This window comes from Hyaena hyaena, unplaced genomic scaffold, assembly GCF_003009895.1.
Source record: "Hyaena hyaena isolate Hyena2069 unplaced genomic scaffold, ASM300989v1 scaffold_574, whole genome shotgun sequence".
In the NCBI taxonomy this organism is placed as follows: Eukaryota; Metazoa; Chordata; class Mammalia; order Carnivora; family Hyaenidae; genus Hyaena; species Hyaena hyaena.
In genome coordinates, this window is record NW_024081209.1 from 208,843 (window position 1) to 280,931 (window position 72,089).

A 72,089-nucleotide genomic window follows, 5' to 3' on the forward strand; every position below is an offset into this window, starting at 1 on the left:
TAACGCATATTCTAAACAATGTGTATGGTTAAACCTGCTGTCAATGATGTTGAATAATTATGATTGGATCACTGTTCCCATGCCACAATTTCTGTAACTCCCCCGTCACAAACCCCATAAAAACCCTACTCTGCCTTTGATCGGGGCTCTCAGCACAGATCCACTGTGTTGGTGAGGTCTGGGAGCCCGAGCTTAAGCCCGAATAAACGACCTTTGCTTTTGCATACATGACTCGGACTCCTTGGTGGTCTTGGGATTTGGGGGAGATCACGATATGGGCATACAAATTCACTTAATGAATCAAAGTTCTGAGCATACAAAGTTAAGGAATGTTCCATTCTCGAGCCACTCTTTCACTGTCTAATAATACGTGTCTAATACATGTTATGGGCTGAATTGTGTCCACCCAAAATTCATATGTCAAAATCCTAACAGATCTCAGAAAGTGATTGCATTTGGATATCAGACCTTTAAAGAGTTAACAAAATGAAATTATTAGGGTGGACCGTAAATCCAATATGACTGATGTGGGGATAGGAAGAAATGGGGATGCACAAATGTTCAGAAGACCACTTGATGGCACAGAGGAAATGGCCATCTATAAACCAAGGAGAGGCCTCAGAAGAAACCATTCCTGGCCATACCTTGATATGGACTTCTAAACTCAAGGATTCTATGAAAATAAATTTCTGTTGTTTAAGCCAGTCTGCAGTAGTTGGTTATGGCAGCCTTAGCATAACAACATGAAGGTTGTTGATGTGAGATGTGGAAGATGTGATTTGAGATGTGGAAGGTTCAAGCCTCTTGTTAATGTTAATTCACCTCCCTCTAAATTTTTTAATAATGGGCTGATAATGGAACACATATAAGACTACTCAACTGGTCTGTTTTCAATTCATGAAAAACAAATTCTTAACAATTTATGGGATCATACATATATACAAACTGAGCCTGATTAGTGGAAGTTATTTGTATGTATGGGCCAAATCCTGTGAGTATACTGGTACCCACTGACTTACATATTATTTTGACCATGTCATTTACAATATGATTAAATGGATATTAATAAATATTTACTTCACATCGTGCTAAACAAATGCAGCTTCATGTACATACATGTAAGGATAGGAATTTTGTGGGTTTGTATAATTTTGTCCAACTAGACTTTGATGGCTAATATAAATTAAGAAAGTAATTTGAATTAACAGTTTGCCACAATCTCAAGTGCTGAATAATAATTAACACTAAAAATAACAATTAAGAGCAAATTTGGAAAAAAAAATCTAATTTGTTTTAGGAACTGAACTAAGCATAAACACATTTTGCTCCATTTAATCCTGACAACTTTATGACCTAGATATATGTTATCCACACTGCAAAGAAAAATAAGTTGAGACTTTGTGAAATGTAATAACTCATCTAAAATCACACAATTGAAATATCAGAGCTTGGATTCACATCTGAGATGGTATGATTATAGAGTCAGGCTTCTAAACAGAACCTCTTAGTGAAGAAATAAAAATGATAGCTCATCAATTCCCTTTAGAATTCTTCATGTTGAACAAATTGAGGAAAAATCTTCTTCCTCCTAAATTTGTTAAATTAAATAAAGTTAAAAAGTTAGGTAATTAAAGGAAAGATATTGTACCAAATCCATCTCAGATATTTAAAACTTGAAGGAGATAGGGAGTAACTAAAGAAAAACATTTACTGTAGATTTTATTGACAGTGGCTTAGAAAGATTCAGTCTACGGGTGCCTGGATAGCTCAGTTGGTCAAGCAACTGGCTTTTGATTTCAGTCAGGTCATGATCTTGCAGGTTTGTGAGATTGAGCCCCACATTGGGCACTATGCTGATAGTGTGAAGCCTGCTTGAGATTCTTTCTCTTCCTTTCTCTCTGCCCCTCCCTGCCAAAATAAATAAATAAATAAACTTAAAAAAATAAAAATAAACATGCACTCTATTAGAAACATCCTAAAAAGTATTATTTCCTGAATTTGTTGGAAGCTCAGTGAAAAATGGTGTTATTCATCTATTCTGCCCTGAGTGCCTTCTACTTAAGGGAATGAATGCATGTATTCTTTCTTAGAGTGAGAGTTTGAATAAATTTCTATTTGCAGAGCAAAAGTGCCACTAGTGTCTTCTATTACACTGTATAAGACAATCAAAAATTGTGAAATAGAGAATATATTTGAATCAGATACAAAATCATTTTACCAAAAGCTATGTATATATATGTAATTAGTGGTGGCTGAAATCACTATATATTTATCTCACTTTAAAAGAAGATCATATGTAGGCAGCCCATAAGGTGCAGCTGCCCAAGGACTCAGGGTCAGTGATCCAGGCTGTATAATATTTCTGAGCTATCACTCGTTCAATGTAGACATTGTCTTAATGCTTTTCAGTTCATGGTTGTAAGACAGTAGTCACACTCCAGACATGAAGTCCATATCTAAAAACAAACAAGCAGGGATGCCTGAGTGACTCAGTAGATTAAGCATCAAACTTCCGCTCAGGTCTTGATCTCACAGTGCATGAGTTTGAGCCCTGCTTCAGGCTCTGTGTTGACAGCTCAGAGCCTGGAGCCTGCTTCAGATTCTGTGCCTCCCTCTCTCTCTGTGTCTTTACCCAGCTTGTTATCTCTCTCTCTCTCTAAGAATAAATAAACATTAAAAGAATAAATAAATGAACAAAATAAAAAACAAACAAAACAAGACAATCAATCAGTGAAGCAAAGTTTGAAAGAACCTATGGTATCTCTTTACTTTTAAAAAGTTTTCCGGGACATCTGGGTGGCTCAGTTGGTAAAACGTCAGGTGTCAACTCAGGTCATTATCTCACAATTCGTGGGTTCGAGCTCACATTGGGATCTGTGCTGACAGTTCAGAGCCTGGAGCCTGCTTCAGATTCTGTTTCCCTCTCTCTCTCTCCCCCTCCCCCACTCACAGTCTCTGTCTCTCAAAAAATGAATAAAAACGTTAAAAAATTAATAAACAAATAAAAAGTTTTCTCATAAGACTCACTTTATAGCTTTGCTTGCAATTTATTGCATATGTCTCACTGCATATATAAGAAATGTATAGCAATAAAGGAGTCTGGGAAGTGATATTTTCATTTTGCAGTTTGCATCATAAAGGGTATCAAAAATAAAAGAATAGGACCTTCTTATGGGTAACTAATTCAAGTCTTTACCAAGGAGTTTATAAAATTAACAAGTGTAATAACTATTCCATTGAAAATAAACTCTCTTTATAGCTTCTTTTTTAAATGTTTTTTTAAATTTGTTTCTGAGAGAAAGAGAGAGAGAGATAGAGAAAGAGAGAGAGAGGAAGAGTGTGGGCCAGCCAGCTAGGGAGGGGCAGAGAGCAAGGGATCCTAAGCAGGTTCTGCACTGACAGCAGAAAGCCCTATACAGGGCTCAGACTCACCAACTGTGAGCTCATGACCTGAGCTAGAGTGAAATGCTTAAATGTTTAATGGACTGAGCTACCCAGGCACCCCTCCATATATGGCTTCTTAACAGCAAAGAAAAAAGTATTTGTGTTTGCCTTCAGAAAAATAATGGAGGAGAAAGGCAGGAAGTTTAAAGTTTTTCATGCTGTAAATAGTCACACAGCACTCAGAGATTTGCAAAGTAGGCTGGCAAAAGCAACAAATCAGCCAATTGCTGGAGCTGGACAAAAACAAAACAAAATATATACCAGTGCATAGAAACCAAACCTGGGTCTGAGAAATAAACACAGAGATTATGGAAAAGTTTGACCCGCAGAACATGCATAATTAAAATTTGTTGGATGGATAGGCAAATGAATTAGGAGAATTGCTTGAGATATTTAAAATCTATTTTTGGCCAATTGAGTTTATACTTAAAACAACAATTTCATTTAACCTTATATATTATAAGTTTTTCACCTGCAAAATGTAGTGAACAATATAATCCATGAAAGGCTTTTAAGAGCTTTAAAAGAAACACATTCTTGAGGGTATTGATAACAAGACTAAAATAATTCTAAATTACAAACTTGGGATTTTTCAAATTATAAAAATATGATTCAAAATTGATTTCAAAATTGGTCTATAATGAAAATCCTTGTTATTTCTAAACTTTTAAACTCCTGAAAAATTCAGGAAAACTTTTCTTCTAAAATCTATTTGTTTAGCAACTAAAAAAATAATTTGTAAATCTTGCTTCCACTCACAGAGAAATACTGTTGTGTAATTTGTTCTCCTTTGGCTAACTAGGAAAGGGAGGAAAATAAGGTGGACCTTACCGTAATGCTCATTTTCCAACTTCAGGCAATTTCCCAAGCTGGGGTAAGAAGCGTGTAGAAAAGCACAGTTTGAAGTCTCACCAAGTAAAGAAAGCAAAGCTTAATATTTTGGGAGGCAGATTTCTAGCATATACGGGTAAGAGTACAAGACAGTAAGGAGCAACAGAGAAAGAGCTTCATTGTATCTTTGCCTGAATAGCAATCCGTCATGTGTAGGATGACATTCCATGAAGCAAAGAATAACTATAGAAATAAATGATAGAAAAGGTTACTAAAAATGTAGAAGCCTGATAAATCTAGAGTTCAGAGAAATATGGGAATAATTCAAGGATCCACCAGCTAGAGTGAAGATAATATATATATGAGGCTTTTGGTAGAGACTCAGAAAAATCTGGTTTGTGGAGTGGAGAGGAACTAGCTGTAGACTAAATGTTGCCTAGACTCACCTTATAAAAACTTAAAATGAGCCTGAAGTAGCTCTCAAAATAACTACTTTCCAGAATAAAGTACATTTTCTAATGAAATATAACATAATCCAACACTCAACATTATAAAATTCCCAACATCTGGCATGTATTCAAAAATTTATTGAACATGTAATGAAGTTAAAAAAAAAAAAAGTAAAGTGTATGCAGAATAAACAATCATTAGAAACAGACAGAAAAATAACAGATGATAGAGTTTGCAGATAGGAACTTTAAAACAGCTATTATACATATTATAAGTGTGCTTCAGAATTAAAAAAAAAAAAACCATATGCATAATGAAGAGACAGATAGAAGGTATAAAAGAGAACCAAGTGAAATTCTGGGGATAAAAATACCTAGAATCAAAGATTTCGGAAATAAAAATTTCACGTTTTGTTGTAACAGCATATAAAATATTGCAAAGAGAAGGTCAATGAACTTGAAGACATTGCAATAGCAATTATCTTAAAATGAGAAAAATGACTTGAAACTAACAATAGTGGTCTAATGTATGTATAATTAGAAATTCAGAAAAAGTTTAAGGAGATACACAAAAAATTTTTGAAAAATTAACAATGAAAAATTTTCTAAATTCGATAACTATAAATATCCAAGATATCCAAGTAGCTTCAAATGAATAAACACAAGGAAAACTACTTGTTCAATACAAGTTAATTTTTTTAAACATCCATAAAAAGAAGACATGTGCACAGGAACTAAGATCAGAAGTTCAAAGTTCTCAAAAACCATGCAAACAAAACATAATGAAACATCATTTGTTAAAAGTAGAGAGACAATCTGGTAATTTAGAATTTCTATGTCTAACAAAAATAAATACATATAAAAAAAGATGTTGAACTGAAGGATTGCTCTATGAATAAAGATGACAAAATTCATTGTCAGCAGATGTACACTACAAGCAATGCTGAAGGAAATTCTTCAGCTTGAGGGGGGAAAATGACAGTAGATAGAAACTAGGATCCACTTAAAGACGGATGAATGCCTGAAACTGTTAATGTGATAGAAGGGGACAAGAGAAAAGAATGGAAGGTAGATGGAAAAATATTGTTCTAATATTCCTAAAATATGCATAAAGGGATGTAATATTATTTGAACCTCAATTGTGATCAGTAAAAGATGTCTATTTTAATCCATTGAGAAGCCACAAAAAGAATAGGGATACAGGTGATAAACTGAAAGCAATGATTAAACAGAAACACTAACAAAAATTTAATTAAATCAAAAGTTAATTAGAGGAAAAGAAGAACAAAGAATATATGGGACTACTCAAAAACAAGGTTATTTAGGAGAGCCTGGGTGGCTCAGTCAGTTAAGCATCCAAATTCCACTAAGGTAATTTTCTCACAGTTCATGGGTTTGAGCCCTGCATCAGGCTCTCAGCACATCTGCTTTGGATCTTCTTTCTCCCCATCTCTCTGCCCTTGCCCTGATCACTCTCTCACTCTGTCTCTCTCAAAAATAAATAAGCATTAAAAAAATTTTATTTAGCAAACCTAAATACATGGAAAGACTTTTGTGTTCATGAATTAGAAAACAATATTATTAAGCTAGCATATTAATAGTACTGTTAAGATGCTCAAAGTGATCTATAGATTCAATTTAATCTCTATCAAAATTCCAATGGCCTTTTTGGTAAAAATGGAAAAGCTGAGTCTCAAATTCATATGTAATTTTAAGGATTCCCAAACAACTGAAACATTATATACAAAGAAAAAAAGTTAGAGGACTCACACTCCTCACTTTCAAAACTTTCTACAAAACCACAGTAATCAAAACAGTGTGGGTAGATGTACAGACCAATAGAATATATATAAGATTCCAGAAATGAACTTATACATATATGGCCAACTGATTTTCAACAGGTGCCAAGATTACTCAAGGGGGAAAAGAATAGTCTCTTCAACAAATAATTTCAGGAAACTAGATATCCATATGCAAAAATAAATAAAGTTGACCCTTAACTCTTATACATAAAAATTAATTCAAAATGGATCACAAACTAAATAAAACCATAAAGCTCTTAGAAGAAAACATAGGAGCAAATCTTAATGATCTTAGATTTGGCAAAGAATTCTTACATATAATTCAAAAGCATGAACAAGAGGAAAAATAGATACATCAGATTTCATAAAAATTCAAAACCTTTGTGCATGAAACAACACTATCAAGAAAGTGAAAAAACAATCTACAGAGTGGCAGAAAATATTTGCAAATCACATATTTGATAAGAGTCTAGGATCCAGAATATATAAAGAATTCTCACAACTCAATAAAAAGACAAAGACCCAATTAAAATATGGGCAGACTTGAATAGACATTTCTGGAAAGATACAAAAATGAACAAAAAATACATATAAAGACACTCAACATCCTCAGTCATTAGGAAAATGTGAATAAAGCCCCTGTGAGATACCACTCTGTATCAACAAGATGGCTATTAAAAGGGGGAGAGGAGAGGAGGAGAGACAAGTGTTGGAACAGATTTGGAAAAATTGCACCATTTGTCAGAAATGCTATCATTTCTCTATCGAACTGCTTTTGTCCCTTTGTCCAAGATTGGTCAGCTCAAAAAAAGAAATCCGTTGGCTCTATTTGTATGACTCTATTTCTGTGCTCTCTGTTTTGTTTTGTTGATCTACATGTTTATTCTTTTGCCAATGCTGCATTGTCTTTATTACTGTAGCGTATTTTAAGTCTTTAAATCAAGTCATGTGAGTCTTTCTTCATCATTGATATGTTGGTTATGCTATATCTTTTGTTTTTCCATATATTATTGATAATAACCTAGTATCCTTCAACCTTGATATATTTGCTTATTAGTTTCAGCACTTTTTGTCAATTCCTTAAGATTACAATACATGGGCATTTCATATGTGAATAAAGATATTTTTATTTCTTCCTTTCTAGTCAATACACTTTTAATTTTTTTCTTATCTTATTATTTTACTAACTAGGACTTCCAGTGCAAAGTTAAGTAAGAGTGAGAAGAGAGGATAGAACACCCATGTCTTATTCCCAATTTAGGGAAAGTATCCAACTCACATTAAGGAAATGATCCATTATGATGTTAGCTGTAGGTTTTTTGTAGATGTTCTTTATCAAGAAGGTTTTTACTCTCTCTCACTCTTAAAAATATATAAACAGTAAAAAAAAAAGTTAAAAACAAAAAAGGGTGCCTGCATGGCTCAGTCAGTTAAGCGTAGGACTTAGGTCATAATCTCCCCGTTCATGAGCTTCAGTCCCACATCAGGCTCTGTGTTGACAGCTTCGAGCTTGGAGCCTGCTTCAGATCTGTGTCTCCCTCTCTCTCTGCCCTTCTCCCACTCATGCTCTGTCTCTATTTCTCTCTCTTAAAAATATATAAACATTAAGAAAGAGATTAAGGAGGTTTTTATTATTCCAAATTTGCTGACAGTTTTTACTATGAAGGTGTATTGGATTGTATAAGTCTTTGTATCAGCTGATATGATTAGATGATTTTTCTTCTTTACCCTTTTGAGATGTTGGGTTGTCAAATGCTGAACCAGTCATATATATTTGGAACAAGTCCCCTTTAGTCATGGTGTATAATTCTTTTTATACATTGTTAGATTTTGGTCCTTTTGTTTAAAAAAATTTTTTTAACCTTTATTTTCTTTTGAGAGAGAGAGGCCATAAGTGGGGGAGGAACAGAGAGAGAGGTAGACACAGAATCTGAAGCAGGCTTCAGGCTCAAAGCTGTCAACACAGAGCCTGATGTGGGACTGAAGCTCATGAACTGTGGGATCATGACTTGAGTCGAAGTTGGACACTTAGCTGACTGAGCCACCCAGGCACCCAGGAGTTTACTCTTTTGATTGAATATTCCATAATGGGCTGGTGTGTTCTTATGTAATGTTGTCTTGAACCTCTAGTTCATAAAGTATGTCAGGTAACACACTGAGCTGAAAATTCAAAAAGAATGTTGGACATCATTCAAATAAATACATGAACATTAGGAACAGCTGGAGAAAAATTACATAAAGGAGAAGGGTTGACAAAAAGTAATTAGAGATGGTAGCAATGACAAATTGTTAGGCTTAAGGATTCAGATGAAAAGCAGAATAAAAACACTCATACTCAGAAAATAAAGAATGAGGGTCAAGTTTTGGGTAAACATAAATTTGACTGGACTGGAAAACCTTATCCCAACTCAATGATTAATACCAGTGTGCCAAGTTCACAATTTCTCTCCTAAGACTCACTTAGGCTTTTTCACTTTTATTCTTTACAAAAGTGTTCATTTAAGAAAGAGAATGATTTCTTATATCCATAGGAAATATGCAAAATCCCTTTGACTGAGGGAACCACTTTTCTGCAGGTCTTGAGTGACATTTCTTTTTAGCAGTCTTCCTTCAGAGGAGGTGAGGGCTTTTTCCTTATGGAAATATAAGCTGACACAAATAGAGCTCTTCGAACTTATTTTTCCCATCTCATCATTTCATGACGATTTAGAAGAGTCATATTACATTTCCTTCTCTTGCAGAGTTTTGATGAGAAGGAGGATGAGGATGATGACGATGATGATGATCCTTATTTTCTCACTTCCCCCAACAATCAATATATCACATACTATCACAATTTATTACCTGTGGTCTAACGTTACACTTGAACTTATACCTGAGAAATAAAATGCTTTACTTCTGGCTTTAACTGACATGTAAAAAGCTGAGGGATTGTCACTCTGTCCTTACAACAAGAAAAAAACTGAACTAACTAAAAATCAACAACTTTCTGGCACCCACCAGAGAACTAAGGTTGTAGTAAGGCAAACCATCACCCAATCTAGAGAGACAGACAAGCTCAGAGTCATAGCCAAGATATACTTATCTAGATCAGAAACCAGCCACCAGAAACATAAAGTACTAAGAGTACTTAACTGGTAATTTTAATGAATTTCTGGAAACCATAGACTAGCATCAAAACGAAAAACTCCTTGGAGCTATAGTCTTGAGGGCCCCCCACACTTTGTGGGGTTTCTTCATTCAGGCACCATAACATTTAGGAACAAGGGCTTCCCTGTGAAGATCCAAGGCAGATGTTCTTGTTGCTTTGGCAGAAGAAGATGAGAGAGAAGTAATCACTGCAAAATATGGCCAGCACGTTCTTCATAGTAAGTGACTACACCTAGAAAAAAGCCTTTGCCCGAATCTTATCCCACCTGGAGGAATATCATTTTTTTCAGCTCTATCCCCTTCTTATTTTCTTCTTGATCTGAGGAAGACGACAATGGAAAAACACTTCTGTAAGTCATAGTACAGAGACAGAAGAGCACAAAAAGATTGTGGTTTCATCAAAGGATTATACAACACTTCCCCTCTTCCACATATAACCACTACATAAACAGCGCTCCATGATAAACAGTAATTGATTACACCTGAAAGAAACCTAAATGCAAACACTCTGCAGGGAAGTACTCAGAGAAGACAAGAGGGGAGTCAGAAAGGACACTAGAGTCTTTGGCACTGATACCTACAGTAAATATTAAGCACGGCTCAACTCTTAACCAGCTGGAAAAAAATCCTTACACTAACAGCCTCTTAAACTCAGTTCCTAATACCTGATACAAAATGTTTATCTTTCAGGGCACCTGTGTGGCTCAGTTTGTTAGGCATCTGACTTTGGCTTAGGTCATGATCCCAGTTTGTGGGTTCAAGCCTTGTGTCAGGCTCTGTGCTGACAGCTCAGAGCTTGGCGTCTGCTTTGGATTCTGGGTTTCCCTCTCTCTCTGCTACTCCCCACTCTCTCTCTTTCTCTCTCTCAAAATTAAACATTACAAATTTTAAAAAAATGTTCATCTTTCGATAAAAAAGTCCAAGTCATGGGGCACCTGAGTGGCTCAGTTGGTTAAGCATCTGACTTCAGCTCAGGTCATGATCTTGCAGCTTGTGAGTTCGAGCCCTGGGTCAGGTTCTGGGCTTACAGTTCAGAGCCTGGACCCTGCTTTGGATTCTGTGTCTTCCTGTATCTCTGACCCTCCCTCACTCATGCTCTGTCTCTCTCTCTCAAAAATAAATAAACATTTAAAAATTTTTAATAAATTAAAAGAGTCCAAGTCATACTAAATATAAATAAGGAAGGAAGGAAGGAAGGAACAAAGGAACGAAGAAAGGAAGGAAGGGAGAAAAGAAGGAAGGAACAAAGGAAGAAAATAGCCTAAAGAGACAAAAAAGTAGTATAACCAGACTCAGATGATACTCAGACTCATCATGACACAGATGATAAAATTGTCACACAGAGTTTAAAATAATTGATTAGGTAAGCCTAGGTGGCTCAATTGCTTAAACATCAACAATTGATTTTGGCTCAGGTCATAATCTCACGGTCATGAGATTGAGACCCACATCAGACTTGCTCTGAGCCTAGAGTCTACTTAAGATTCTCTCTCTCTTTCAGTCCCCACCCTCAAAAAAGTAAAATAAAAATAAAATAACTAATTAATGTACTAAAATGTCTAAGGAAAAAAGAAAACATATTAGAACAGATAGGTAATGAAAGCAGAGAGGTGGAAATTCTAAGAAAAGAAAATGTTTAAAATAAAAAACACTGTGACAAGAATGATGTATGCCTACAGACAAGACACAAATAAAAAATAAACAGTGATCTTGAATGCAGGTCATGGAAACTTCAGAAATAGAAATGTAATGAAGAAAAATAAAAAGAACGAACAGAACAGAATATTCAAGAACTGAAGAACAATTTCAAATGGTGTAACATACATGTAATCAGAAGAAATAAGAATGAAAATAAACTAAAATAAAGAAGAAATAAGAATGTAGCAGAAAAAATATTTGAAATGATAATGACATAGAACTTTCCAAAATTAATGTCAGGCACACAAGCACAAATCCAGGAAGCTGAGAGATAATCTAGTAGAATAAATACCACAAATATTGCACAAGACATATCATATTCAAACTACAGAAAATCAAGGACAAAAGAAAGTTTTGAAAGAATCCAGAGGGAAAGAAAAATACTTTATCTATAAAATAACAAAAATGAATATTACAAGGGCACCTGGGTAGTGCAGTCAGTTAAGTGTCTGACTTCAGTTCAGGTCATGATCTCATGGTTTGTGGGTTGGAGCCCTGTGTCGGGCTCTGTGCTGACTCCAAGCCCAGAGCCTGAGGTCTGCTTCAGATTCTGTCTCCCTCTCTCTCTGCCCCTCCCCTGCTTATGCTCTGTCTGTCTGTCTCTCTCTCTCTCAAAAATAAATAAACATTAAAACAATCTTTTTTTAAAAATGAGAATTACAGTAAACTTCTTGCCAGAAACCATGTAAGCAATATGAGAATGGACTAAAATATTTAAAATATTCAAAGAAAAAAAAGCCCAACAACCTACAATTGTATACCCAGAAAATTCATTCTAAAAAGTGAAGGAAAAGTAAAATTTTTCTCTGACAACCAAAAACTGAGAAAATTCATTACCTCCAGACATCCTTGCAAAATGTTAAATTTTACAGGAGAAGTAAAATGATATAGGTCAAAATTCACCTCTCCATAAATAAAGAAAGAGATATTTATATAAAACTCCATGTAACAAAAAAATTCACAATCTTCTCAAGTTCTCTTGAGGGATTTTCACCAAGATAGACCACATTTTGAATGATAAAATTCGCTTAAAGAAATGTATAAGAATAAAAATCATGCAAAAAAAAGTTTTCATATCATAATGAAATTAAACCAGACATCAATAATAGAATAATAACTTGGAAATCCCCAAATATTTGGAGATTAGTCCACACATGTCTAAAAAATATGAGTCAAGCAAGAAGTTTCAGGAGAAATTAGAATATTTCAATGTAAATGGAAATATGTCAAATTATGTATAATGAGGGTAAAACAAGGTTTTGACAGAATTTTATGACATTAAGTGCATATATTCGAAGAGAAGAGAAGAGGGATGTAAAGTCAACAACCTAACCTTTCTCATTAAGAAACTAGAGAAAAAAGAAAACAAGTAGGAGAAAATAAATAATAAAAGAGCAGAAATCAACACAATTGAAAACACAACAATACTAAAAACAAAAAGAAAATCAACAAAACCAAGATCTGCTTGTATGAAATGATGAATGAAATCAATAATGTATAGATAGGCTAAGAAAAAAAAGAAGACACAAAGTAGCAAAATCAGAAATGAAAGAATTCATTGGTACTTATCTACTGATCCCATGAATATTAAAAGGATAATAAATGAATCTCTTAAAATCCCATATTAGAGTTGCTAAAATTAGAAGAAAAAATGCTAGTGAGAATGTAGAGCAACTGGAAATCTTATTCATTGCTGTTGAAAATGAAAAGTGGCATATATTTTTAAAGGTGGGTGGGAGATGTGCCTGGGTGGCTCAGTCAGTTAAATGTCTGCTTCTTGATTTCTGCTCAGCTCATGATCTCACGGTTTATGGGATCAAACCCCACAGTGGGCTCTGCTCTGACATGGCAGAGTTTGCTTGGGATTTTCTCTCTCTCTCTCTGTCCGTCCCAAAATAAATAACTAAACATTAAAAAAATAAAAATGGCCCATCTGCTTTCAAAATTTGGCAATTTATCTGTGACAAAGAGAAATGATCTGGCATGATACAAAAAGACATGGGTGAATCTTAAACACACTTTGCTAAGTGAAAGAAACTAGTGTAAAAGTATACATATCATATGATAATCTGTAAAAAATTATAGAGATGGTAAAAAATCAGTGATTATTAGGACTTTAGGGGAGAGAGAAAAGGTTAAACAGGTAAAACTCAAATGATTTTTTAGGGTGGTGAAACAATTTTCTATAATACTGCAATGGCAAATACATGACACTATGAATTTGTCAAAAAGTGTCATACACCTAGTAATGAACATACCTAGTGCCCATATACTGTTTTTCACTACTATTCTTCAATGGAAAACAAAACAAAACAAAACAAAACAAGGCTCTTCGAAGAAAGTCTAGAATGGGATGGGAAATAATACAAGATGGGCCTGGAGCACTTGTAGCATCGGAAATTAAGGAAGTATAAACACACATACATACATGAACTGATGGAAATATGTCAAAGGGGCACTGAAGTCAACTGAAAGAGCTATCAGCGGCCAAAACTGGAGCAATTTGAACAAGAAAATAAATGAAATCATATTGGATTATAATCATTGCTCTAAAATAAATCTCTAACTTCTATAAACAACTGAATAAATAAATAAAGGAGATAGGCAAATCTCACATACAGAATTCTAAATAATTTACGTACCAGTCTTCTCTAAAGGAGATTGGAGCATCTCTCCCCACTTCAGAAGTATGGGTTAGCCATAGTGATTTCCTCCCAAAAAATTGATTTGAGAAAGAAAAAACCATAACTTTACAATGGAGAAAGCTGACACACATTATCTCAGTCAGGTGACCAAGATTAATATCCTTAATGCTAAGTCAGATTGACGGCATGTTTCTTGATATGATGACAGTAGGTACCCTGAAGTGATAAAAATGACACTTTGTTACTGTGGTCTTCCTTCCAAGAACACCTTCGTCTAATTATGGGGAAAATATCAGATGAATCTTGATGGAAGGAACGTTCAACACAATACCTTGCGAATACTCCTCAAAACTGTCAAGGTCATTAAAAACAGGGTAAGTCTGAGAAACTCTCACAGGCAAGAGCTGCCTAAGGAGACAGGAGGACTAAAAGCAGAGTGGTGTCCTGAATGGGATCGTTTTGCTGTTGTTGTCGTCGTCGTTAGGCTTAGTTGTGTTGTGTGCATGTGTGTATGTTTTTTTCTTTTCAAAGTCAATGTGATCTTAGGACCAAAAAAGACCTAGGTAAAAATCAAGGAAATCTGATTTCGTATGGGCTTTTGTTAATAATAACATATCTATATTGGTTCAGTAATTGAACAAATGAACCATCATGTTAGATGACGATGATAGGGAAGCCAGGTAGAGGAATGTGGGAAATCTCTTTTACCTTCATGCACTTTCTGTAACTCTAAAGCATTTGTAAAATAAAGGCTTTATTTTAAAAATACATTTGATTTTATACCTTCCTTGAATCACTTTTTATCATATCTGAAAGAATTTAGATAAATGTAAGTGAAGGAAAACCACTTTTCACTGGGAGTCAGTTCTTTCTGAACTTCTGTTTCGACACCTTGTCAACAGTGGAACTGGTTATTCTTTATTCTACCCTATCTTTTCAGGGATGTTTATATAATGAACAGTTTTTGAAGATTGGAGATAGTGTCTGCCTTCTATGAAAAGTGCAGGCATGTGTATTACTCATTTTTAATTTAGGCTTTGTTTGGCCTAAATTCAGAATTCTTTCATAACATAGCCCGGTGTGCGTGCGGGTCCTTATCTGGTCCCATTGACATTGCCTAGTGTGACTTCATGGCAAGGGGTCTGAAGCAACTGTACCGATGCTCATACTGCTCACTGGACCGTGCGTGATAATGTCTTTTGGTCCTGGCCCAATGATCACATGTCTACCATCAGCCTCTGTAAAATGGCAGCAGTTTAATTTGTTAACTTTCAAGTGGGACAAATTTCAAACTCTTCACAGTTCTTAATGATCTTTATATTTGAATACACCCATTGATTTGTCTTTACTTGTGAGTAAAATAAACTCTAAAATGTATAAGAACTTTTTCTTTAACATTTATTCTGGCTGGAATTTTCTATTAAATAGAAACTTTTTCCTTTTCCTTTCTATTTTCCAATTCATTTGACTTTTTATTTTTATCACAAATTTATCAATCTCTCCTATGAACTATTTTATATATGCATTATTGCCCCCATGTGATCATCACAATAAACAGAAGAGGCATTAGCCTCTTGTGCACCAATTTAAATATATATTTTTTTAATTCTTTACTATTTGGTAAATAGCTTTTGTCCCAAAAACCTTTTCTCCCCAATCTATTCCCATTGCTCCTGACATTCCGGTACCTTCCCAACAGTCCCAGACCTCCTTCAATTGCAGCAACTAAAGTGTTAGCATTTCTTCCAGCTCAAGATCTGGGAATGGTTTGAAGAACTACTGGTCTTCTGTGTCCGTAAGTTTAAATTCTTAAAAAATAGTAGTCAAATACTTAATATGACGACTGATAATATCCACAGTATATTGACAATGAATCTGAGACTCAGAAAGGTAGGTAACTTACACAAAGTTGCTTAGCAATGTATTCTGAGGCCAGGGGTTAAATGTATAACTGGTTGAATCAAAAGACTAGTCATCCATGTCCTTTGCCTCTGTTATTCTAAGCAGATATGTTCTCTTTTTAGCCTTTTAAATGAGAGATGTTTATTTGTTTTACTTTATTCATATCTGCAACTGTATCAATCCACATTAAATGATTCATAATTCTCAATATGAAGAAGCCCTAAGTGTTAACACAATAGTCTCTAGGCTTAATGTATGATGAGTAGTAAAACATACTAGAAAGTGGAACAAAAAGTACAGATCTTGAAGTCCTTCACATACCAGAAAAACTGCATTTCATCTACCATAGATCACAGTTGTTTTTCCTCACTTCATTTGGTCTAAGAAACAAATATCTGGGCAAAATGACAACACTACTGAGACTCAATGCATAATCCAGACCTAGTAAAAACTTCAGTCCATTTGAGCCACAACATATTTGCCACTAATGTGAAAATTTTAGCATTTAAGTTTCTTTTTATCCAAAAAAAAAACCTTATAACAAAGTTCCTTTTCCTTGCACACTTGAATATCTTGGAAAAGATTTCATTTGAAATTATTATGTTTCTTTTCCTTCTGCTTTCCATTTCCTAATGGAATTTTGCATAGATTAGCTGCAAACAGCATTTGGTAGGAAAGGCCTTTGATAACCTCGTCTGCAGCCAGATACGCTCATGTAAATCTATGAAAATCAAATGGGACAGAATGAATGTTTGTGTCCTCTTTCTACTCAGAGTTGGAGGGTAGATGTCTGGAGATTTGAAAAAGCAAAACTGAGTTCCAGATATAAAAGTTCAGGATACCAATTTTAAACTAGAAATTAAGGTATTAAAAGAGGTTATTTAATCTTGAACTTGCAAAACTACCCAATGAAAATTAATGATTTTAATAGGATTGGAAAAAGAGGAGAGTAGGAAGCAAATATCTTTGGCAAATTCCCTTAGAAATTACATCCTGGTCACAAGCCTTACCAAATATTCAGACATATATTTATGCCTGAATTAAAAAATAGTAACACTTGAGAAAAACATTTTTCATGTGGGGAAATGTATTTGTTTCTGTACAAATAAACTGAATTGCTGACTTTTCAAACATGTGAATAAGCTTTGTTCCACCAATTCATTATTAAAAGCCTAAGCCAGGGACGCCTGGGTGGCTAAGTCTGTTAAGCAACCAACCATAGCTCAGGTCATGATCTCACAGTTCATGAGTTCAAGTTCCACATCAGGCTCTGTGCTGACAGCTCAGAAAGAGCTGCTTCAGATTCTGTGTCTGCCTCTTTCTACTCCTCCCATGTTCATGGTCTGTCTCTCAGTCTCTTCTCTTAAAAATAAATAAACGTTAAAAAAAACTTTAAAAGACTGAGCCATAACCCTCCATACAGACTCAACTAATTGGTTTATTGCTTTGAAGGGATGGTTGTAGGGTAGCAAGAGTTTTCAAAATAGGTCATTATATGAAATAACTAAGGTAAGCCTTCTCAGACTCAATTACCAGCTGGTCAATATGAGACCGTATCTTCGGATGGATAATGAGAAGAATGGCACTCTAGTTTAGAATCAATATCTACACTGCAACCTAACCTTTACCACCAATGTCAACAGAGCTCAGGAGCTCTCTATTTTCTGTCAAAATCCTTAAATTGGTTTGTATGATTTGTCCAAATATATGTATTTCTTCTTAGCAAAAACAAAAACAAAGATGATGGTATTAATCTCAAATGAAGAATGTTTTCAAAGAAAATGCATCATATCATTTTTAACAGGATATATATATATTTTAAAACATTTGATCATAGTTCAAATTTGGATTCACAATTTAGCTAGGCCATGTAGACAGGGGAACAGAGGATAGTGTATTTTCTTATTTTTAAGAAGCAAATACCATTGTGTTTATTACCAGTATTAAGGTTTCCAAAAATTGCTATTGTTGCTAATAAATGCTGTTCATTTACTAAAATGTGGTTATTTCAGGTTGTTTTCAGGTTGACCACTTATGGCTAAACACATAAGATACATGCCTAATAGGTAAAAGATGATCAACAATGCTTAAGTTTATAGGACCATTTCTGTTGATATTCGAACTTCATTGCTATTGGAGCAATGCCTCATGATCTTTAAAGTGCATGTGAACTCCCTGGGGATCTTGTTGGAACAGAGGTTCTGATTTAGGTTCTGGGATGGGACCCATGATTCTGCTTTAGTAGTGACGGTGCAAATCCATGTATCACAGTGTAGGCAGCAAAGTACTAGCACATGCATCCGAGAAACTCTGGTTTTCATGTGATGCTCTGAACCCAGCAGTTCCCTTTTTGAACAAGAGTAAGTGATTACTCATCCCCTGTGATACAAGTTCATTTTCCTGCTTGATGAGACACTAGGAAAGGCTTTATCATAAATACTGTAAATGTGCATGTGGATTCTAAAGTCATGACTTGTAGCACCAAACCTAAATAATGATTTAAGATAGGTCTTAATATTTATTTTTATATGTATATGTATATATATTTGTTCACACTAATATTCAATGGTATGATATGTCCACAGTATGATATGTCAACTGATAGTCAACGGTTCATACTGATATTCCAACAGCAAAGGGTTCATTCTCATCTTCCCCCTTTTCTTAGCACTAACTTTCTTTCCCATTGGATAAATCTGGTTCTCGCTATGCAAATATATTTGCTAATTTGCTCATTCCTAGAGTTCACTCAAAATGGTTTCAAAATTGCTAACCTGTACTACTATGACAAACACCTACTCAGTAGAGTATAATATTTATGATTTGATTTGTCCTTAGCCTTCAGTTACATAGTCAACACTATGCTCCAAAGTTATTTCAGTTCATTCTTACTGAGCACCACCCTTTCTCACCTTATGGTGTGGGTGATATTCACTTGAAATACATTTAGGTTTATGTGTTTCACTTTATGTCCCATATTTTTTATTTTACAGTCTCTAATTTTTGCTGATTTCATGGATCTCTTTTTTTAATTATGTAAAACACTGACATGGTTCTAAAAATCAGAACTTTATAAAAATTTACACTCAGAAATGTGTCATATCCCCATCTCTTTTACTCTATTTCCTTCCCTCTATCTTTTTGACTCTACTTCTTCCTGTGGGGAACAAATCTCAATCATCTTGGCTTATCTTGTCTGTGTTTCTTTTTGTACAAATGAGCACAATCTATGTCCCCATGCAATTTATTAAAAAATTTTATATAAGAGATGACAATTTTATCATTTAATAAACTTTCCTATCTGAGTTCTGAACTTCCTTTTCTATTCCACTGATATGTTTGTGTAGCCAAGTATCAGTTTCATATGTTTTAATTATAGAAGATTTACAGTATGCTTACAATTTGGTAGGAACCAGCTTCCTTATAATCTTTTATGGAAAGCTAGCATACTGAAGATTACATTTTGTTCTTTTTCTACCTTCATTTAATAATATATGCTGGAAATCACTTCATATGGATTTTTTTTAAAATCTTTGTCATTTTTTTAGTGTAATAGTATTCTCACAATTCAATCAACTGCTTTGTTTATGAACGTTTTGTTTATTTTCAATATTTTGAAACTATAAACAATACAGTGAATAACTTTGGCATATGCATTGCATATTTTTGTAAACATATCTTTAAGATAAACTACTAAAAGCAAAATTACTTTGCTAAAAGGGAAGTGCTTAAATAATTTTGTTAGATATTTCCAATTTCCCTTTTAAAATGGTTGACCTGTTTGCTTCCCCGCCCCCACTCCCAACAGTAAACGGGAGTACCTCTCTTTCTCTACAGCCTCACCAAGAAAATATGTTGTCAGACTTTTTAATTTTCATCAGTCTGATAAATGAGAAATGGTATCTGAATGTAGTTTTAACTTGCACTTCTATAATTTATAAGTGAGGATGAGTATCTTTTCATGGACTTAATATATATCCATGAATTATCTGTTAATATCCTTGCCCACTTTTCCATTGGCTTTTTGTCCTTTTTTCACTCATGTTTTAACAATTTGAGAAATGTGTTTATAACTCAGGGGGTTTCCAAGTGCACCCAACATTTACTTTCTCCTGTGCATGTTGAATCTTCACTGCCCATGTGTACTGGTTCTCTCCCAGTGGGGAAAGAATGTCTAAAGAGCATCAGAAGTTCCCAGGTGTCTAAAGGCCTTGGCTGGGAACTGACACAAACACTTGCCACATGTTATATTGGTCAAAGCAAGTCAATGATTCAAAAAAACTCAAAGTATTGGTAGTGAAGTATCCTTCACTCCATAACTGAAACAAATTTCTGTTCAGCAAGCAGATACAATCAAGATCAATGAACTGGATCACTTTTGCAAACCATCTACCATAAGTGATCTTGAAAGAAATGTGATGAGAGAAAATAGTAGAGAAAATTCTAATTTATACTGGAGAATAATTTAAGACATTTCCAAGGAAGAATCTTTGAAGATAAGATATAAAATTTAAGTAAGAACCAGCATAATTAAGAGAATAGCAGGCAGGCATAGGAACCCAAGGCAGCAATGATTGTAGTGCTAACAATCTGATGGGCTAATTATAACAGAACTTATGTAAGGCTTATTTGCACACTAATCACTTCACAAACAATTCCCTGTAACGTAAACATCGTAACAATGCTATGAAAAAGGAATGATGACACTCTCTTTATGAATGGAGAAATGTGTTCTTGCATAAGAAGGTTACAAGCTTGACCCCATATAGAATTGGAATTTTAAATTAAGCCCTTAGTTTGCTAAACCCTATATGAATCCTTCTGTATGAGGAAATGTCTATTTCAAGCAATATTTCCCCCAGAGACTATCTCACAGTCCAAACATGTCTTGCAAAATGTGTGAATGATATTTTAAACAACATACTACATAATTGTTCATAGTAAAGTTTGTCTCAGGTACATAATTATATTGAAAAATTCTCAACTAAGTCTCTACTTAGAGGAAGAATCCATGGGATCATACCCAGTAGTTAGACTTGATCTGGCATATTTTTCTGCCAGTGGCTTTCTACCCCAAATAAATATTTTAATCATATAAGGAATAGGTTTAAATAATCTAGATGGAAGAGACCCAAGTGAGACATATTAAATTAGAAATCCTAGCATTGGATCCCAGGAATAGACATTGATTTTTAAAGCTCCCAGAATATCTAAATGGGCATTCACGGTTGAGACTCTGATCTAGAATAAAGCACAGCCCACTGGGAAAATAGCATTGTTAAACCTCCAAAATCAAAACATTAGTCTGAATTTATCATTTATAATATGCCATTGTCCAGGGAATAAGTTTAATCTTTGTTGTTCCCATGGAAGTCATCATAATCATTTATGCATTTTTATTCATCTTACTCTTATTTGTTGATTTCGGATTTTTAATTAAAAAAATTATTATTGTGCTTATTGCAGTAGTTTTTACTGTAGACTTGATAATACTGCCTGAGGGCCGGATACATAAAAAACATTGTGAGGGTGGCGCCTGGGTAGCTCAGTCTGAATTTTGATTTCAGCTTAGGACATGATCTAATGGTTCATGTGTTTGAGTCTCATGTGGGGCCCTGCACTGACAGCATGGAGCCTGCTTAGGATCCTCTCTCTTCCTCTTTCTCTGCCACTCCCCCACTAGTGCTCACTCATTCTCTCTCTCTCTCTCTCTCTTTCTCAAAAATAAATTAAAACATTAAAAACATTTTTAAAGCATTGTGAGGAAATAAGTAATGAAAATTCTTAAGAACTTATTGAATACAGACAACACATACATGAAAATAATGCAAATACTTTCAAGAAATAGAACTATATCAGAAATTGACATAAAATGCTATGAAAATGGAGACTGAAATGTATAACTTCTGACATGCAATATCAGGGAGTTTTGGATGGATAGGGTTAAGACCGAAGAGATGGATTTTAAGCAAGGCCATCAGGAGTGTATAAACTTGCTGACACTATATGGATTAAAATAATCATGTTCTAAATAGATTCTTACTTACTATAGCAAGATATCTACTATTTTGAATTGTCCATGCTTCTCAACTGTCTGTAGTGGAAGTATCTAACAATGATTGAGAAAAATAAATACCTTTGGCAACTTAATGGTCAGCACTAGAAGTTCTAAGTATTAAGTGGGATGAATTAGTTCTTCTAATATGGAATATCATTTGTGCTTCATTATAGCGTTACTCTATCAGAGCAATAAAGCACAATTTTTCAGAATAAGTAAAAAGTCTAAATTTTTGAAAAATAGCCTTTAATTCACTTTTAATTGCTCAGTATATTACTCCATCAAAGTACTTTATTGTGTATAAGGAGAACTGCTTGGAGAAAAAGATACCTCTTGCAATTATTATATTAATTATTTGTCTGTAAATTTAAAGAAAAAAATAGTATTGGGAAAATGTTTGTTACTTTGAATCATCTATCCTGGTCTTTTTAAATTTTAATTTGTTTAGAAAATTATTTTTTATTCTTTTGTCATGATGAATGAAAATGTTAATTGCTTTAAAATATGTTGGTTTTTAGGTATTTTTAAACATGTTAGAAATAAATAATTTCTTTTCTTTTCTTTTTTTTGTGTTCATGGGGTTTAATTCCTCATCTACCCAGAACTAAAACAAAGCATGTAACTACTGAGGATGATGTTGTACAGAGAAGCCGCCTATATAAGCATAAGTTTAATTTTCTTCACAATAATGTAAGAATTAAAGAAAATCTTCCTGGGAAGGAGTAGCGGCCCGTTGTCCAAGTTAGACATTTGACATTCCTTAAAAAGAGGTTTTTGAGGACCTTCAGTTTATGTAACTTTATGAATCACTTCAGAAATAGTATCATAGTGAGTTCTAAGTGTACTTTCTCATTTATCCGTTCAACAAACACCTAATAATCATCTACTATATGCAGGAGACTATATTATGTTATGTTATAATAAGTTATGTTTCTTATTTGGACGAAGTTAAGTTGAGATTGATAAGATTTTACAAAAGGAAACTTGGATCATGTGGTCAAATTTGTGTCAGTAGGCAATAAAATCATTTTTGGCTTAAGTAAATTATTGATTACAGTGCTCTGAATGAAGCTAAAACACCATTTTCACTAGTTTACTTAGAATCAGCTTAACATTATATTTTAACATTAAATTTTTATTCAATAAAATTACATTAACTTTATCTATCACAACTTAGAGAGTTAACAAACTGACAGAGATTGGTAAACTAACTTAATAAATGAAATGTGATTCAAGACTTAATTTTTTTTAGGATGGCTACAGTTTTCTCAAGAAGGCCTAGTAATCTTTTCCATCAGAAACCTATTGTCACAGTTTCTTTTCCCTTTTTCCAAAGAAAAGAACCCATCCCTAAATAAACAGCTCTCGCAGAAACCAGAATGCCATCTACTGGCAGCCGCCAAAATTTTAACTTAAACAAAACAATTTATGCTTAATCAATTAAAAATATAATATATAGTTTTAATGAAGAAATGCCTAGAGTTTGAAATAAACACCTAAGTTAAATGTTCATGTGTTTAAAAGTTGGGGTATTTTCTGTAGACACTCTACATTTATTTCCGTCATAGGAAAAACACTTTCATAGAGTAATATAAATAATATAATTAATATAATTATCAACCAGCTAATGTCATCCCAATGTTCTTACTAATCTGAAGAGGTAATACTCCCTTAAAGAAAAATGATATTCAGAGAGAGTGGAAAATATTGTTTAATATTTCTAGATATTATTAGTCACACATTTACTTCTTATCTTAATGTTTCATTCTAAGGAATATTGATGGAAATGGTATGGTATGTAGCATAGATATGAGAGTTTCTTTGAAAACCAATTTTGTGATAAAAGACTGCAGTAAAAGCATAGTGAAATTCTCCCATAGTTAGTTACAGAATTAGTTGACTTAATCAGGTTTTTTTTAGGAAAAGCTTTAAAAACACATTGTTACCAAATATATAATTATTATTTTTAAATACATAAACCTAATATTAAATTTATATCTATAATGTCATAAATGTGTGTCTATATCTATATCTATATAGATATAGATACATGTGCATGTATATACACCAGATGTTTCGTTCAATTGATTCTACAATAAAAGAAAGTAATGAACATGGAAAATCAACTTTAGATTTTAAAGCACCAATAAGCCCTTTGAAAAATAATCCATGCATCATTTTAATGGTTTAGTACAACCATATCCTTATCTTTTTATTGTTCTTTCAAGAATAATTGTACACACTTAGAAGATTTAATTCCAAGAGTACATTTCACACAGTGATTGTGCAAACTTTGAGAATCCTGATGCAGAGCATAATCTGTTTCCGAAGGCACCCAGTCTCCCTACATTCTGCAGAGGACTTGTTTCTTCAGGCATCCGTCAGAAGCTCTAAAAGGGAAGCCCAAAGGCAGCCATGCACTCCTACAAATGTGCATAATTCACGCATAGCAATGCATTTCAGGAAATCTTGAAATCTTATCATGTCTTTTTCATTTAAAGTATGAGAGGAGTACTTAAAAAGTAAGTCCTATCAGTCCAGAAAGGCATTTTTAAAAGGCCATTATAAACGAAGTTCTCAGAACTCTGGCTCCAGTGAAGACATAAAGGTTAAAAATTGCCCAGGCAACCTTACTACTCTATGATCATCTTATTTTAAATGCAGATTGTCAGCAACTTTGAACTATGCATGTTCGTGAAAAAGTTCAGAGAAATGAAAAGATATGGTAGTACGAACAAGAGCATTTTCTCGCACAGAAATTTAAGACAGAGCACAACATACTGAATAAATCAGCCTTGGGATTCTGAGAATTCTTGTTCAAGACAAAGAAGATAGTATTATTCTCCATTTGCCCACATGCATTAATATTTGTTTGATGTTGTTCATTTAAATATTCTAGTTCCCAGAAAAGTATTGTTTAGTGACATACTCAAATTTTGAATGATCCGTACAAAACTATTCTTTTAAGACTTTTGTAAGCCACTTTCAAAACTGTGAGACGCTGAAAATTAATTTATAAAGAGAATTCAAATTAACTTATGCATGTACACAGATATATGTGTGATCTCGTATTGCTTCAACAAATAAAGAAAATAAATTATAAAGAAACGGGACTATCTTGCCCTCATAAGGGACACTATACTAATTTGGATCACTGAACAATTTTTATAAATGAATTAAAATGTTACATATCATCTGCTCTCCTTTCCATCCTGGAAAAACTTTGAGGTAGCCAAGTGTTTTGAAATAAATTTCCCTGCAGTTGCTATAGTGATGATAATAAAGTTCTTGCTTCTATTTGTGTGATAGAAGTTCTTAGCAGAATACTTAAAAAGGTAAGCTAATCGAAATGAAGACTCTGTTCTCATCTTCAACGCAGCCTCCTTGAAGGTAGTTCACAATTACAAGACAACCATTGTCGACGATTTTATTATATGTACATTATCATAATCTTTCTCAATGTAGTCCTAAAAAATTACATATCAGAAATGAGCCCTCTTTTTTCTTGTTACAGGTCAAAGTCATTGGACAAAAGATATTTAAGTTAATTCTGGATACTTTGTGTGAAAATCAATGATTGAATCAAAGGTACTGCTCCATTAGCTATTTTTGTCCATTTCAAAGCTTTATTTTTCTAACAATACAATGATTGTATGATATTTTGCTTCAATAGTACATGTTGTTCAAGTCTCATTTCATCTCACTGTTGACGCAAACCAAAGAGCTTAAAAGCAGACAGTTACTTGTCAAACTGGATGAATCATCAAAGACGGGTCATGGATAAAGCATGACTTAGATACATGTCCTACCACATGGACGTAAAAGACTAATAGTATTTACCTTAAAGCATTTGAGAAATTTAAATGGCTTTAAAAATTATTAGTTCAGAGAGAAAATATGCAAAACTGTTCACACAAGTTGAGAAGCTGTTTTAGGTCCTTTTGATAAAAAAGCAGAAATGTTTATTCTGACTCTCAAAGTCCAAATAGTTAAAAACAGGTATCACAGTTCAAGGGCATATCCTACTAAAATACTTACCACACTTCCTAGTCACGGCAATATTACAAATATGCACAGCATTTGTGTGCTAACTAGGACATGTGGGTATTTTATTCATAGCCATGCATATTCTTTTATATTTTCATTAGCCCTTAAGAATGAAATATTTATTGATATAAAAATAATATAAATATTAACTGATTACAACGAGCTATATTCTAAGTGGTTTACATTAGTTTTCTATTACCATATAACAAATTATCACAAAGTTAGTGACTTAAAACAACACCTCTTTGTCAATGAGCCCAGGCACTGAGTGATGGCCTCAGAGTTCATCGACTGGTCCTGGTCAGAATCCACCCATTCTAAGGCTGAAATCAAGGTGTCAACCAAACTGAGTTCTCACTGGATGCTCTCAGGTAGGATCCCTTCCAAGTTCATTCAGTTTATGGGGAGGATTCAACCCCTTGTGGTTGGTACCGAAGAACGTGTTTCCTCGTGGACTATTTTTTGGGAGCCCACTCTGCTCATAGAGGCTGTCCTATGGCTCCCTTTATCTTCGCAGCCGACATTGGAGAATCTCTGTCATGTAGAATCTTTCTCATGCTCTGAATCTCTGACTTTAGAAAAAGACCGGTCCTTTTTAAAGGCTCAGCTGATTACTTCAGGCTCATTCCAGATAATCTCCTTTTTCAAAAGTCCACTCTGGTGTATAAATTAATCTAATTATGGGAGTAAAGTCCATGATATTCACACCCTAGGGTGTATGTACTAGAGGCTGGATATTTTGTGTGTGTGGAGGGAGCATATCTTAGAATTCTTTTATTATGTTATACAAATGTATTTAGCTATTCCATGGAACTGAGGGGTTTTTGCTGGTTTGGTTTTTGTCTTAATAGGCTCCAGATGGATTGCATATAATAAAGTACTGTCTAAGAAATTAGCTTTAAAAGTCATCTGTAAGTTCTTTCTAAGATAGAAGGCAAGTGCACTGATACTGGAAGCTGTTAGTATTCATACAGCATTATGTAAAAGGCAGGTGGTAAACAGAGCTCTCTCTTCCTTTTCAAAATTGCCAATAATAAAAGATAATCATAACCTAGATTCAAATTCTCTGAAAGGCGACTCAAGTAATTTAAAGAAGTTCAGTGGTCAGGAATTCTAACTCATGTCTATTTTCCCAGTACTTTTTTTTTTCTTTACTAGTAGACATTTGATCACAAAAGAGAATATTATCTAAATAGCTGTGTGTGTGTGTATGTATATTCATACATGTGAAAGTTCAAGTGAAGTTTCTGTTAATATCAAAGAACACCTAAACTGAGACAATTAATTTCATCATTTATATAAAAGTCCTTTTACATTTACTGGTGGTTTTAAGCCATATAACAGACAGTCTGAGTCATCCTGGTGACAAAAACAATTGTGTAGAAAATTTCTGATGATAAATTTAATAATTTATTTTACTATGGGTATTTTAAAAGTGAAATTTAAATTTAAAACAGGTATTTTCCAAAGTAGTAGATGTTTATAGGTCAGAGATGTGAAGCCATAACCTGACCAATGACATTCAGGTCGTGAGTAAACATATAGTCTGCCACAGTGACTCAATTAACCATCCATCAATGTAATTGCATAATACATCAGAAGAAGTGGTCTCCCACCGTGGATGGTCAGCATTTATATTAAATTTAACAGGAAAAAGCATCACTTTGCTATACGTATTTGGCTATATCATGTGAAATCTTTTAAAATAATACACTTGACATTGTATTTATATTTTTTGTTCTCTGGAAGAAATTTTTGACAAACTGAGCTTTGGGCCACTGTTAGGAAATGATTATATAATAAGCTGGTACGGGTGAAAAGCACATTTACAAGACGATTATAGTTCTTTAATCAATTCTAATCATGTGAATGTTGAAATAAGATGTATCATTCACACACTGTACAAATTGTGTATAAATTTAAAATATTACAAACTTCTAAGAAAAGCTGTGGTTGAACTGATTACTACAATTTTTTTAGGCATTGAATCCTTCTATAATACTACACATGAGAAAATAATGACAATATTTTATACCCGGTATTTTAAAAAAACATGTATGGAAATTAACCCAGATTGGAAATATGATATTGAAAGAGCTTGAAATTATGAACAAATAAACATTGAGTTAGGTTTATATTTCATAATTAAGATGAATTAGGAAATGCCAAGTTCCTATCTGACATCCAACTTCTCCGTTTAACGTTCACATCCTAAGGAATGGTTCTACTAACATTATGCGAATTTGCCAATAAGCCTTAGTGTAAAGGAGGGGGAAAAAGACTGGAGGGGATATTTTATTCAGTCAGTAGGTAGATTGGCATTACCATTTGAGAAGAGAAGTGATCATTGGCCAAAGCTTTATTCCTATATGATTCTTGATATGGAAAAAAATTCATGCTTCTAGATTATTTTTCTACTTTTCCAGGATTTGAAGTTCCTCTGGCATAATTCAATTTTTCTGACCTATAGTTGTTTATAGGATCTTACTAGATATCTGGTTTTCTTTATTTTTCTGGAACTGACCCAGAATAAAGAATAATATTTAACACAAGAAGAATAAAATATTAGCAATATGTACCTTCTAACAAAACAAAGGCTGTATGTTGTTACTAATTACCAGTTGTCTTAGGTAACAGTCTAAAATAATTTTTAAAAAGGACAAGTCAAAAAAAGAAGGCTTCAAAAATTGTATTTGTTATAGAAACTAAACTACTAAGGTTATCAGCACTGATGAGGGTGGTTAGACTATTTGAAAAAGAAACCAGACACTGCAATGAAAAGGTATTTTCCATTATTAAAATTAACTGGAAAAGCCAACATCTACACAGACACTATATTTACCCAGTTGGTCCCAAATACAAACTGTTTGGAAATTGTCAGCTCTCCTTATTATTTAGATTTGCATTACTAACAAGTCTATATAGACTACTGATAATTCTTTAGTGTCAACTGTACTCTCTTTACTATTTGTCGAAATACAGAGATTTAATTAAAAAATAATGTCGTTCTTGGGGCACTTGAGTGGCTCAGTCGGTTAAGCATCTGACTTGTGCTCAGGTCATGATCTCACAGTTTGCAAGTTTGCGCTGCGCATCACTCTGTGCTCTAACAGCTCAGATCCTGAAGCCTGCTTCAAATTCTGCATTACCCTTTCTCTCTCCCACTCATTCTCTCTTACTCATTTGCTCTCTCTCTCTCAAAAATAAATAAACATTAAAAAACTAAAAAAAAAATAAATGTCCTTCTAGACTTTCATGTTCCCGAGGAAACAAACACTTTGCCACAACTCCACTGCTTTAAAAGAAAGTCAGGAGGCTTGCTGAGATTATTCTTGCCCATCAAAATCTCTGACATGTTGTATTTGTTATCCTATGTAAGAGCAATACCTATGACATTCTCCTCACCCAAAAGATAACCAGCAGGTTCAATGCCAATGCCAAAGCCATTCAAAGACATTTAACTGGAAAATTTTCACTTGAAAATTGTGAACCGAAACTGGCTTGTTTTTACCATTATGGATGGGTTTGTAGGCAACCTTGGTTTATGCAACTTCACGAAAGCAATAGAATTCTTGTAAAATAGCTCTGTCTGATGTTACCTCACACATTCATCCACTAAAGAAAGGCAAAGGATAGATAATGATTTCCATAATAAAATAAAATCTGTCTGTTGTAGTAAAATAGCTGTACATTTCATTTTGAACAGGTGACGTCACTTTTTACCTCAGTGAATGCATGCAGGTCACAGTAGTTCAATTTCTGAAGCCCCCTGTATTCCGCCTCCAAGCATATATATACCTTCACCCTACTTTTGCTTCTTTCTTTCTGAGTTTATAGGCCCTTAGTTTTTAACCTGGGGATGGAGAGGATGCTGTTCTTGGGATTTGGAGGCAGGTTGGGTCAGAATCACCAGAACTATAATAGAAGTCCACATAATCATTGTGGAGAGACTGATGTTTCAGGCCCAAATCAAGTTATCAGGTGAGAATAATTACCATGGAGAGATTTCATGCTCTGCATGAAATCATGCTACTTTATGTTCAACATCATTACTTATTAGAAAAATGCAAATTAAATTAAAAAATGAGTTACTAACAGAATGGGTATAAAACAAAAATTTAAACTAGCAACCAAGTGCTGGCAAGGATGTGGAGCCAACTTGAGGCATCCTACATTGTTGCTCAAAATGCAAAATGGTACAATCAGTTTGGGAAACAGTTTGGTAGTTTCAAATCCACACAAAATCCTGCCTGTACATGTTTATAGCAGCTTTATGTGTAATAACACAAAACTGGAAATGACCTAAATGTCTCTCAGGGGAGGAATAGAAAAACAAACTGTGGTACATTTATATAAAGGGATGTTATTCAGCAATGAAAAGGAACTGATTACTAAAACATGCAACAGTGCGAGTGAGCAAATGCATTTGTGAAAGAAGTCAGTAGAAGGCTATAAATTCTACTATTCTTTTTATATGAAATTCCAAAAATGGCAGAATTATAAAATTGGAAGACACATTATAAGTTGCCAAGGGTTAAGAGTGAAAGAAGAGTTTACATTCAAGGAATAGCACAAGAGAGAGAGTGATGGAATTTTACCATCGCTTGATTATAGTGGTGCATTTATCAAACTTCATAGAACCGTTCACCCAACAGTGTGAATTTGAATGTTTGTAAATCTTAAGATATGAATAAGTTATACTTTCCAAATTTTAATTTTGAACAACTAGAAAAGTTCCACGTTGGAAAATATGACTTTCTTCTCGAGTTGTAGAGACCTTAGGTGTATGTACCAGAACATGATGACTGATGAAAATTCTTGGAAGTGGCAATTCTTGGGGGACAAATTCTTTGGGAAAGTACAACATAAACCCGGAACATCTTATTGTGACAAAAAATTTTAAAGTGCTAAAAGAATGATGAGACATAACAAAAAGAGGCAGAAGTCAGTTTGATGGAGTCTCCACTTAGAAAATCTGGGATAATTTGAATATTAAAATACATATGAACGTAAATTTGAATGTATTATAATCCATTGAATAAAAATCCCTGAGGGAGAGAAGGAGGGAGGGAGGGAGGGAGAGAAGAAAGAAAGAAAGAAAGAAAGAGAGGGAAGGAGGGAGGGAGGGAGGGAGGGAGGGAGGAAGGAAGGAAGGAAGAGAGAAAGAGAGAGAAAGAAAAAGAAAGAAGAAACTTTTTTCTTTACAACTGGGTGCCAACAAGTACATTTAAGAGAAATTATGGAATTAAAGTTAGAAAATAATTATTTGACAACCATCATAATAAACCTCAATAGATATTAAGACTAGTAGGATAAACTTTTTTTATAAATGAGATATTTATCAATTAATCAAAAATTAAAGTTAACATAACAATTAATGAGACACATCAAAACCATGTATTACCTAATAAGAAGCAATAAAAGGAAAAAGCTCTCCTCTATGATTCTTACCTGAGTGTATGACATGAGTTTAATAATGAGGAAAAATCAGACAAACCTAAATTGAGGGACAGTTTCCAAAATAGCTAGTCTATAATATTTAAACATGTCAAGGTTGTAAGTCAGGGAAAGACTGACAATTCTAGCCTGAAGAAGATTGAAAAAACATGGAGATTAAAAACAATATGAGACCTAGATTAGAAAATTTTTTTTGAAATTTTGCTGTAAAATAACTATGAAGACAATTGACAAAAAAGAATGGGTCCCTTATATTGATAAAGTAATGTACCAGTATGATAATGTATCTATGTATCAATATTACTATTGGTATAGTAACACATCAGTATTTGTTTCTTAGCATTGATAATTATATTGTGGTTATATAGGAGAATATCTTTATTTGCCGGAATCCTTGCTTAAGTATTTGGGGGTAATTGAGCATCATGTTAGCAACTTATCTCAATTAATTAAAAAGTGTATTTTTTTACTAATTCTGCAAAAATATGTATAAGCACTTAAGACATTCTCTGTGGAAAAAAAAAGACATTCTCTGTAGATTGGTTGTATCAGTCGATGGTACTTTGATAAACTACATAAAATTGTTTTCAGGGTTGTCTTCTGGTCTTCTGATGAGGGGAGTAACTAACTTACCATCTTTTATTGTTTAAAGAGTTGCCTAATGGATATTAGATCTTTTATAGTTTTCAGCTTGTATGTCATGTAAACAGAACTGGCTCCTTCTTCCTTGGCTCTATAGAATCAGCAGAGAAGAAGTTAAATGAGTACAACATAGGCTGGAGGTGGTATGAACTGGGAAATTACACAAAATTGTGCTGACCTGGTTTGCACAGAAGTGGCTTGGAAGAAACAGGTGAGGTCGAGTATCAGAAGTGATGTGAAAGGAGTGATCAATGCAGTACACCTCTGGCATCATTCAGATCCCTCATGCCTTCCTTATCTGGCTACTATCCTATTATACGGAGCCTCATTTTTTGTGAGTAAGGGGGAAGTACAAGTTCAGTTCATCACAGGGTCAGTTCAGATGTTAGCCAAATACAATCTCTACAAAATGGTAATCCAGTAGAGTTAGTGGAAAAGCTACAGCAGCCAGAGCTACTGGAGATATTTTGAGAATGTTTATTGTTTACTGCAGAAAGTTATATCCTTGCTGAGGAACCCAGTCTATACTTCTACTGTCCAGTCTTGCCGAATAGCATCCTTATCCAACAGAGATACTACTAACACCATTGGATTGATTTGATCATATTGCCTATGTGGCAGGGAAGATTGTGCTTTAGACTGGGCTCGATTTGAAACTTGCAGCTTTCGGAGTCACCTAACAAATGAGGTGGATTGGTCATTGCCTTCAAGATGCTCCGAATTCCACCAAACACTGTCTCTTTATAACAGTTGTGAATTGCTAAAGAAATTGAAAAAAAGGGAAAAAAATGAAGAGGGTGTCCTAGGATGGATGCCTCACATCTTTAAACTCCTAAAATGTTCACATGTTTTTTTCTGACAGTTTAGTAGTCTACGCTCTCACTCATGTGAGTGGTTTACTAGGACATCAAGTATACTTTCTAATCCTTGCTCACCGGGTCCAACTGAAATTATATAGAAACATGCTGTGAACCAATATGCTGCTATGAAAACTGAAGAATGTCAAGATAAGTCTGCTTATCAGAGCCTTCCTCGAACTGGTTACTACATTAGTGGATGAAATCAAAGAAAGATAAGACCAACAGGTTCTGAAATGACACACGCATGGTGTCTGAAACAAGCCAGTAGCCAATAACAGAATCTGGAGAACAGAGTATATGAGTTTTCTATTGCTGTCATCACAAAATTTAGTTGCTTAAAACAAGCTCCATTCATTACCTTATAAAGTCTTTGCTTAGGGTTTAGTATTGCTCCCTTGAAGTGGTTCTTATACAGCTTTGACTCATTCACCTTGGCCCTTGGATCTACTCTCTGACTTTTCTTCCTTTTCTTAAAAAAATGGTGCATATTTGCAAAAGAGTATCCTTCTCAACCTTCTTCCTTCTCATAGAATAGGCTTTTTATCTTTTTTTTTTTAACTATGTCAACACTTTTATTTTTTTATTTTTTACAAATGTTTATTTTTGGGGCGCCTGGGTGGCTTAGTCGGTTAAGCGTCCGACTTTCGCTTAGGTCATGATCTCGCGGTTCGTGGGTTCGAGCCCCGCGTCGGGCTATGTGCTGACAGCTAGCTCAGAGCCTGGAACCTGTTTCAGTCTGTGACTCCCTCTCTCTCTGACTCTCCCCTGCTCACTCTCTCTCTCTCTCTCTTCTAGAAATAAATAAAACATTAAAAAAAAAACAAATGTTTATTTTTGAGAGAGAGAGAGCATGAGCAGGGAAGGAGCAGAAAGACAGGGAGACATAGAATCCTAAGCAGGCTTCAGGCTCTGAGATGTCAGTACAGAGCCCGACATGGGCCTCAAACTCGTGAAATGTGAGATCATGTCCTGAGCTGAAGTAAGATACTCAACCAACTGAGCCACCTAGACGCCACAATTATGTCAACACTTTTAATGCAAGCTGGTAGTGGTTCCTTTAATACAGCTGTCTTAAAACTGTGTGGCTGAATGTAGTGTAGACATGTTTAAAATTCCAAGCCCCTTCATTAATTCTCTGAGGCTCAGCTTTAAGTCTTCCTGAGGTCTCAAAAAGTGTCCTTCACTCCATCCTAGACTTAATGTTTACTCTGAGGGCATATGTTACTAGAAGCACCAAGAGGTTGATCTTTACCTGAGCTAATTTCTAATTTTGAAAGTCTTTTGCCAGGAAAAAGACATTTTTTAACACAAAAGAAGTCATATCTTCCTTACATTTCCTCCACGTTTTGCTTGAATATTGAAGTTTGGTTTGGTTTTAGTTTTTTTTTTTTTTTTTTTAGTTCATCTAACTTGTCTCATATCTTATGACAGGAAAACACACATATCTAGTTGCCACTTCAATATTATTTGTAGAAATCTTCTCAGAAATACTAATGCTTCTTTCATTGTGCTGAAGGTGACAATCACACTATTTGCTCTGTAGTATAAAAGCTGAGTCCGCTCTACGCCAGTGTCTGATAGGCATTTCCTTTATCCTTTTCAGGCCTTCACCTGTCACCTGGTCTTTAAGCATATGCCATGTAACTATTGTATGATGATAGAATCTTATTTTTGGGTACCAATTTCAGTTTCAGTTATCTGTTGCTGTATAAGAAACCACCTTAAAAATCTAATGGCTTAAAACATTAAGTATTTATTTGTTCATGATTCTTTAATATTGACAGGATATGATTAGAGCAGCTTGGCAGTGTCTCACATAGTATCTACTGTGGCTGGCTGTCCATAAGGGTACCTTCTCTCACATATCTAGTGTCAGCTGGGATAGTTAGAACAGCTAGAGCCAGGCTGAGCTTCCTTAGCTCTCTCTCCAGATGGCCTTTCCCTATCTTCTTCAGAATTTGGCAATTGGGTTCCAAAGAGGAGCGCTCCAGCTAGACAGGCTTTAGAGTATAAGTGGTACTGGGCTTCCATTTGCATTTTGCTTCAAATGTCTCACTGGCCAAAGTCAATCACATCAGCCCAGCTCTGAGGAACCTCAGAGGCAGTTCTCCTTCTGGAGTGCATTTGGAAGAGGCAGCACTGCCTCTGCGGGAACAAAAGAGCTTGGTGGGCACCATTGAGCTACCCTTTCCCCAGCATACATGCAGTCACCTGCTGAGGACAGCTAACCTGTATGCCGGCTTTTTGGTGTGCTTCATCATAAACTCCAAGCTCCGGTGCAGTCGTGCGACTGCTTTTCTGGGATAAACTGGTAACAGCCACAACATGGTGGGATCCTGCCCCAGAGGATCAGCTTGGGACTAGACAACACTAGGTCCCTAAAACTTGGAGTTTTGAAACCCAGCTGCATGTTTGAGATAAAACACGGGGGCACTGCTCCACCTCCTGGACAGAAAGAGAGTGAAGGCAGGAATCTGATGGAAACCTGGGACATAAGAGGGGAGATTATTCACTTTTCTGTAAGGGCTTCCTGAACAGCAGTGGGCCTGAGCTCCCCTCCTCAGGAAGAGAGTGCCTAAGCCACTTTTCACTCTTCCCATCAGCACAGACAGACTTCAGTGAGCAGCACAGCACACAGAGTGGAGGGTTGAGCTGCTTACACCAAGCCTTGCCCCTCTGTGCTCCGCAGGTGCCTTTTTTAAATAGGGTGAGTGTGATTGAGAGCCAGCGCAGCAACAGGCCTCTCCCCAAAAGACCAGCACAAAACCCTCACATGCACCAGATCTACTGATCATAGAGTGCTGCGAAGCTTCAGCTCTAGTGGAAATATGATCAGGTACAGGCTTTCCTAACACACAAAAGAGAGAGACCTAGACAACATTCCAAGATAGAGGAATCCATTCCAAAACAAAGAACAAGAAGAGGTCATGGCCAGAGAGTTAACCAAAATCGATAAGTACTGTGCCTCAACCAGAATTTAAAAAACAATCATAAGGATACCAGTTGGTCTTGAGAAAAGGATTGAAGAAACCAGAAAGATCTTACCACAGAGATAAGAGATCTAAAAACTAGACAGTCTAAGATTTAAAAAAAAAAATGCTATAGCTGAAGTTCAAAACTGATTGTATGTAATGGCCATATGGATGGAAGAAGCAGAAGAATGAATGAGTGATAAAGAAGATAAAATTATGGAAAATAATGAAGCTGAAAAGAGGAAGGAAAGAAAAATATTAGATCACAAATGTAGACTTACAGAACTCAGTGTCTCTATAAAGTATAATAACATTTTTATCACAGGAGTCCTAGAAGAAGAAGAGAGGGAGAAAGGGCAGAAGGTTTATTTCAACAAATTATAGCTGAAAAATTCCTTAATTTGGGGAAAGAAACAGATATCCAAATCCACAGGGCAGAGAGAACTCCCATAATCAACAAAAGCAAGCCAACACCAAGACATATTGTAGTAAAATTTGCAAAGTACAGAGATAAGGAAAGAACCCTGATAGCAACGATGGAAAAGAAATCCTTAACTTAAAAGGGAAGACCCATAAGGCTGGCTACAGACTTATCAACAGAAACTTGGCAGGCCAGAAGGGAGAGGCATAATATATTCAACAGGCTGAATGGGAAAAATATGCAGCCATGAATACTTTATCCAAAAGGCTGTCATTCAGAACAGGATAGAAAAAGAATTGCCCAGAAAAGCAAAAACTAAAGGAGTTTGTGACCACTAAACCAGCCCTATAAAAAATATTAAAGGGTACTCCTTGAGTGGGAAAGAAAAACCAAAAGCAGTAATGACTAAAAAAGAACAGAGAAAATCTTCAGAAACAACAATTTTACAGGTAATGCAATAGCACTAAATTCATATCTATCAATAATCACTCTGAATGCAAATGGACTAAATGCTCCAATCAAAAGACATAGGGTATCAGAATCGATAAAACAAAGAGCCAAACAAACAAACAAGCAAAAAAACAAGATCAATCTATATGCTGCCTACAAGAGACTCATTTTAGACCCAAAGACACATCCAGATATAAAGTTAAAGGATGGAGAACCATCTATCATGCTAAAGGACATCAAAAGAAAGGCAGAGTAGCCATACTTATATTAGACAAACTAGATTTTAAACCAAAGACTGTAACAAGAGAGGAAGAGGGGCACTACATCATAATAAAGGGGCTATATAACAAGATCTAACAATTACAAAATATTTATGCCCCTAACTTGGAGAAACCCAAATATAAATCAATTAGTAACAAACATAAAGAAGCTCACTGATAACAATACAATAATACTAAGGCTCTTTAACACCCCACTTATAGCAATGAACAGATCATCTAAGCAGAAAATCTTTAAGGAAACAATGACTTTGAATGACACACTGGACCAGATAGACTTAACAGATATATAATAATATATTTTAAAGAATATGTATAAGGTGTGGGTTGTTTTTTGTTTTGTTTTGTTTTTTTCCTGTTAGAATGTGAACATTTGGATCACATGCTTTATTATATCTCCAGAGGCCTGTTATTATGTCAGGGTTAAAACTGTTTCTACAGTAAATGAAAGGTTAAGGATGTTGAGAATAATTAGAACCATTTCCATATTCCAGCATAACTGGTAACGGTAATTCCCATGCAACTGATAAGTGTATATTTGAGTCCAACCAATTCACCAAAAACAAATCATTGAATGCCAAAATTTAGTGTGAATTGGTCTTTCGCTAAATTGGACATTTATCAATTTGCTTTTAGGCAAATTGGCATCCTACGAATTGATTCTTGGTAAATTTCCTAATGCTCTCTTTGTTTAATGGCTTTAGAAGAGTCAACCTGTATAATTGAAGCCCTTGATTCAGGGTGGTTTGCTTTGTAGGAAAAGCAAATTAATCTGCAAAAAATTGACTTCTTTACAGTTATTTTTCTCCAGATAACAAATAATATGACTTTTTATTGTCTTCAGTGTTTTAGATTTCAAAAGCCTGGTCAGGCTAATTAATCCTATCTTTAAAAGGAAAGAAAAAAAAACTTTACCTTAATACTAAAACCATTTTAAAGTTTTTAACTTTAAATCTTTTTAACTTTAAACCTCAGACCAGGAGTTTGAGGAAACTTTACAAGGTATGTGAGCATTATACTTTGCTCATGCCCCCACTTTTATTCAAAGAGCTTCTTTGCATGTGTTAATTCAATAGGAAAGACTGTGCTTCAATTCTGTCTCTCTAGTATGTACTACATACCGGGAATGTGATAAATGTATTTATTCATTTTAACCAAATTCTACTACAACAAAACAATTTAGAGGCCCCATGGAGTCTATTATAATGGGATTTTACCTGTACTTTGATTGAATTAAAGAATCCTATATGGAAATCAGCTATTTAAACATCATCCACAAGGACTTGAATCATAATGTTTTTCTTTGAAGGAGCACATTATTTACCAGAGTTTTGGACAGAGGCTAATTAATCCACATTTTGGATGGTACCACTGCTGACTTCTGACAATGTGCTCTGCATCCCTCCACTCACATAATTCTCTCCCATAGAAAACCTGCATGAAATTTTCTAAGCAGGAATCCACATGAATTTCGTGGAAGTAGCTCAGACTTTTCATTATGCCTCTGATGTTTATAGGGGGATTATTTTCCCCCATTAAATAATATCATTTATTTAAAATCAGAAATTTGTTTTCACAATTTCATCTCATCCATTTACTTTTCTTCCCAAAATGTGTTTTAATATAGATGGTAAACACAGCCTGATTATTTTGTATAGTCATAACATCAACTGAAATAGGATATAATGACAGGCAATAATTACCAGAAAGCCATCTCATTATGATTATTTTAGCATTTGATAGAGGTTTTGCCTAAGGCAAAGCCAGGAGCCTCATTTATTTCAAAGAGATAAAAACAAGGAAATATGCACATTTGGCATTAAATATTATTATGCAATCAAGGTCTATGAAAGGTAGAAAGGAAATTTATATTCACATGTACATTCTTTCTGACCTTTGAGACTTCCTAGTGACCACAGGGACACTGTCAACCCTCCTACTGCAAGTCTAACTGTAGCCCCAGTCTGAAGAGCCAAGGATTGCACACATCTTTGTAATAACATCAGATTTCCATGTGACAAGATATTTGCTATTATATGTTATTTTTTTAATTGCAAGGCTGATGAGTTTAAGTCAACATATTTCTTTCCTGCTCCTTCTGCTTGTCAGCTGTAGCTGGATTGATAAAATGCAAATGAACAAATCATTAACGAGTACTGGTTATGAATCTCTCAGGCAGTTCAGGACCCTATCAAATCCTGCACCTATTACTTTGTGTGATTGATGTACTATTGTAAGTGATTGTTCCTGATCTTATTAAATCTTATTGATTTTTTCCTAGTTTCTATTTTATGCAGGGCCAGGCTTGGACTATTATGAATGTTGCTGAACACTGTTAATCAAGCTTACACAGCTATTTTGATGGCAAACAATTAGAACTCTGCAGCTCTACCTTGCAATTAGCTTCAGGGATATGGACCTCGCACCATAATAATGAAAGAGACCTCCTTCAAGCACGGTAATGAGATTTACAATTATGACCCCAAATAACCCTGAAAATAACCAATCTGCAAATTTAGATGTGTTTATCAATAATTTCACCATTTTTGTGAAAATGAATTCGAGAATTTTTCTCAAAAATGATATTTCCTAGCAGAATCATCCTTGTAATATATTATATCCATGTAATATATATTGCAAACGAAGCTTGAAGGGTTTTGATTCTTTAAAATTGCTGTTATAAACATTTTATGCGATAGCTGACTTAAAAATGCATAAGCAGATTAAAAATAATTCAAGCAATTTCTCAAATAGGTGCATGAAATTCATATTTTCCAAATAGGACAGTAGAATTTGTTAAATAAGGTATGGAACCTAAGTATCATTTGCTCTTTTTGCTAGTAAATTTATTTAACCAATTTTTATTAAGCATCTACTATGTAACTAGAGCTGCAGTCGAATCTATGAGTACACAAAGATAATTTAACATTACTTCTTTCTACATTGCTCTTATATAATATTGTAAATGTTTAAATTAATATAGCGAGAGTAGCCATGTCAATGTAATTCTATTTATGTCTATCATAGGGAATCTCATGGATAAATTTTATTCCAAACCTCTATATTCCTTAGGCACAAATTCTTTTTTGTTCCTCATTCCTAGCAAAAGAGAGCATTTCCTTCTTTATTTAGAATGTAGTGTCTGGTGAGATTTTTCTTATCCAACCACATCTTTTCCCTCTTGTCACTTAGGGAGAAATGCTATCTTTACCTATTTCTTCAGCAATGATTTTATTCCCACACCCTCTTTACTTCTTATTTGCCTTATTGCATTAATTTAATGTTTCCAGTTTATACTTGCTCTCTTTCCACTGACACTTTTTTCTTTGAAAAACACAGGTTATTCACTCCCTGGAGCAAAGCAACTAATTAACTAGCCATCCCAACTTATATTTGATGCTGACGTTCTGTAACTCTACAATTTCTTTCACTTTTCTTTCAAAATTCTGCATCTAATGTTTGATGACTACGGTCTCCACTGTAAGGCATATGGCATTTTGAAGAACAACCCTGTTGGCAAAGGCTAAAAATAAACCATTAAACTTCCAGAGTGTTTAATAGCAAGAAAAGTGTTAAGACAGACCTCACCCATCCTGAAGCCTCACTATATGTCAGGCGTGGGGTGAGGTTGATACAAGGTCAGAGCTGTGATAAGAGTCGGGGATATTAGTTTCCAACAATTACTAACTCCTGGCCCATTATAGCCTGGCCTGCATGACTCTTGGTTAAACAAACAGCCATTCTGATTTTAGCTTCCTTATTTTTCTTGGTGGTATCTTGCAATGAGAAGTAGAAAGAGCAAGATAGTAGTTTTAAGGTCAGAAAATAGAATATTTGGAGCCTTGTTTTAAACCACTTATGAGTTAGGTAATATTGGAAAAATTACTTAAATCCTTCTGAGCCTCAGCTTCCTTATTTGATATTTAGAACTCACTGAGGGCCATTTTCAAAGATTGGAAGTAATGTATTAGAATAATGTATTGCACTGCACAGGATCATAAATTGCCTACCTCACTTACGCCATCTTCCCAGAGAATATGTCCCTACCAGCAGCACTTTGAAAGAAATAGGCTTCATAACTTCCTACACTCCTAACCACTGTTGATGCTAATTAGATCAGGGGAGAGACATTTGACCCCAGCCTATGCCAAAGAGAAATTTTGTCTCTCTGTCATTGTCTCTGTCTCTGTCTCCCTCTCCCTCTCGCTCATTCTTGCTCTCCCTCTCTATCTCTCCCATTCTTACTAACACAAGAAGAGTTCACTAGCATTTGAGAGTGACATTCTATTTCTATAAAATTAAAGTCTGAATTTTTATCAATGCAAAACAAAGGGAAATGCAAGTTGAAATTATAAAGAATCATTAGGACAGCCTGCCAATACACAGCAGAAAATGGTGCAGATGTGCCTCTAAAAACAGGTTAAGATACCCATGGGTGGGAAGTGATAAAGAGATAAAGATAAAGCGGGGTGGGAGAGAAACAGGGAGAGAAAGAGAGAGAGAGATTGATTTAGCGCAAAAGCACATACAAGTACTATAAAATCTGGCTATGCTTAAACAGTGTCAAACCTTATCATCTTAACCCTTCCTTACATTTTTGCTGCTGTTTTCTTTTGTTTGCTTGTTTGAGCTAATCTTAGTCAATCTTTGTCCAATAAATGGCAGCTTCTGTTATTTATTCATTCAAGGGGGTTTATGATGACCTATTCTATTCTCAGAGAACAATAGTGAAGAAATCAGACAAAAACTCTGCCTTTTGAAGTTTTCCTTGAACTTCCTCTTTTACAAGTCTTCCTCTCTTAAAACCTGGGAGTGATTTGTCACTTAACTGTTTTAAATTTCGTATCCAGTTCATCAGTGAATGTTGGGACTCTTACTGGTAGGAATTGCCTATTCTTCACTGACTCTGCCTTGGGCCTGTTCCTCGTGGCAGCACAGACACCTACTGCCCCGGCCTCCTTATCTCTTTTGTCATACCTTTCCAGACTTTTCTACAAACTTACAGACAAATCATAGAGCAAAATTTTAACTGTGTTATTTCCTTGTTTAAAAAAAATTGATGACTTATCCATAAATCCAAACTCTTTTAGCCATATATTAAAAGCTCACTAACATTAACCAATTTTTCCAACTAGATTTTCTACCAACTTCTAAATCAATTGCTCTACATTATTAATACTATATATAATTTTATACTTGCATTTCTGTTTGTGTTTGAATTCTGTTTCTTTCCTAGAGTGAAATACTTTTCTCTTTGAATTTTTGCTTTAGGGAATGTTTTGACACTGTGCAATAATGCTTTCTGAGTTTGAATCTTAGTCTTCTCCCTTTTTTAGTTATGAAGCACTGAGGGAGCTATTTAACCAACCTGTGCCCTGATTGTTTTATCTACTTAAAATAGCACTTATCTCATAAAGCTTTTCATTCCATTTTTTTAGGATTGCAGTAGGCAGCCTCTAAGATGGATGCCAATGATCTTTGGCTTTCTGGTTTTCACACACTTGTGTAATGCCACACCTTTGATTATGGGCCAAACTTCCTAATTTGCTTCTAATGTATAAAATATGGCAGTAGTGATGGATGTTGCTTCTGAAATTAAGTTAAAATGACTGTGGCTTCCTTCTTGGGTACTGTCTCTTGCTCTCCTTTGGAATGTTCACCTTGGAGAAAGCTAGCTACTTATGTCATGAGGCAGCCCTATAGAAATGTTCACTTGAGTGCACTTGTAAGGAGACCTCCTGAGGCCTGCTATCAACCAAATAAGTTTGGAAGTGTGTACTTCAGTCCATCGATCCTTGAAGTTACTGCAGCATTGACTGAATGACAACATGGCTACAACCTTATGAAACATCTGGATCCAGAAGCCCAGCTAAGCTATGCCTCGACACCTGACCCACAAAATTTATGAGATCATAAATGTTTGTAGTTTGAAGCTGTTAATTTTGGGCATAATTTGTCATCCAGCAATAGATGACTAAGAGAAGAATTAAATAAGGTAATGAAAATTCATGTAAAGAGCTCAAGTACCCAAAAAAATGTTGACTGCTAATTGTATTGCTAATACTATGGGCCACATTCACTCTTCTTTATTCTGAATTTTCATGGGGTAAATATATTACAATCCTTAGCAATCTTATGGTTATAATTTGGCACTGTAGACTATTAAATAAATTATATTTAACAAACTATAATTATACACACACACACACACACACACATATAACCACCTCTGGAAGATAAAAATTGTGTTTCCACCCCTAGTACTCTAGTACTTGCAAGCATTTGTCACAAATTTTGTCAGCTACCTATCTGCTATGGCCTATCAAACAGAATCCACACTGTGCATGATCTGAAACTCTGGTATGTGTTTGAGAACTTCCTGGGCCAGTTCCTTGGGGGTGAAATTTACGGCATCGACATGGTAGTTCCTCATGGAGAGGGACTATGCTGGGCACTTCATGACATCTAAGGTGGCCCTGAGGAAGTCACTGGGTGCACATCATTAGGAGCCTTGCATTGAATTTCAGGTCACACTTCAATTTGCCATGCTTTACAAGAATTAAAATACACACACACACACACACACACACACATACATGCACACGCGCACACACACACACACACACACACACACACACACACACCCCTAGATGCACATATATATGTCTTTGAGGTCAAGACTCCTTTGGCTTTATCTTTTCCAAGCACTGTGTTAAGCCTATACAGAATGTGAATTTATTGCATGATGAATAAATTTATGCCAGATAGAATGACACACTTTGATCCATTAGACTTGCTTTAAGAAAACTCTGCAAGCTGCAGAACTGGTATTTCTGGAATCCATTTAGGGGTGACTGTGAATTGGGTCAAAGGGAATTAAACAGATGGAATTATCTGGTTTCATTTGAGTGAGCTGAGAAAATAGAGATAGCACAGCTTTGGTTTCCATAGTCAGCAGCATATAACCTTTCATTTAATATTGGACCAAATATAGATAATCAAGACCAATTTATATTATCAAAAGTCATTTCAAATACTAGTAAATACTAAACCCACATACCACTGGCCTTGAAAGCTTATATTGTGGAAGAAGAAATTCAAATTGCTTTGTGTGTGCTTTAAATATTGTCTAACAGCTAGCTTATTTGTTTATGTGCCTTTTTTCATCACATCCATTAGTTTAAATATTACATGGTTGCACAAATTAAACTGATACAGGCATTCAGTTAGAAACCTGGAGGCAAGTTTCTGACCTAAAAAGCACACAGATTTGGTAGACTGACAGATCTGGGCTCAAATCCAGATTCATTCACTTGCTAAATTTGTGCCTTTGAGCAAATTATATAATTTTCTGAATCTCAGTTTCTCATTGTCTAAAATGGGGTAATATTTGCCTCAGAATTATTTGGTGATTAAATAAGTTTATATAGTACCTTCTACACAGAAATCACCAGTCCCTTGCCCATACTATTTTAAAGCAGTCGGTATAAATGGTTACAATAAAAAAATAGAAATTTACTAATTAGAAAATACTACAAAATTATCCAAGTTAAAAATAATGTCTGATGTCCAACTAATTTTCATTGACTGTTCCATTGTGGCAAGCTTTGACCAGGACTATGTTAAAATGTCAGGAACAATAGAAGCCAATTTGCCAAAAGGATGTAAGAAGTTACTTAGATTTTCCTCCTTGCTATTAAGTTTTCCTACGTCCCAAGTATATGAATGTTGAGTGTTCTTTTTTATTTTCTTGTTTTTAAATTGTCTCTCAAAATGATTTGGAGACTTACTGAACAACATAAGTTAAAAGACACTTAAAAACATTAGGTTAGGGGCACCTGGGTGGCTCAGTCGGTTAAGCGTCCAACTTTGGCTCAGGTCATGATCTCACGGTTCATGGTTCGAGCCCCGTGTCGGGCTCTGTGCTGACAGCTCAGAGCCTGGAACCTTCTTCAGATTCTGTGTCTCCCTCTCTCCCTAACCCTCCCTTGCTCACACACACTCTTTGTCTCTCTCAGAAATAAATAAAAACATTAAAAAAAAATTTTTTAAACCATTAGGTTGAACAATACTAAGACAACAACTTCAAGTCAAGTGGTTTCTGCATAAATTTATATTAGTGTTTTGAAATGGAGATTTAAGAAATAACCTAAATAATTGATTCAAAATAAATCATTTTTTCCGTCATCTTTGTAATCACTCCCTGGCAAATGGCTTTAAATTGCTTGCATTTCTCTCCCTTTCTGTCATTTCCTGACAAGGCCACAATACTAGTTAAAACTTAAGCCCAAATATTCACCTACTTTACACCTAACATAGGGCTGCTGACAGGGAGAAAAGACTTCAAATGGTAAGTAACCTTACTTCATGATCATAAATATCAAGTGAATATATGATGGAAACTGACCACCTTATAGCCTTTATTTAACATATTAGTATTCCCTTACATAAAGATAACTATTTCATATAAATGTTTTTATTCAAACCTTCAAAATACTCCCCCAGCCCAGTGGCTCACCCCATCATCCCTAACTACCATCACTACATACACATGAGCATATAACCCAGAGACAGAGTAGCACACAAACTCTGAGAACATCTTCATCTTCTTCCCACCAAATCTACTTTCTAACACCTTCTCTCCAGTTACAAAGGGTAAAATGTGCCTACTCATAACCAAAGTCAAATCCTTTCCTGTGGGTCTGGATCTCAATTCCCTCTCACATCCTTAAGGACTTTGCTCTTGCAATCATAATTTATCTCTTGAATTATTAGTTTTCTTTTTTATTACATTTTGTCCTTAGCATGCAGACATACTCTAGTATATTCCATCCTAAAGATTCCACACTTAATCTCATATCTTATATGTTGACTCTCACTTATAGAAATTATTTCCAAAGAGTTGTTTGTATTCACTCTCTTCAAATTGTATAACATTTTCTTTTTTCAACGTGTCCAGTGGTATATTAGTGCCCACTCTTCTGGTGAAATAGGTCTCATCAAAGTCATACAATGAACTTGTGTGCCACAAAATATAATAGATACTTTTTTGTTCTTGGCTTCCCCCCATTCTTAATAACTTCCAACATAATTGATCAGTCTTTCTTGAAATATTCTCTTGAATTTTAAGACAATCAGCTCTTCCTACTTGTCCATACTGATACCATCTTTTTCTATCTCCTCTGTTGACCATCCTCCCTTGCTCAAGCTATATGTCTTTTTGGCTCCTGGGCTTCATGTAGGCCAATTTTTTTTTTTTTTTTGTATCTATATTGAATCTCTGCCTAAGTACAACTATTCTATAGTAGACAATTTTATAAGTACTCTGAAAGAAGTATGAACAGTAGAGTAAGGATATTATCATAAGACAGATGTTTCTCGTGGCTCAACCGGTTAAGTAGTGACTTCAGCTCAGGTCATGATCTCGAGGTCCATGAGTGTGAGCCCCGGCTGGGCTCTGTGCTAACAGCTCAGAGCTTGGAGCCTGCTTCAGATTCTGTGTCTCCCTCTATCTCTGCCTCTCCCCAACTCAAGTTTTGTCTCTCTTCTGTCTCAAAAATAAATAAACATTAAAAAATAAATAAATAAATAAATAAATAAATAAATAAATAAATAAAGTAGATATTTCTCCAATTACTGCCTTCAAATATCAACTATTGAATATACTATAGTAGTGTCTAGAGAGCAGTGAACACACCTTTCCAGTCACTTTCAGCTATTTTACTATTCATCCAAATTAACTTTAAAATTGGATCTCAAATCCAATTTTATAATTGTTTTCTACCTGTCTTAAAACTTCTGGGGTGAAGGATATATCTAGTAGCACTTTAGTGGCTCTTAGGAAACATGGAATATGCCTAGCACCTATTATTTCAACTTTGGAACTTTGGTCATTTATCTGGACAGCAGGATAGGAAAGCATGGGGCATCTTGCTACACACTTATATCCAATGGCCTTCCTGACATTTCCTCTTGGCTTTATAATGGGGGTCAAAATAGAACTCTTAATTTCCCAGTCCCTCTCACAAACTTGTTTCTCTGTCAGTCTTTTATATCTCATTACATGTCACTATTATTTATGAAATTGGTTATGACGAAAACATAAGAGTTATCTTTGATTCTTCATTACCTTTCACCCACTGTTCCTCCAATCCAACAACAAGTCTGTCATCTTCATTTTTAATTATGTATCTCAAACTCATGTATGTTGTTTCGATCTCCAGGGTTACCAGAGTCCACAGCCCCATTTTTTATGCGACTGTTGCAATAGCCCACTAACTGGTCTCTCACTTCCATTCTTGTTCCTGGAATCCATTTACTGCATTCTAGGGAGAGTAATATCTTCAGTGTGAATCTAATTGCCACTCCCCTCTCATAAACTTCAATGGTTGCCTGTTACATTCTGAACAAAATGGAAACTCCTCACCATCCCCAAAAGACCTTCCGTGAGACAGTCTCACACGTCTTCTCTCTGTTGTTTGAAAATAAGGGAGTTTTAACTTGGAGCCATAGTACTTGCCAGCCTCTCCTTGCAGAGGAGACCATGTGTATTCATAGCAGTCTCCTTTGGTCTCTCTCTCTCTTAATGATTGGAATATTTTTCTAGTAGCAGGTTAAGACTAGTTAGAAAGGCTTAGATAAAGGTAAGATTTGGATAGACTTATTGATTCAAAACTCAACCCTAACTTTGACTCAGAAACACTGTAGGGAATGTCTTTAAGAGAAACTAATGGGGAGATACTTAATTCTCCTTTTTGTAACCAAGAAAAACATATTTCCTTAAATAACAAACTACAAGAATTGTTAGATTGTAGAAAATATTCCACTGATAGACTTCATCTTTCTTTAAATATTGATCCAGGTGAAAATCAATGTTTTTTTATTTGAAATTTGGTAGTTAAAAAGTCAAGCTTAGGATACAGTCTTTTAAGAGCTATAGAAAATCACAGAAGCCAATGTTTTACTAAGTTGGTAACTATAACTGGATAATAAGTTATATGTAACTATAACTGGATAGTATCCCAAAGTTATCGTGATAGAAGTTTAAACTGAAACTAAGACCCTGATCCCTTATTTCTCAGTCACTAGTTCATTTTCTGACACTTGATTTTGAAAGTTCAGGGGGTTTTTTGTTCGTTTGTTTTTTGTGTGTGTTTGTTTGGTTTTGTTTTTATAAAGTGACTACTTTAGGCTTTTTCTTCTAGATTTGTTTGATTACACTGAAAGAATCCTCTATTGGTACTCTGAAAACTGATCCAAAAGTTAAATTATGAATTATTGGAATAAACTTCAATGCTTTGGTAATTAGGTATGAAAGAATACATAGATGCAAATAATAAATACAAAATAAAAAATATTTATATACTTAAAAATTATCTCAGTCAGGTTTAAAGCTATCTTTCCCTTTTTTTCTCTCCTTTTATCCCTCTTACCAATGTCTCATGGATATTTTGATACTACCTGGAAAATATCATTACTTTTATCTTTATATTTCCATTTCCATAGTTACAATTCTAATTAAAACTCTCATTATTTTTTGCTTGAGCTATTTCTGTAATGTCCTAAGATTAACGTAACATAGGAGGTGATGTTTCTTCATTGTTTAAGATTGACTCTGCCATGCACATCTACTATAGCCTCCTTGGAGTTCTAGAAAATTGGTGCATTAATTTGTTCAGTTAATTAGCACATCCTAGTGAGCTCTATCCCTGAGATGGGCACTATACACATGGAGGTCAACTCACTATCCAGCCAAGTGACAGATATTAATATAGCTTAGGAGCTGCTAGAAATGTAACTCATAGAAATATGGCTTCATTGCTCTAAGAACCAGAATAAAAACAAATTCTTCCAAAAGTATTGAAGAAATTTCACTGAGAAGGTGACATTTTAGGTGGATCTCAAAGACGCAGGAGACACACCAGATTTAATGTTTGAAAGCTTCTCCTGAACTGAAAGTTTCAAGATGAGTCATTCAAAACTTGTTAGCAGTCTGAAAAGTTGTGAGGTTAGGATACTGGGAATGCAGGTTAATTGCGGAAAGTAAAGTGATGTGACTCTAAAACCTAACATGGCATACATAGCCAGAAGGCTTTTTATTTTCTGGCTGACTTAAGAGATGCCTTTATCTTTCTATATAATCTCCATTTGCATCCATCCAAAATCTATCTTTTTGGTCAAAAAAGATTGAAGAATGCCTGATGAAAAGTATCGGAGGAAAGTCTGGAAAAGAGGGAACAACAGATTATGGAGGCTTATATTTCTTTTTCTGAGATAATATAGGTTTCATTCTTTAAACAAGAGTTTCAAATAGCCAACTTTATGAAGGATGAGAAGGTCAACTTAGTGGAAAAGCTAAGGTTAACTGATGGAGACTGACAGTGAGAAATTTTGGGAGCTCATGGTTTTGCGAAGGTCTAAATTAAGGCAATGAAAAAGGAAAGATTAAAAGAAGCAAAATTCAAGAGTGATTTCTGAGGCCAGAGAAGATGTAAAATCTACAGACCTTGTCAACTGAATGAGGAAGCTGAATCTAAGATCAAAACAAGTTTTATAGATGATAAGCCCTTGGGTTAATAAGAAGAACATATTTAGAAAATAGTAACACAAGAAGTGAAAGAAAGTGATTTACTTGAAGACTGGGGGAAGGAGGTGGAGAACAGATACAGTTTTAGTCAAGTATAAACTAGATGTTTTTTATTAGGCAAGATTTAAAAACACCCCACCAGGAAATGTATTTTTTTGTTAAAAATAAATCTTTAAACATTATTAGAACTATTAATAATGCATGCAATATTTTGGACATTACTAAACATGAAATTCTAAGTTTCAGCCAAATTTAAATAAAATTATCAATCAAATTAGCTTTATTATTGTTCTAAACTTCTTGAAAATTATATCACTGGTTTATTAATTTTGTGAATTCATTCTTAGGAGTCCTACTTGTATTCTGAATTCATGTTTCTTCTGGAATATGCACATCAAGTAACTACGAAGATTCATTAGTGAATCTTCACTGATCAGTATGAGTTTGTAACTGTTCTCTGTTAAGAGAGTAAATTTCAGTTATTTGGACTAAATAACTTCAAGCTCAAAATGACCTTGGGGCTTGAAGCTATTTCTAAGTAATATCTTAAGTGACCCTTAAACTATGTTTAGTTTGTTCTGATTCAAGTTTGCTTGAGGTTGAAATACAGCAAAAATAGACATTTCTGTCTTTTTTTTTTCTTCCAATGTCAAATTAGAAGAAAACCTGTTAGAAGTCTAGGTATCTAGCTTATTTTAGAAGCATTCTCAGAATAATCCCTTACATCAAACTGTTATTTGATGATCATCTACTACTCTAAAAATGACTGAAAAGTCCATGCCTATGGAACTTACAAAACATCAAGGTAATTTCACCTTTTCCAAAGCTGTCTGTACAACTTTATGAAGTTCATCATTCTATCTTTGGGGAAAATATACAGTGGGACAAGCTGAAGAAATAAATCATTTGTAGTAACATTAACAGGCCATTCCTAACAATCACCAAAATTATTCTTAGATGTAGGCACTCGTGAATTTCTTTTAGCTATTATTTTGCACCACGGAATGAAGGGGTTACATACCAAATGCCTGAAAATCTCAACTCCAAGTACAATGTTGCTTGTGAGCCAGGACTTGCAGATAAATTCTGGCTGTTTGTTAAAATTAGCTCTAATCTAGCTCTGAATTTCCTTTCTTCCAGGTGTTCAACAGCATAATTATCTACTTTGCACAGAACTCCATGTTAACAACTTTAAGTATATGTGTATGTATATTTACATATATATATATAATTTATTCATTTATTAAATCATATATACATTTTAAAATCACGGTAAAAAAAGAGACTCCCATATAGAACAGAGAGACATAACAGCTATTCCTGAGAAGTTTATTATCTAGTAGTAGACAGAGGGTTAAAAAACACCAACATTGAATAGCTTAGAAGTGGTGGAAAGAAATGAAAAAGTGATCAAATTTGACACCACTCCCTCCCCCACAAAAAGTCCTTAGGAAGGACAGAGTAATCAGTTTGCTTAATTAAGAAACATTTTAAAAATTAAGAAAAAAGTCAAAGGTGATATTTTTTAAAGTAACATGCATTACTCTTACCTGGCTAAAATTTTATTCATTCTTTTTTTGCAGACAATGGAGAAAATATTAGAAAACAGAAATATAATCAAAAGTCATTTATAATACTACTAACTAAAGATAATAAGCACACATCCTTGTGTTTCTTTTCAGCTCTTGCTCCTACAATTATCTAATTCTACAAATTTACTGTCTTCATCTCTGACAGGATACTGTGGTATGCCATCCAGATGCCCTTAAGCCCTGAGGCATTCTTGCTTCTACTGTTGGGAGGGTTGGAACCACAGGCCCATAGCTGAGTGGCTCTTTCAGAGTCACCCTCAGCTGAAAATATGCCTGTAAGAATGAATCCCCTTTTCCAAATGCCTTGTAGTTGAACTCTTTCCTCAGCTCAGTTCTGCTTCATTTCCTTAAAGGTATTGATCCCAAGGGCACTCCTTACAAAGCTTCCTGCAAGCAAATATCTATCTCAGAATCTTGTTTTCCAGGAATCCCCATTGAAAACCCTATTCAAATGATTTTTTAATCAGTTTCCCCTCACGTGAAAATATGCATTACCAACTCAGCATTACTAATTGAAACTGATGTATAAAATATTTTCAGGGACTTCATGCTCTTTCATCCTATGAACATATTTACTTAACATTCCCTATTACTTAACAATTAAGAAAAAGAATTCAGAAGATACAAGAGAGTTGCAGGAAGGGAAGCATCAGACATGAAGTCTGGCAGGTTAATTGGCCAAGTGTAGGATAGAAATGCACATTTACCTTGACAAGAGAAGAGAGTCTAAAGAGCAAGAATGGTAAGGTAAGAAATGCAATTGACAATGGAGTCCTGAAAGCCACGGTAAAAAGTTAGAGTTAGAATCATGAAGGGTAAGAAGATTATTTGATTAAAAAAAAAAAAGCATTGGGGGAAAGTTATTCTAGAAGGTCCATGGGAATTAAGTACAGTGGAGAAAACCTGGAGGCAAGGAAGTGACTAGGTCTCTAGCTCTCTTCCTCAGGTGGAAGAGAGACCAGATGCCCGGGATAAAATGTTGGCTATTAAGTTGGAAAGGGAGGCCGAAGAAACATAATAGACACCTCCCCCCCCCCACCAAAATGTCAAGGCTTAGTGATGGATTGGATCTAGTGAGAAAAATAGAAAGGGAAAGGGAAAATGATGATAAAATATTTAGCCTGGGGGACGAGAGGAAGATGAAGCTTTTAATGGTTGGTAGTGAAATTCAGAAAGGGTGACTGTGGGTAGCAGAAGCTGATTAACTTACAATCCGATAGGTTAAATTCTTGGTGTAAGGATTTGCAAGGGAAGATAATGGGGGGGGGGGGGAGGACAAATATATGTTTTCTTATCTGTGTAAGATGTGCAAAAAACTCAAAAAATATTTAATTGTAGCAAAGTGGAAAACAAAGTCATGTCATAGCAACTGGTACATATAGGTATGCACAAGACTGGAGTTTGCTCAAAAAAGCAATCAGCATATTAACAGCAAGAAGTCATACCTATTTAAACAAATTGTGTGTGTGTGTGTGTGTGTGTGTGTGTGTACATATATCCTCTAATAATATAATTATACTTTCTTTTACAACCTTGAAAACTAAGTATAGAATATTACATTTCTTGGGACAATAAGCAGATCTCCTATTTATAGAGAAATAAGTATATTACTTAATCAATACTAAATTTTCTCACAATAATAAAAGCTTAGACAAATTTTATAACTGGACCAGTTTTGCCACATTTGGATGTAATTCATAACATATTGATATTAAATATAAGAAGCTAAGGATTATTAGATGAATGAAAAAGATAATTAAAGTTGTTTTGAAGAAATAGCTTAGAATGTTAAATTCTTGATACATTTCTCATTTTTAAACTATTTTGACAATAGAGCATAAGTGCTAATTGGTAATTTATTAATACAATCCACTTATCTCTGATCCTCATCCCAATTTGCCTACAGTCTATTCATTCTTTACCTCCATAGTGTTCTTGTATAATACATGCAGTTCTGGCCTTCCAGGCTGATGTTGGTTGCCTAAGAAGCTATTTGAGAGCCCTTTGTTTCTTCCCTTGCTTCAAAACCCCATTGAAATGAGGGTAACATTTAGGGGCCAGGAGCACAATCTTTCAATGGCTCAAAGCCACAGGTATGATGCCAAAGTTATACCAGTTTCCCTGCAGCCTTAGTGACTCTAAGGGATCTTACACTGTACAAAGAAATAGAAAAAAACCTTTCACAGGCTGCCTTACATTTTGCAATCTTGCTTCTTAAAGCCTCTCTTTACCCTCACAAAGTAATACCTATAAAAAAGCTTCCTTTTTTTTTTTTTCCCATAAGGCCCTGATGCAAGTTCATAATATCTAAAACAATTACTGTGGTATCCAGCCCATGATTTCCTCTCTGTTGCATGTACCTCTTAGCTCTTTCCTCCCCAATATCCTTAATACAAAGGATTCAGAGGGGTGACACCAGCAACATGGTTGAAGAAGACATGTATCCCCTTCTTTGTATCCCCACTCAGCAACAATTTGGCATCCATTCATGGACAAAGTGTCTTTGTGGGAGCTTTTGTTTTTTCCCCATCAAGTAATTTGCTTACCCTTCATTATTCTATATCTAGCCACTTTATTCTTACATGTAATAGAAGTTTGCAAAAGGATTACATGATGTCCAGGAAATTCAGGGGCCCATGAACTGGCTGCAGCAAGTTTCCTTGGATGTGATATTTATGACAATTCTTCTCAGTCTGCATACACATAGAGCTAATCCTCGGAGTAATCATACATACCCATGTATCAATTATTTGTTATGAACAGAAAGCCTAGATGGTCCAGGACACACCAAAAGTAAGAGAAAGAAGAACCCTTTTCTTCATGCCACCTGAGTGTCTTAACCTGTGACAGCCTTTAAGCTGTTTAGAACCAGGTTGGCCTTTGAAACTAATCTTCGGACACCTTTGAGACAAGTTGCCCTTTCTCCTCATTCCCTGTTATACATTTCTGCTAGTACTTGTGAATATGTTGCTTCCCCAAAGTTCCCTCTTGGGGAAGTAATCAGGAAAACTATAATTTCAGGAAGGAAATCACAAGGACAAGATACAAAGGAACGAAGGACAAGATACAAAGTGAGTTGTCTTTTTTTCTTTTTTGTTTCTTTTTTTTTTTCCTCCCTGAGGTCATAATTTGGACTATGAAGCTGGTTTTACCTGTTCATCATGTTATCAAGGAATCTTGGCTGAAAGATGCTCTTTAAAGACGTGGAGTGTTGGACTGGATGTCGAGACGTTTGTATTCGGGTTTCTTTGGTGCTACTGTTTGAAAATACAAAGACATCCTGACTTTGCCATATTTTTTTATTTTAATGTAGAATGAATGATCTCTGAGTCCTCTCAGAGAATATTGTGTGACTGAACTGGAACTTCCTTTCGAAATATTTAGAATTATCACTCAAAGTTGCATGCCTAAAATAGTTTTTTAATACAGCTATTTTTACTCTTTTATAGCTGCTGTGTTATTACACTTGTGGACACCAATAGCTGTTACTTTTTATTTTTTACTTGAAGTATAGTTGACACACAAACTCATCTTCATGTGATGCAGGAGGGTTTTGAGAAACACTGCTGGTAAGTGACCCTCTACCCCTGATTGGAAACTTCAGGACAGAAGACTTGCTGCTTCTTTAGGAAATGAATCTGTAGGGAACAAAAAAAGATATGCTTTACAAGTAAGGAGTTCACTGTTCTAGAAGACTGAAAATGAAAGTAGATAATTATAATATGTGGGGAAAAAAGAAAGTACTAAACAAATTCCTAACCTGCTTGTCAAAGGATCTAAATAAAATTTAAAAATTAACATCTGTACTTTCAAAATTAAAGCAACTCAAACTTGATGAAGAATACACTTTTTATTTAAATAAAACTAAACCACAGGGTAATTTTAAATAACAGGTTTTGCTACTTTATTTCAAAATGATTGCACGTAGAAATATTCAATGAATTCATAATTTCAAAAGACATTTCTATTCTGACAAGCAATAATAAATTAAAGATTTCAAATGTTACTTTGTATACGATGGGTTATCTAATAAACAGCTGATGACTTAACTCTGATAATGACTGGATGGTTAACAGTAATGATTTAAAAAGATATGATGATGTAAAATAATATTAATAATGTTTCATTTCTTTTTTCTATTATTCAAAAATCAGAGAATTATTATCATATGTAGCATCTTTCTTTGAAAATTATCAAAGTACAATAAAAGAAGTGTTTTTTAATTTATATTTTCGAATAATTTTTGATAATGCACATATGAGTAAATGTAACACAACTGCAAGTTGCGTAGAATAAACAGGAAAACTCCAGTGTCCAGTTATTACAAGATGGAAAATAGTCATTAATGAGTAATACAGAAGAATGAACAAAACCCATACTGTAATATTTGTAAATAGCTTTTAATTTACTTCATATATCAGTTTCTATGTTAACTCTATTAATGATATATTTATTTTTATATTGAGGACTTAATTTATCTCAAAACACCTATAGTCTGCCTTAAAATATCTTGCATTAAAAAAATCCCTTCCATTATAAGCAAGGGCTCATTCCTGACATAGATAAAGGTAGCTTTTGTATTTATCAGCCAGTCAGTTAAAAAAATCAAATAAGCAACTCAAAATGTGCAAAGAAAGTTTATTTTTACTGTAATCAATAACAAGAAGAAATTTAATTTCAAGCCTTTACCTGCATTCATCCAGCATCTTATATACCTTATTTCATATAATTCTCACAACATCTTTATAGGAAAACACACATTAATGGTCAGTGTTACAAAGAAAATAAATGAGTGGGGGCAAGATGAAACTTGCCCATAGTCCTGGAGTCCTGAGGATTCAAACCTACGTGTACATAATTCCACAGTCAGTGTGTCCAACTTCTGCCTATTGGCTGTCCATGCAATCCCACCTTCCTGCCAGAAGACTGCATCCTAAATCTCACCCGTGAGGTTTTTACGACTCTCCGGCCATATTTCCAGAGACGCCAGATCTGGATGAGCAGTGCATACCATCTAGCCTAATGGCATCATCTTACAATATAAAATAAAGTTTCTACAACAATGTGGCCAATATCTCCTCCATATCATTCCTCCTTACATCTCTGTTTTTTCTTTTCCAATGAACAGCATAACACTCTCCTTTGGATGGGGAGATAGCACCGATGCCATGTGTGAGGAAAACACCAATTTTCTTCCTCCTTAGGAAGGACTACCACAAGATATATCGCATCAATAGGTCTGAATAGATAACCTATTCCAGAACTGAAATACAGCTTATTTTTTACAGGCAAGACTACCTTCAGATTTGAGAGAGGTAAAAATATGTGATGAGAGTGTGGTGGTAACAAGAGAAAGAAAAATTGAAAAAGATTTGGTCTAACTTGCTTCCCCCTGTTTGCAGCTGCATTTATTAATTTTCAATAGTTACCATTATAACTGCTCTGGTGACAACAGTAATAACTTGTCTCACTGAAATCTTTAGGACAGAAAAGGTTGCTTTGCCAAACTAAGCAATTCTGCATTTCCCATAATGCAGGTTAACTCTCTAATAATTGGTATATCATCACCAGTTATGCTCCTTGAAGACACATATTTCAAAGTTCCTTTTCCACACCACATAGGAAATATCATTAATGCTTGAGACTGATATTTTTTCCAAATTACATTTTTCAGTTTTGTTTTCAAAAGAAAATGTGTATGGGGTGCCTGAGTGGATCAGTCAATTAAGCTTCCAACTCTTTATTTTGGCTCAGGTCATGATCTCACGGTTCATGTGATCAAACCCCACATAGGGCTCCACACTGAGAGCAAGGAGCCTGCTTGGGATTCTCTTTATCCCTCTCTCTCTCTCTGCCCCTCTTCCATGTGCACTCACACTCTCTCTCAAAAAAATAAAAATAAAATAAAGAAGATGTGTATATGTGTGTGTTTTCTTCATTTTCTCTTGCATGAATAGCAATTCCTAGCAGAGTAAGAGTAATATTTCAACAGTTTTGTTCGTTCTATATGAACGGAATCCAAGTAGTACATATATATATATTATATACATATGATATATATAGTATATATAGTTGTGTACAGCAACACATAGGTGTATATGTATAGTACGAAAACATATGTACATAGTATAGATACAGTATACATACACGGCTATATACAGTATGTATATGGTTACACATTAAGTGAAATATAATCACTCAACATGAGTGATTTGATGTATAATATTAGATATTTTGTAACTTAGAATTGATTTCAATCCAGCTTGCAGGGCACAGTGAATTGAGGAGAATTAATATGATACCTTGAAAAAGTCTTTTAATCCTTTCTTTTGAGAGGGGATGTGACATTTAGGTAAATTAGAAAGTAGAGGGTGCTGGTGCCTTTCATAAGATGTAAAACGCTTCACTTGGTACTAATGTACATAAAGCAATTAGTTACTTGTCATGATGGGTGTTCCCTAAGGCAGTGCACTTTCTCCATTAGTATTTATATCTACATGCTATTATATGTTGCGTAGCAATAAATAGATGAGACAGGCTCAGAGAATTACTCCAGTCATGTGCCATCAAGAAAAGAGATATTAGCAAACATTATTAGCATACAGGTGGAGTTGGATCATTTTGTTTCCAGTGGGATATTTATTTTTAAATGCTGGCTGAGAATGCAACATTTAAAACCGATTAACCCTTAGAGATGAAGTTATTTCTTTATCAATTAGTAAATATTTTTGGCTACTGATCATGATCATGACAGTTTTGTTAGAACTCATCTCCTCTCCCTACCCTTCCCCGAATACCCTGCCTGCTCAGCTTGAAAATTCAAAGGTTTCTTATGTTTGAAAAATATTACATATGTGAAGAGAAACTCATTTCAGGAATCTTACATATAAAGCCACATATGTCCTGTCACATCCTAGGCTTAGGGTATATAGCCAAAATGAAAACAAGCTTATGTTATTTTACGTCATTTCCCTCTAAATATATTCTCTCCCCCCCTTCTCTCCCTCCCTCTTTCTTTCCTTCCTTCCTTCTTTCTTTCTTTCTCTTTCTTTCTTTCTTTCTTTCTTTCTTTCTTTCTTTCTTTCTTTCTTTCTTTCTTTCTTTCTCTATCTCTCTTCCTCCACCCAAAGATCTTGAATATTCATGTCTTAAAATATAATCTATTTTCAATTTGGTTCTTTTCAAATATATGTTCTATTTAAAAAGCTATTAAGTTTTGATTCATCAGCTTTTCCAGTGAAATTATTAAAGCGTAATCGGCCGCATTCACCAGACTTGCAGAAAATATTTATGAGTGTCTCATCTATTCAAAGTGTTGAAAATTATCAGAGAGTCTGTCCTCTGGGCTAACTCCCATAGGGTTCATATTTTGTTTAGAGCTTGCCACACCGTATGACACTTGCCTCTATATGGGTTTCTCTCTCATAATTGTTCACAACACGTTTTCAGGCCAAATAGAACAAACTTGGTAATACGGAAACACTGAAATACGGAAGCCCTGAACCACGTTCTTATTGATATGTGTCTTAAGAATCTGAAAACATTTTTAGTTATCATTCATTTAAAAAGCATGGCTCTTTACCAAATAAGTTCTCATGCTCTGTTAGGGGGACATAGCTAAAATAACTGGTTAATCATTTTATAAATATCAGACTTATTTTTATAAATATATTTTTAAATATAAAAAAAATTTTATATTGAAATTGATTAGTAATATTACCATTTAAGTCAATTCATTGTTTTATCACCTACATAGAAATCTAAGTATTATGTGTAGAAGGAAATTTAAATAAAAGGTAAATATAAGTTATTTGACATAGAGAAGTTCTGGTTTTTAAAGGATTTATTGTGTCACCCCCTACCTACGATAATTTGGGGGTCAGTACATATCTGACATTTGGTAATCAAAAATTATCCCTGGCTTAAAGCATGCAACATTTCTCTAAATTATACATTCTAAACCTTGGAAATTAACTATCACAAGAATGAAATGAAAGTCACCTTTACTTATTATATTATTATGGCCACTTGGAGATAGTACATAGATTAAAGAAAATTGGATTCTAAAATATAAATATATAACTCCTAGCACAGAAAGACAAAGATGTTGCTGCATGTGCAGTGGTGCTTAAATTCTTCTTCTGTTCATGGTCCCTGCACAGTATTGCAGAGTCGGGGAAGTCAGTACACAGAGGAAACATGCAATGTCCTTGAATGATCTTTTCTATTGTGAATGTTGGGCAGGGAGAATTTAGCCTTGAGTATGTACTCAAGACAAAATCTATAGAGAATAAAAAAGACTGAATAGTCTGGAAATATTTCTAGATCAACATCCTTCAAAATAACTCACAGAGAAAAATTCTTGCCAGAGAGATTTAATACTGCACATGATGAGCCACTCAGGACAGGGGCTAAGGATTGTAAGCTTTCTCTCTAATTATAAAATCCTACACACTCTTGTTTTACCACTGTTTTCCAAATATTAATTATAAATTTGTGCTTCCAAGCACTGTATCGGCCTCAAGAAAAGTCTTATAAATTAGCTAATGTAACAGAGTTGATTAAATAGTGAATCACTACTATCTGCTGAATATATTGTTGCTGTTTTTTCCAAGTAATTCCACAAGCATACCAACTATATCTATCAATTTCAGGGTCAACTATGAAAATCCCAAGCCATTTTTTTCTGTATGTTAGGTTATTAAACAAATAATTTTCTACGTTAGCATAAAAAAGTCTATTCCAACCTGTATAAAATGTTGCCAAATCTTTTCATCTATGGCAACACAGTGAGATAAAAGTAAAAAACCTGTCCCAAATATTTTATTGAAATACTCTTCTAAAACTTTCTTTACAAAAGTAAAGGCATCAATTGAGTTATGGTTTTCTCCTGGAGGTTTTCATTGCCATTTTGTTTCAATGGAGGAGAAAAGTGAATTTGGAAATTGGCAAACATTCCATTTAACAGATTTTTATTAAGTAATTACTTGGAGAAAAATACAGTTAAGACTGGATATATAATTTGTGAGGTTCAGTGTGTAAAAGGAAAATGTAGGGACCTTTGTTCAAAATACAATAACTTCAAGATGGAGAAGGCAGGGCATTAAATCAAGCACAAGGCCCTACTAAATGTGGGGCCCAGTGAAACTGCACAGGTCATATGCTCATGAAGCTGGCCCAGCTGCTGCATGACAGGGAATACCGAAAGAGGAATACGACATTTCTACCTCACATAGAATTGAGGAAGGGCACAGGGAGGTTTATTGTGCTCTTACCTGGAATCTAACCCAAGTGGTTCCCTTTTTTCTTAAAGATTCAGGAAAGGCTTATAAAAGAATTAGTATCAGAACTGGATTCTGAAATGTATGCTGGCCTTAGCATGGGGAGAATAAGGAAATGAAATTATTTTAGACAAATGCATGTAACGAAGCAGAAACTTAGGGAAAGAAAAGAGCAAGGTGTGTTGGATATAGTGTGTGGGTCGAGTTCATGTAGAGTAGGCAGCAGTGATAAAATTATAGGTTAGGATCAAAATAAGGAATTGCATGAATACTAGGAGTGTGAGTTTGAATTTCACTTTGTAAGCAAATGGAAGTCTTTAAGTAACATGATCACAAACAGGCAGCAAGATGAAACGGGAGTAGAAGACGAGCAGGGATACAAGGGTGCAGTGTCTAATTAGTAAACCAGTTACACTAGCTATCAGGACCTGGATTAGGGAGACAGCTCCAGACACGGAAAACAAGGAAAACAAGCGATGGGGATAATAAACATCGCAATGAAGTACTGTTATACATGAGAGGCAGTGGAGGATTATTTAAATGACCATGAGTCTCACACAACTCAGCAAAAGAGAAGGAAAAGTGGGGTTCTTGGACAACTCAGAAGTCTTTTGCTGAAAAACTGGACAATTCTATTAATAAATTTAGAAGCAGGAAATGTACAATGTAATAAGAAGGGATTATTTGGCCATATACCAAAGGATAATAATTTTTAATGAGGATAATTATACTATCTGAGAGAATGATGGTTCCATCTGTGAGTAGGTCATGGGAAAGAAAAAAAATATTTTTATGTTGTTATCTGTTTCTGTAACAAGACAATCAAGGATCATGTATACACCTCATATTGTCTGGGTTGAAAATGTTCTCAGCAAATTTAGTATCATCTCTTTGTATATTAAACTCTATGTGAAAGCAATAATAATCATCTTTCTTTTTAAATCCCTGAACCCCTCATATTCCTCAAATCCACACACATGTATAGATCAATTACAAAGAACCAGGCGTGGGAAGCACTGAGGGGGTTCATAGTCCTCAGGTAAGTCAGTCTGTGCTCTGGGAAAATCAGATGATGATACTCATTCTACTAGAAGGCTGGGGCAGCTGGAGGAAAGAGAAAATGGGCCTTTTTGAGTGAAAGGAAATCAAAGTTTTCTTCACAATCATGATTCTTGCACTGAATCTTTAAAGGGGCATTTTTTCCATTCATGAATGTATATGGAATGGTGTGCATACATTAACATGGCAGGGACATTGTAGCAAACTATTTTTTTTAACATACCTTCCAAAGACAAATATAGCAAAATCAAATGCATGAATAATAACAAATTACTTTCTGTTCATTGTTTGTGTACCTTTTTACCAAAAAAAGTGGACAAAATGGTCTTTTAAAATTACAAATATAGTGGACTGAAGTATAAAGGCATAGTACTCTTAGCTTTTTTTCTGATGAGATTTTTCATTTTATAAACTTAAATATCTCTTTTTTTAAGCTCAAAGTCTCTGTTATATACACTTTTATAACATGCTTGAATATTGCCGAATTGAGCCATGGATATTTTAGGACAGATATTGGGGGAAGTTATGTTCAATACTAATGTCTATACCATTTAAACAATGGAAGCATCAGATAAGTAACAACATTTGGACAGCAAGTCAATATGACTATGAAAGGTCTCCAATAATGAGCAAATTCAGACCAATACACAGTTTGAGTATTTGGCCTTCTTATTGACAAAGGTTGCTTTCAATCACACTGTATCTATTACCATATCAATCATCACTCTAAATGAATACAATGTTATCATTGACAAAGACATCACTTAAGCTGAGAAAGTAAAGATTCTAAATAACAAAATAATGAAAGGTAGGTTGTTCACAGCAGGAAAATGAAAAACATACCTTAAAGATCTATTCACAGGAAAGTGAAAAAAATTGAGGACACATATGGGGAAAAAATCCTTACTTGCTCACAAGAACCTTGAATAGAGTACAGTTAATGTTATATTGCCATTTATTAAAGTTAATGTAAAGGGGCATTTTCTTTGGTATACAAATTAAGATACGGCATTGAACTGATAAAAATGATTTACATGCAGGATTAAAGTATTGGCAGCTTTATAGAGTAAAATGTCACTATTTTGCTGTACCTTCAAGTTTTACATTTCCTCCTTTGAATCCCTGTCAGCTTTCATGAACAGCAGAGAGTTTAATCAATGCTTGAAGTAGCAATAGCATAACATTGAATATTTCACTTGTTAATAATCAAAATGATGTTTAGTAAACATCATTGAGTAAAATAACACACATATATGCTAATTATCACATTACAAATTAAATAAGATTTCATGTTAAAGTTCTGTGCATTTAAAAGTCTACATTTCCACTAAATAAACTGTTTTATATTTCCTGGTTTTAGCCTTAGGCATTTGGCTTGCCATAAGTTCAAAGATCAGGAACCTAAAAATCTGTAGATGACACTTGAAACCGTGTAAAAAACATTCTGTGATACAAATCTCTTGTAGGATGAAATTCTGTGTGCGTGTGTGTGAGGGGATGTGTGCGTGTGTGTGTGAATATTCTTCAAAGGCTTGCATTTAGTTTGCAATTTTATTTAATTGTAATGAGATATCCTATTAAGAGTCACTCGGACTCAAATAAAGGAAATAATGTTGTCATAACATTAAAAAATGTGAGATATTTATTTAGACTAATTTGTTAGATGTCGAAATAATATTCAGGAAACAAAAGAGACAGAAAGATGGCATAAAATGATGAAGGAAACTGAGAGCAAAATTTCAAGCAGATTCAGCTGAATGAAGGCACCATGTGGAATAGCATGACACATCTGGCTATTAAGGAAAATCATACAAATGAGTGTGAGAAATGGCTGGACAATTTTATGGTGGGGGGTAGAATGAGCGTGCAAAATGTAGAAGCATAAAGGTCACAAAGAAGGGAAATGGGAGGAAAGAAGCTTACAGCAATCTACCTTTATTAGACCAATGATTACTACTCACTTAGAAATTGCTTCTCGGGCCTATAAAATAGCTGAGCTTTAAGTAAAAGGGAAATGCTGTTGCTACTTATGAATGTTTTAAATGACCAGGATGCATGTCCCCTTCAAAGGTTTTGAAAAAATATCCTAAGTGGAAAATGAAACTTACTTTGCTTTCAAAATAATTCCTGTAGGTTAACATTTTTTTCCTGTTATAAATGCAATGTTTAAAGTCTTAACTTTAAAACTTTTTGTATAATAAGGAGAAATAACAAAAATTAATAAGGAAACATTTTTTCAAATGAAATATTTGCATAACACCAAGCAAGTAAATATATCTTTAACAGGTGAATGAAGATAGGACAATTATCTTTAGTGATATGTTAATATTAAATGTTTTTCTCTCTCATAACTTTGCTGTATTAGAAGCATATCTCTCATACTTAACTCATTTCAGAAATTTCATTCTCTTCTTGGCATACATCCCTCACCATACATCCTAGATCATCCTTGTATATATAGGTCATTGCTTCCTTAAATTGAATTATGCAATTCAAGGTAGACTAGCTTTTGACATTATGCTTTAAGATGACATTGCTATTTACACCTTCCCTTTTCCTTCAAATTCTGACATATTTACCCTTGCTTGTAACTCTATTTGCAAATACATTTTTTCACATATTTCATAGACTGAATATCTATGCATGGGGAAGTAGCATATTATTCCTCTAACCAATAGGACTAGCTTTAGCCCTGGTCTGGGCCCTTCATTAAACCAAATTTGAGCCTTGATACAGTACCTTACAAACCTTAATGGAAATGAAAACTTTTGCTATTTCATGAAGCATATTGTCACAAACTTGTTAAAGCTTTATAAACAGCAGAACACTATATTTAATAGCTCCTTTTAGAAGAATTAATTTATCATCACTAAAAAATTAGGAAAACAACGGAAAATAAAAAACCTGCAGTGAGATGCATTGTGTCATCTTAACGGAGAAGATTTGGATGATCAGATTACAATACCAGAGTACAATGGGTGTAACACAGACAGTCTTATCTGATCATAATCTAGAAATGGAAACCGGGAGATACAGCCAGGAGTTTCTAATTAGAGTGAAGGAAGACACTGCAGGTAGAGCTGATTTCATTCCTCCAATATAAAATAAAGACTTTCTGAAAGAAAAGTGGGTTTAAAGAAAATGTGTTGCTTAACTGTAGGAAAATAAAATTCTAAAAAATGAGCAAAGAGCTAAAAAGAACTAGCAAGCAGAAGAACGTTCCCTTCTAATGGATTCAGAGCAGGGTACATTACAAAACCCTGTGGTTTCACCAACAAAAAGGGAGGAGAGGGGAGAGCAACAGAAAGGGTTTGAGCAACTCTTCCACTTGGGTCTCAGACATATCACATGATCATTAGTGAAAATGAAAAAGTAAACTAACAATAGAAATAAAAGAATTGCTACTTTTAGTCAAGCAGGGTCATGGAGAGCCACACATTATTGTTTACAGATTTATTGACTCATGGATGCTAGAGCTGAAATATCTCAGAGGATGATTGTTCCAGCCAAATGCATCAAACAAATAGAGTATTTGTGCCGTTATTTTATAGAAATACCTGAAGACAAAAGGAGTTTAAGAAATAATTATATCAACAAAAATAACTACTAAATAGATAGCTGATAATAATATTATCATTAAAACAATAATAGCTAATGCATATACCTTTATAGGTACATATTTTTATTTAATGACATTTGCCATGAAATTTTAAAGAAAAATATTACTAGATAATATTTGCTTTATTCAGATTCTGCATCTAATTTTTTGTTCAGATGCTGTGGATCTCTGCTCTTTAGAAATTTTGTAAAGCCAGTTTATGACAGGTAATAAGGCAGTTGCAGCTTATCAGGACAAGTTGTCACTTGAATAATTTGTCCTAGAGTATTCTAGTTCATATTATTCTCACTATAAGCTGAGATAACAGCTTCGAGTTGTCACCCACACAAGCTATGACACACTAGGCAACCTCTCAGGATACTGGGCAAGTCCCTATCTCTAGTTCAAACTAAAAGTGCTCAAGAGAGTCATATGCTTATTCCAGAAATGTCCGTGGAGACACTCTACAAGGCAGTGATCATGTGTTACATAAACTCACAAGAACCTTGAAAATAAATGATGCACCCATTTCACAAATGAGGAAATTTAGGCTTAGCAAGAGGCAAGTGACTTACTGTTGGTCACAAACCCAGTGACTGGGCACTGACTTATAGACCTTAGAGACCACATTATTTCTACAAGACCATGCAAACTTCCATCGCCACTGCCAATCATCTTCTGGAATTCTATCATCTATTAACTATCTGATGATGCAATCTTAGGGTAATAAAATTTTGAGTCTAATGACTATGCAAACAGGAATATAAAGAGAAGGTATTAGAGGACCGATTAGCAAGCCATGGATTACTATATGCCATTATAGATGCTTTAAAATGGAAAGGAAGAGGAGAGCCTGGGTGGCTCAGGTCATGATCTTAGGGTTTGAGAGATAGAGCCCCATGTCAGGCTCTGTGCTGGCAGTGAGGAGCCTGCTTGGGATTCTCTCTCTCTCCTTCTTCCTCTGTCCCTCTTAAAAAAAAGAAGAGGAAGAAACTCAAAATCACCAAAATACAATTTTTAGATGAGTAATACAGTTTCTGAAATTACATTATGTTATCACATTGTAAATAATAATAATAAATATACATACATACACATATATTAATAACATGCACATAAATATATGCATACACACACACATATTTTGTCCATTCCTTAAAACTCTTTTATCTTTTTTCTTCTTCAAGATAAGATTTTTGTTGTATACATTGTGGATGAGAAAAAAATGCTCATGTACATACTATTAACTAGTATGATGTTAAAGAAAGAAGCTAGACTTTATTTTTTTTTTATTTACAAATAGTTTATTGTCAAGTTGGCTTCCATATAACACCCAATGCTCATCCCCACAAGTTCCCCCCTCCATGCCAATCTCTCCCCTCCCCCCCCACACTCATGAGTCCTCAGTTTGTTCTCAGAATTCAAGAGTCTCTCATGGTTTGCCTCTCTCACTTTCCCCCAAAATTTCCCCCCTTCTTCTCCCCCATGGTCCTCCGTCAAGTTCCTCCTAATCCTCCTAAACGTGCAAACATATGATATTTGTCCTTTTCTGCCTGACTTATTTCACTCAGCATAACACCCTCAAGGTCCATCCATGTTGCTACACATGGCCACATTTCATTCTTTCTCATTGCCATGGAGTATTCCATCGTATAGATAAACCACTTCTTCTTGATCCATTCTTCCATTGATGGACACTTAGTGTCTTTCCATGTTTTAGCTATTGTGGAGAGTGCTGCTATGAACATTGGGGTCCATGTGCTCCTATGCATCAGCATTTCTGTATCCCTTGGGTCAATTCCTAGCAGTGCTATTGCTGGGTCCTAGGGGAGTTCTATTGTTAATTTCCTGAGGAACCTCCACACTGTTTTCCAGAGGGGCTGTACCAGTTTACATTCCTACCAACAGTGTAGGAGGGTGCCCGTTTCTCCACATCCTCGCCAGCATCTAGAGTTCTCTGATTTGCTCATTTTATCCACTCTGACTGGCATGAGGTGGTATCTCAGTGTGGTTTTGATTTGTATTTCCCTGATGAGGAGGGATGCTGAGCATCGTTTCATGTGTCTGTTGGCCATCTGGATGTCCTCTTTGGAGAAGTGTCTGTTCATATCTTCTGCCCATTTCTTCACTGGGTTGTTTGTTTTTCGGGCGTGTAGTTTGGTGAGTTCCTTATAGATTCTGGATATTAACCCTTTATCTGATATGTCATTTGCAACTATCTTTTCCCATTCCGTTGGTTGCCTATTAATTTTCTGGGTTGTTTCCTTGGCTGTGCAGAAGCTTTTAATCTTGATGAGGTCCCAACAGTTTATTTTTGCTCTTGATTCCCTTGCTTTTGGGGATGTGTCAAGTAAGAAGTTGCTGCGGTGGAGGTCAAGGAGGTTGTTTCCTGCTTTCTCCTCTAGGGTGTTGATAGTTTCCTGTCTCACGTTCAGGTCCTTTATCCATTTTGAGTTGATTTTTGTGCATGGTGTGAGAAAATGATCTAGTTTCATTCTTCTGCATGTTGCTGTCCAGTTCTCCCAACACCATCTGTTAAAAAGGCTGTCTTTTTTCCATTGGATATTCTTTCCTGCTTTGTCAAAGATCAGTTGGCTGTATACTTTTGGGTCCACTTCTGAGTTCTCAATTCTGTTCCATTGGTCTATGTGTCTGTTTTTGTGCCAATACCATACTGTCTTGAGGATGACAGCTTTGTAGTAGAGGCTGAAGTCTGGGATGGTGATACCTCCCGTTTTGGTTTTATTTTTCAGTATTACTTTGGCTATTCGGGGTCTTTTGTGGTTCCATACAAATTTTTGGATAGTTTGTTCTAGTTTTGAGAAGTATGCTGGTGCAATTTTGATTGGAATTGCATTGAATGTGTAGAGTGCTTTAGGTAGTAATGACATCTTAACTATATTTATTCTTCCTATCCATGAGCATGGAATGTTTTTCCATTTCTTTGTGTCTTCTTCAATTTCCTTCATAAGTTTTCTATAGTTTTCATCATACAGATCTCTTGTATCCTTGGTTAGGTTTATTCCGAGGTATTTTATGGTTTTTTGTGCAATTGTGAATGGGATCAGTTTCTTGATTTCTCTTTCTGTTGCTTCATTGTTGGTGTATAAAAATGCAACCGATTTCTGTACGTTGATTTTGTACCCTGCAACTTGGCTGAATTCTTGGATCAGTTCTAGTAGGCTTCTGGTGGAGTCTGTCGGGTTTTCTATGTAGAGTATCATGTCATCTGCGAAGAGTGAAAGTTTGACTTCCTCTTTGCCAATTCTGATGCCTTTGATTTCCTTTTGTTGTCTGATGGCTGATGCTAGGACTTCCAGCACTATGTTAAACAACAGTGGTGAGAGTGGACATCCCTGTCGTGTTCCTGATCTCAGGGGGAAAGCTCTCAGTTTTTCCCCGTTGAGGATGATGTTAGCTGAAGGCTTCTCATAGATGGCTTTGATGATGTTTAAGTAGGTTCCTTCTATCCCAACTTTCTCGAGAGTCTTTATTAAGAAGGGATGCTGTATTTTGTCAAATGCTTTTTCTGCATCTATTGACAGGATCATATGGTTTTTATCTTTTCTTTTATTGATATGATGGATCACATTGATTGATTTGCGAATGTTGAACCAGCCCTGTAACCCAGGAATGAATCCCACTTGATCTTGGTGGATGATTCTTTTGATATGCTGCTGGATTCGATTTGCAAGGATCTTGTTGAGAATTTTTGCATCCGTATTCATCAAGGATATTGGCCTATAGTTCTCTTTTTTTGTTGGATCTCTGTCTGGCTTGGGAATCAGAGTGATGCTGGCTTCATAAAATGAGTCCGGGAGTTTTCCTTCGACTTCTATTTTTTGGAATAGCTTGAGAAGAATTGGGATTAATTCTGTTTTAAATGTCTGGTAGAATTCCCCAGGGAAACCATCAGGTCCAGGGCTCTTATTTGTTGGGAGATTTTTGATCACTGATTCGATTTCTTCACTCGTTATGGGTCTGTTCAGGTTTTCTATTTCTTCCCGTGTGAATTTTGGTAGTGAGTGTGTGTTTAGGAATTTGTCCATTTCTTCTAAGTTGTCCAATTTGTTGGCATATAATTTTTCATAGTATTCCCTGATAATTGCTTGTATTTCTGAGGGGTTGGTTGTAATAAGTCCATTTTCATTCATAATTTTGTCTATTTGGGTGCTCTCTCTTTTCTTTTTGATAAGCCTGGCTAGAGGTTTGTCAATTTTGTTTACTTTTTCAAAAAACCAACTCTTGGTTTCATTGATCTGTTCAATTGTTTCTTTGGTCTCTATGTTGTTTATTTCTGCTCTAATTTTTACTATTTCTCTTCTTCTACTGGGTTTAGGGCGTTCTTGTTGCTCTGCCTCTAGCTCCTTTAGGTGAGCTGTTAGATTTTGGACTTGTGCTTTTTCTAATCTCTTGAAATAGGCCTGGAGAGCAATGTACTTTCCTCTTAGGACTGCCTTGGCCGCATCCCATAGATTTTGAATTGTTGTGTTTTCATTTTCATTTGTTTCCATATATTTTTTAATTTCCTCTCTAATTGCCTGATTGGCCCATTCATTCTTTAGAAGGGTGTTCTTTAACCTCCATGTTTTTGGCGGTTTTCCAGACTTCTTCCTGTAATTGATTTCAAGTTTCAAAGCATTGTGATCTGACAGTGTGCATGGTATGATCTCTATTCTTTTATATTTATTGAGGGCTGCTTTATGTCCCAGTATGTGATCTATCTTGGAGAATGTGCCATGCGCACTTGAGAAGAAAGTAAATTCCCTGGCCTCAGGATGTAAAGTTCTAAATATATCCGTCAGATCCATCTGGTCCAATGTGTCTTTCAAGTCCATTATTTCTTTAGTGATTTTCTGTCTGGTTGACCTATCCATTGCTGTAAGCGGAGTATTAAAGTCCCCTGCTATTAGCACATTCTTATCTATAAGCTTGTTTCTGTTTGTGATTAATTGTTTTAGATATTTAGGTGCTCCCATATTCGGTGCGTAGACATTTATGATTGTTAGTTCTTCCTGATGGATGGACCCTGTAATTATTATGTAGTGCCCTTCTTCATCTCTTGTGATTGTCTTTAATTTAAAGTCCAGTTTGTCTGATATAAGTATCGCTACTCCGGCTTTCTTTTGATTTCCTGTAGCATGATATATATTTCTCCATCCCCTTACTTTTAATCTGAAGGTATCTTCCCGTCTAAAATGAGTTTCTTGTAGACAGCATATTGATGGATTTTGTTTTTTAATCCATTCTGCTACCCTATGTCTTTTGATTGGAGCATTCAGCCCATTTACATTCAGTGTTATTATTGAAATATGTGGGTTTAGAGTCTTTGTATCTTTTGTAGGGTTCATGTTTGTGGTGGTGTCTCTGGTATCTTTGTTCCTTGCAACCTTTCCTTCAGAGCATCCCCCTCAGGATTTCTTGTAGGGCTGGCTTCGTGGTGACAAATTCTTTCAATTTCTGTTTATTTGGAAAGGTTTTTATCTCTCCTTCTATTTTGAATGACAGGCTTGCTGGATAGAGGATTCTTGGCTGCATATTTTTACTGTTCATCACATTGAAGATTTCCTGCCATTCCTTTCTAGCCTGCCAAGTTTCAGTAGATAGGTCTGTCACCACTCTGATAGGTTTCCCTTTGTATGTTAGGGCCCTTTTCTCCCTAGCTGCTTTCAAAATTCTCTCTTTGTCCTTGTATTTGGCCATTTTCACTATGATATGTCGTGCAGAAGATCGATTCAGGTTACGTCTGAGGGGAGTCCTCTGAGCCTCTTGTACTTCCACATTTACTTCCTTCCCCAGGTCGGGGAAGTTCTCTGCTATAATTTGTTCCAGGACTCCTTCAGCACCTTTCCCTCTCTCTTCCTCTTCTGGGATTCCTATGATACGGATATTGTTGCGTTTGACCGTATCGCTGAGCTCTCGAATTCTTCTTTCCTGTTCCTGGATCAGTTTGTCTCTTTTTTTGTCAGCTTCTTGTTTTTCTATAATGGTGTCTTCTAAATCACTTATTCTCCTTTCTGCCTCTTCAATCCGTGCATTGGAGGCCTCTAATTTATTATGGATCTCATTTATCGCATTTTTTAATTCTTCATGCCTATTTTTATTTTCCATTCTGTCTGTAGCCATAGTTTCTTTGATGTCCCCTATGTTTTTTTCAAGCCCAGCTATTAATTTTACCATTATTATTCTAAAATCTTGTTCAGTGATGCTGCTGATATCTGTTTTGAGCAGTTCATTAGCTGTCATTTCTTCTTGGAGTTTCTTTGGAGGAGAGCTCTTTCATTTCGTCATTTTAGTTAGCTTTCCGGCTCTTGTTGGTTTTAAAGACCTGTTTTGCTCTCTGTTTCTATGAGCGCTGCTATATCCAAGAAGACTCTTTGACTGTCCAGGGCCTATCCTTCCAGACAGTGCTTTTTGAATGGTATCTCTTGGTCTCTTTTGTTGGGACCTTGGTTATTTTATTTTCCTATTCGTAGTGATATTTGGAACTCTCCACCTTGTGTACTCTGGCTTGTTTCTTGAGGTAGCCCTGGAAAAGAAAACAGACAGACAAACACACAGGGAGCAGGGGCACACAAACGCACCGGCTAATTCAACTAACATGCAAAGCGAGAGGGAAAACAAAAAAGTTAAGAGAAAAGACGGAGGGGGAAGAGCAAATAATAGGGAGTAGAAAATACATAAAAGGGTCAAAAAGGAGAAAAGAAAAAGAAAAGAGAAGAAAACCGATGGACAAAGAATGGTTTAAAGCATATAACTGGATTTCCCAGCTACAGTTAAATAGCCGTGTGTATGCAGTGCTGGTTGAAGAGTATAGAGAAAGAGAGAGAAGACAGGGCAGGGATGAGGCAACATTGGAAATAGAAT

At 35.1% G+C, this 72,089-nt stretch overlaps 1 long non-coding RNA gene across 2 annotated transcripts; it reads left to right on the forward strand.

Annotated features, from left to right (window-relative positions):
* Nucleotides 1-25,318: 25,318 nt before the first annotated feature.
* Nucleotides 25,319-56,334, forward strand: LOC120248267. 2 transcript variants are annotated; one of them, XR_005532539.1, is made up of 7 exons: nt 25,319-25,369; nt 25,494-25,567; nt 26,288-26,397; nt 39,388-39,564; nt 50,833-50,895; nt 54,306-54,355; nt 56,151-56,334. It is a non-coding gene; the product is annotated as an uncharacterized LOC120248267 (long non-coding RNA). The 2 variants fall into 2 exon arrangements; XR_005532540.1 differs by lacking the exon at nt 50,833-50,895.
* The last annotated feature ends 15,755 nt before the right edge of the window (nt 56,335-72,089 follow it).